This window comes from Diplotaxodon limnothrissa, linkage group LG6 (assembly GCF_057381915.1).
Source record: "Diplotaxodon limnothrissa isolate DT_005_m linkage group LG6, D_limnothrissa_male_GT1.1, whole genome shotgun sequence".
NCBI classification, from domain to species: Eukaryota; Metazoa; Chordata; class Actinopteri; order Cichliformes; family Cichlidae; genus Diplotaxodon; species Diplotaxodon limnothrissa.
In genome coordinates, this window is record NC_140601.1 from 26,727,433 (window position 1) to 26,797,947 (window position 70,515).

The 70,515-nt window shown below is 42.0% G+C and overlaps 6 protein-coding genes across 6 annotated transcripts in view; 2 read left to right on the forward strand and 4 right to left on the reverse strand.

Annotated features, from left to right (window-relative positions):
• LOC146630689 (serine hydrolase-like protein) overlaps positions 1–4,543 on the reverse strand; it is a 10,544-nt gene extending 6,001 nt beyond the window's left edge. Inside the window, exons 1-6 of the mRNA XM_085354916.1 lie at positions 4,382–4,543; positions 2,951–3,094; positions 2,471–2,584; positions 640–681; positions 527–546; positions 370–444 (exon numbers count right to left, since the gene is read on the reverse strand). Of these exons, the coding sequence (XP_085211042.1) occupies positions 370–444; positions 527–546; positions 640–681; positions 2,471–2,584; positions 2,951–3,094; positions 4,382–4,439 (453 nt within the window). The 5' untranslated portion in view covers positions 4,440–4,543. The remainder of the gene's footprint in view (positions 1–369; positions 445–526; positions 547–639; positions 682–2,470; positions 2,585–2,950; positions 3,095–4,381) is intronic.
• A 3,153-nt stretch (positions 4,544–7,696) lies between these two features.
• Positions 7,697–9,761, forward strand: mb (myoglobin). Its single transcript, XM_085354918.1, has 4 exons — positions 7,697–7,749; positions 8,308–8,393; positions 9,021–9,240; positions 9,344–9,761. The coding sequence occupies exons 2-4, from the start codon at positions 8,311–8,313 to the stop codon at positions 9,482–9,484; spliced, it is 444 nt and encodes a 147-aa protein (XP_085211044.1). The 5' UTR covers positions 7,697–7,749; positions 8,308–8,310; the 3' UTR covers positions 9,485–9,761.
• A 9,895-nt stretch (positions 9,762–19,656) lies between these two features.
• Positions 19,657–26,269, reverse strand: cenpm (centromere protein M). The gene is made up of 6 exons (XM_085356030.1): positions 26,213–26,269; positions 23,823–23,899; positions 23,263–23,361; positions 22,310–22,389; positions 21,966–22,057; positions 19,657–19,806 (listed from the first exon to the last, which is right to left on the reverse strand). Exons 1-6 carry the CDS (start codon positions 26,267–26,269, stop codon positions 19,657–19,659), a joined length of 555 nt encoding a protein of 184 aa, XP_085212156.1.
• A 2,100-nt stretch (positions 26,270–28,369) lies between these two features.
• On the reverse strand, positions 28,370–36,798 carry LOC146630692 (putative RNA-binding protein Luc7-like 1). The gene is made up of 10 exons (XM_085356031.1): positions 36,247–36,798; positions 35,667–35,761; positions 34,670–34,768; positions 32,477–32,587; positions 32,219–32,362; positions 31,338–31,514; positions 30,810–30,994; positions 30,705–30,734; positions 30,138–30,299; positions 28,370–29,465 (listed from the first exon to the last, which is right to left on the reverse strand). Exons 1-10 carry the CDS (start codon positions 36,305–36,307, stop codon positions 29,228–29,230), a joined length of 1,302 nt encoding a protein of 433 aa, XP_085212157.1. The 5' UTR covers positions 36,308–36,798; the 3' UTR covers positions 28,370–29,227.
• A 2,043-nt stretch (positions 36,799–38,841) lies between these two features.
• On the forward strand, positions 38,842–40,502 carry smdt1b (single-pass membrane protein with aspartate-rich tail 1b). Its single transcript, XM_085356032.1, has 3 exons — positions 38,842–39,011; positions 39,913–40,072; positions 40,255–40,502. The coding sequence occupies exons 1-2, from the start codon at positions 38,850–38,852 to the stop codon at positions 40,048–40,050; spliced, it is 300 nt and encodes a 99-aa protein (XP_085212158.1). The 5' UTR covers positions 38,842–38,849; the 3' UTR covers positions 40,051–40,072; positions 40,255–40,502.
• A 195-nt stretch (positions 40,503–40,697) lies between these two features.
• Positions 40,698–55,509, reverse strand: LOC146630694 (uncharacterized). The gene is made up of 19 exons (XM_085356033.1): positions 55,361–55,509; positions 53,798–53,826; positions 53,021–53,174; positions 50,943–51,109; positions 49,681–50,813; positions 49,202–49,341; positions 48,138–48,303; positions 47,970–48,050; positions 47,153–47,185; positions 46,851–46,919; positions 46,591–46,680; positions 46,149–46,243; positions 44,446–45,085; positions 44,062–44,296; positions 43,076–43,187; positions 42,790–42,949; positions 42,490–42,603; positions 40,952–41,038; positions 40,698–40,844 (listed from the first exon to the last, which is right to left on the reverse strand). The coding sequence occupies exons 1-19, from the start codon at positions 55,507–55,509 to the stop codon at positions 40,698–40,700; spliced, it is 3,801 nt and encodes a 1,266-aa protein (XP_085212159.1).
• Positions 55,510–70,515: the final 15,006 nt, after the last annotated feature.

Here is a 70,515-nt window from a genome sequence, read left to right on the forward strand (position 1 = left end):
GCCATATTATTTGTGGAAAACAGTAAATCATACGCAGCTACTGTTCAGTTGCATACTAAAACAATGCCACAGTGGCCCCAGGCTCGACTCACAAATTCACTTAGGGTGAGGTAAGACATGAAAAGTGAGCATTCAACTACTTCAGTCTGGCATGTATATCCAACACCTTTACCCTAACCCTTTTCTAACTTATTCTAATTCTTTCAATGTGCCACTACATAGGTTGGGATGGTGGTGGGGGGTGTACAGGGTTAACCGTATACTGGGTGAGTCAGAGAATGTGTGGGTATCATCTGTTTCTGTATTGTTGAATAATGTTTCCTATGAAAACAGATGTGGAGTAACAAAGGAAAAAAAAGAAACAAGTACCTGGTCTGTAGGTAAAAATCCGTAGGAGTCCAGCAGCACAACGGCATCCACCATCTCCGGATACAGAGCGCTGAACTGCAGAAGACGCCACATGGACAATGATGCCACCCAATAAAGCACAGCACTCTCAAATGTGTCTTAATCGTAAGTCACCTACCATTCCTGCAACGTTACCACCTGAAATACAAAGAGGTGGACAGAGAAATAAAATAAACGTGCACTTTTAAACATACGTTTTAAAGCTTGAATTCTTTATACAGCTGCACTCACCCATGCTGTGGCCTATAATGGAGAATTTGCTCCACTGCAGAGCTGTGGGAGTAATTTCACACATCATCAACCAGGTTCAGTATCTCATCACAGAACACAGACCATTTTTAGCTCAAAGAAATCCTCACTGCTGTGATTCAGCTGTCAGGAAGATGCATGGCAGCTCTGGCAATATGCTCGAAATTAATAACATTCATTAAAGGGCCTTTTTTTCTAGATCCATAAACTGCATATTAAATTATGTCAAATGTATATTCATATTAAAATCATCTCATTTTCAACTGCAGTGTATGCTCTACCTCAGAGGTCAGAGTTTGCCCACTTTTAAAAAAAAACAACAAAACTGTCAAAGCTCACAAAGCATCCTGTGAAAAAGCCACAGATGCTTTTATATTCATATATTTTACATTCCCTCTGATCCACAGTGAAGGCTGAGTATTATGACACTGTTACGGATGATGCGGCAACTCATCACTGCCTATGAGCACAGCGTGAGTGGGTGAAACTTCAACAGTGGGGCTGCTTCAGTCCTCTGTGACGGGCCGTAGCTGTGATCGTGACTGCAGGATGGCTGAGCTTTGGCGTAACACCCGCATCAGGTAGTTGGTGGTACTCCAAGTATAGATAAATATGTTACAGGCGCATTTATCTACACACCAAGCCACCCAAACTGTGCTCAGTTTGGGTGAAGCCACATTAGGTGATCACCGCATGTACGTTTGATTAAACTAGGAGGAGTAGCCAAGACTTGTAGAGAAATGATAGGTCAGTTAACACAAGACAGCTCTTTCATACACTGTGCCTTTTTTATGGAAATGGATCAAACTGGCTTGCATCATGTCAAACATGTTGATGGAAAACAGCATCTTCTGTTCCACATGGGTGGCCTTTAAGCCTTTTGTTTTATACTGTAATAAAAATATTGTAAATTTACCACAAACATCCCACTGTGTGTTTTGATTATGTGTCTCATATAACCAAAAAACACAGTGAATCATCCTTCAGCCACAGCAGCCCCCGGCTCTAGAACGGTCCGAGTCCAGGATGTGATTTCAGCACACATCATCTACTGGCCTTCATTTACATTTTCAGCTTTTTATCCTTTGCTCTTCAAACCTCACTGTTTTCCTCCTTCTAATTCGAAAGCTTTGCCAAGATTTTTACAGATTTTTAGAGTTTCATTGTTAAACTTTTTTTCCAAAACACAATTTTTTGTTCGGGGCTACAAGCCTGCTTCAAGTGCAAACTAAAACAATAATTATTTACATTTAAATTAACAATAACTATAACTAAAGTTTGCAGTAGTTCCCAGTTATACTGCAGCCATGCTGCCTCCCGAACACCTGCGGTGTATTTATTACATACCTGTCATCACAGGCTCAGGCTTAATGCTAGCTCATGTTAACAGGACCAGTGAAGGATAGTTACCGTGCAGTCATGAATACATAAATAGCATCATAGCCTGAGCATTAGACACATCCGCATCTTCAGCCAGCAGCTGTGCTGGCTGCAGGAGCTGTATACTGCTGCAGCTTGCCTTTGAGAGCAGTAGCGAGCAATAAATATGTCATGTTAGCTGTCACAACATTTCTCACAGAGTTTCTCTCAACCTAATGGACCAAAGCGACTCCCATGGATATGAGGGAAAGCAACTAAGTGTAGAGTTAAAGACCTCTTAGGATTATAAAATGTGGGGTGCAGAAGTTTATGGAAGGATAACATGTAAGTTTCAGCCAAAACTCGATGATCACAAACTGCAATCCTGGAACAAACACTGATATCTCTGATGGGATTTAAAGGCTTAACTGCAAGTGTCCTCGAACTCACACACCATCAACGACTCTGCGTACATCCATCACGTAGGAAGGAAAGGCGTGCAGAACTCCAGGAGGACGGTGCGACGAGCGACCGTGACCTGCCAGGTCCATTGCCACATATCGACACTCTGAGTGGAGACACAGGGAGAAGACAAACTAAAAATTGCTTTCAGGTTAATAAGGACACAAAGCTAGGAAAACGCTCCTAATCCGTCAGCTACAATTGTAAAATCTGGGTAAAGTGCTGTGGTAATTATGTCATCCTCAGATCCAGTCTTTTTGGATGGGATGCAGCTGTTCCAGCAGCTGAGCGGCAGCACCTGTTTGCACAAGCTGTACACTCAAATTAACCGAACGCCACACACCTGAGTGAGCTGAGCAGCAGAATCCGCTGATTTTAAGAATTATTGTCCATGGGGTTCAATTTTTGGCACTGAGGTTTCTACAGTGGGAGCCACTGGAGATGGTCAATGTGCATTGTACAAAACACTCACCTTTTGGCAGAAGGGGAACAAGCGTGTTGAATGTACCGCAGTTGTCAGCCCAGCCATGCAGGCACAGCACAGGATGTCCGTGGTCAGGACCCCAGACTTTACCTCGGATCTCCCCCCACGGGACTGCCACAGAGAGCTCTGAAACTGGACACAGCGCACTCTGGTTTAACAAGACTTGCGACATCTGTCTGGTTTAGTTTCTGATCATGTGACCAACTGTATGTATTAGTTGATGTAAAGGAACAATCATTTAAAAAAAACAAAAAACTTTCCCTGGTGGTCATGTGGGTGAAATATGTCTCCTCACGCCCTAACTCCCCTTTGTTTGGAGGCGGGGCTTGGCTTTGTGGGCACAGCTTTTGTTTGACTAATTGCAGATACCTGTGTCTCACTTGCTCAATTAACCGAACAGGAATAAAAGCCGTGCTCAGCTCATTGGTACCCTGTCTTGAAGGAAGGTGAGAGCTTCTTTACTGATTCAGAAATAGTTTGTTTTCTTTCTTTGGTTAATACTTTTAACACATTTTTCAATTATGTGACTCTTTAATGTGTCTCTCTCTGTGTTTTCAGGAAACTTAAATGCCAACCTTACCACAGGTAGGAGTGACTTGACTAAATTCTGGATCCATAAAACTTTGGGAAAGTTCTCAATGATCACCAAGTAAAGTAAGCCAAAACCTGCGCATTTGCCTTTTTATCTCTGCAAGTTTATTACTTTTCTTTAAACTTAATATGGGGTCGGAGCCCTGTTCAGCTGCGTGTCTACACTAGGTCACATTTTTAGAAAACTGTGCAAAGCTGGCAATATGTCTTCAACATGCCACTGAAAGTGGCAGGGATGTCAAACTTCAGTTAATGGGCCACAAATGATTTAATCTGCTCTAAAATCTCAATACAGCAAGTTAAATATTCACAATCTAGTTATAAAATGGGTAACAGCTTGAGACTTTTTTTTTCTTTTGCCTCTTAATAGTATCCTTTAAAACACCTTGTCCAAGTCCCAACTTTAACTTCGCATACAGTAACTATGTAGTAATGCTGGCCTCGCCTCACTAGGAGGAGCTGAACATCTTACTGAAACTAAAGCTATTTGACTTTTTGGCAGTTTTCAGACTAGCAAAGCTAGCCAGTGAGCCGGACTGGACCCTTCAGTGGGCTGGTGCTGGACCCCAGGCCTCATGTTTGACACACGCTATTCCTACAGTTAACAATACTTTAAAATCACAAGTTCAATCGGGCAATAACCTTTGCCCCACAAACCTGTTGGCTGTCCAGATATTTTTGTTAAGTCTGTGAATGACATTTTCGCTCATATCGGCGCTGTAAGACTGCGAATGTGCTTTAATTGTAGACGAAGTCGCTACTTTGCAAACACTATTTCTTTCCCCCACTTCGGACTGCTTTAAAACGAGCACGAGCCTTGCCGGTTACCTGCTTGTTTCATTGTGCTGGATGTCACGTGTCTGACGCCTTTCAAAGCCTGCATCATCTTTGCGCCTGAAAACACTGCAAATAAAACCTGACTGACAACTTTTTTTTTTTCCTTAAACGTTTAAACTGCTTCAACCTACTTCGGGCTCTTTGACACTCACTGCTGTCTTCCGGGTGTTGGACCGCACGCGAAATTCTATTGGCTAGACACTTATTGAAGCCATAGTGTAAACCAATCACAGTTTAGAAGAGGAGGGACTTGTCGTTTGCCTCCCCAATGTTATGTGAAAAAGTCCAGCAGAGGGCCCCTGGTGGAATTCAGTGAGATTTAATCACAACTGGATTTTAGATGTCGAATGCACTCCCTAATTTCTCTCTCTCTCTGTGTGTGTGTGTGTGTGTGTGTGTGCGCATTTTCCAAGAGGAAATGCCAAAGGAAAAGTGGGATGGGACAGGTCAGCCCAGTCAATGCACCAACTTTCAGCAGTGTAGGAGAGGTTAAAGATGTGTTATAGGACACTAAATTTAAAAATAGATGTGATCTGAAACTGATTTCCACTGGGAATGGAGGGGTGGAAGGTCTGTCTTCACCCTGTGGTGCTGTTGCTAAAGTCCACCTGTCTATTCAAATTTCCCCGAGGTCACTAATGGGCAGCAAGTGCTTGGTAGGGCATTTGTCTGGTCTTGCTCCTCACTCTAAATGCAAGCTGTATCTATACTGTTTTGGTGCCACACTAGTCTTGCACACTTAAGTGTGCATTCATGCTGCAGCGGATAGTAGGCGAGTGTTCCATGCTGGAAAAATGCAGTACTTGACTTCAGCTTCATGCTCTTTTCCTAATGCTGCTTTCAACTAGACTTCAGAACTGTGCAGTATGAATGAAGGCCTTCTAATATGTCTAGTTCAACACTGATACTCAATTATAGCAATTGCAAACACGCAAACTTCTCCCAGGAAACTGGTCAGGTTAATATTATATAGTTGACACTGAATTAGTTTGTAATTTTAACAAATGAAGGCGGCAGCAGATCGCAGCCTACCCCCCCCAAGTCATTAACTGTATTTGACCTCGGATCAGATGTGTCACCTGATTCCAAATTATGTTCAAATGCATCCAAGCTGGACTGTGCAGCATCTGTGTACACCCTTTCCATTTGCTTGAGAGGCAAGATGATTCCATTGTGAACATCAACACGGTGCACTTTAGCAGTTATGTGGGGGGGATGCAATTTGCCTGCAAACCTAAAACATTTACAAAGTTTGACTACTGTCCTATAGTAACTAAATGACTGCTATTGGCAGTAAAGGTCAAAATATTGACTAGGGTTTTAGTTAAGATGAGCTATAATGGGAGTGTTGTATATGACTTTGTTACCGATGTGTGCATGTCGGCATCATTGCAGTGCCTTAGCCTGGACATTTCGCTTTGCATTTTTCTTACTGGTTGCATTTGAATAATTCTGCCGTGCAGCTACCTGTGCAATGGCGTAGTAATAAATTGAAGCACGTGGGCAGCGCAGGGGCTCAGGTTTCAGGTTGGAGGGAATACCAAACAATCAGTCCTCAGTAACGGAATCTGATACATTTCAAATCGGCTGAGACTGGAATCAAAAGAAACAGAGGTTTCATTGTTCAGTGTGTACCCTTTTGAAAACTGAATAATTAGGACTCGGGCAGAAGTAAACGTGCTGAGAAAATGTGATTCGCCAACACAAACTGACCCAAAACTCGAACCAGCTATACAATCCAAATGTATCTCATGGAAATGTAAAGTAGTTTTATTGGTCACCAGAGGGGCTTTCCTGATAATTAGTCATGAGTGTGTTTGTACATTAATTTATCTTACGCACATGGTAAATGATTTTTATACAAAACATTACAGCAGGTTTGTACTGAACAATTAAGCTGCTGGTTGACTTCCTGGGTTGGTGTGTATTCTTGAGTTGGTGAGTGTGTCTGTCTGCACATATATTCTCCTGATGGAATTTCAATCACACATTTTGTACATGTGGTTGCGGGTGTTGTCTGGATTTTTATAGCATCTAATTCCCTGATTACATTCACAGTGCATCAGATCTTGCATACAGTCATGACCACAACTAATCTTGGCTGTTGGATATAAAGATTCCTGTATTTCCACCAACATGGCTGATAATCTGATCTTAACTGTGTTGAAATGTTGCTATTTAAGAGTGAAATTATAAATTGATTAGCAATAAAAATATGACATGGTGCGCAGCTGTTTTTGCACATAAAATTATGCAAGGTACTGGGAAAACTGTCAGGCTTCTGAGACTACTTCCTCCCATTAGAGGGTTTTCTAGATTAATCATAATCTAAGTGTCTGTCCTCCCCACCACTGAAACTCAGGTGGTAGAAATCATAGTAATGCGTGTAGAAGTGTCCTTAAGTGTAGCATGGAAGAAAAGGGCACAGACTATTGTAAGCTGACTGGAGCGTGTTGTGTTTTTACTGCAGGGTATTTCTAGTAAACTAAAATCACTGGCTAGACTCAAGAAAATCAAGACTGAAACAATTCTGACATTTTAATACTCTTGGGAGGAATTTGATCAAATTTATTACAATTGAAACCCACTATCTGACTCTAAAGTCAAAATTAGGAAATTAATCTAGAAAAGTTTGATCAAAGCAGGAAAAGATCCTGAAGTATAGCGTGTGTTCTGCCTTCACATTATATCCATTGTGAAGCTTAGAATCAATGACATTTTGATGCAATTAGTTTGAATTGCTCTAGTTGAGCAGAATTACTGTATCTCTGCAGGTTTTACTGCAGAACTATTTGAGTAGCTAATGACAAACTGATAAGTGAAAGTACTGGATGAAGTTTTAGTGCAGGGATTGCTGTGAAATTCACCTGCTGTCTAATGTGAGTAGGCTGCTCTAAAATCACAAATGGAAAATTGCTTTAAGATGCTAGATTTGCAGCTTGGAAAGGTAACACTAAAACTAAATTCTCAACTAGAGCCCTATTTTTGTATGTAGTTATTTTTGTTGTTTTTGTTGTTGTTTTTTTGTTTTTTTTGTTTTTTTTTTTTTTTTTTTTTCCTCCCTCAAATGACCTACTTTACTCACTCTACCTGGGCTACTTGATGGCTCGGCCACAAAACACACCAAAGATGCCCCAAGTGGCTAAGTCACCTGGAATTAAGTTTCCAGGTAGACGTTGGAGGCATTGGGAACATTTGGGAGACGTGCAGTAAGAGGCAGCCTCACAGAGAGCTGGGGGGGGGGAAAACAAACTTGGTGACAGCACAGAGGGAGGGAGTATAAAAGGTCAGCTCTGGGGGGTTTAGTCAGGACAAGAGGAATTTGGTGTAACTACACAGGATATATTACAAGCTTGCAGGTAAGGCAATGGATTCTGCAATAATAGAATTAATTAAACAATATATATCATGACTTGGGAGTTAAACATTTCAGGGGTAAAATTAATCTTAAACTTTTTTCTTTCAGGATGCTTGGGAATCTGAGTTTTTCAGTTAAAGGGGGAAATGTAAAATGTCAACACTGCTAAATTAAAAGCTATCTTAATAAACTAGCGTAAGCAGAACAAAGGAAATGCATGACTGATTAGTGCACTGTGGGATAATCTGTAAGAACTTCACTCTGTTTACATATCTTGCAGCGTTCTCATGACCTCAAATGCATTAAAACTAAAAGTGAATCTGATTTCACTTCAAATAAACTATTTAAAGCTATACTGAGGTTGCCAGTCAGACTCCCTGAGTTCATCTGAGGTAATATATCCATCTTTCACAAGTTGCCCTTGACTGATATTGTTGTTGGTTCTCAGCCATTAACTCAAACAGAAGTGCAGTACAGGATAACTGCATCTGTAACTGACAAGCTTCATATAATCAGGCAACTTTTTTTTTTCTTTCACTCTCTCCCCTCATCTTCTCAGATCATGGGGGACTTTGACGCAGTTCTGAAGTACTGGGGACCAGTGGAAGCAGACTACACTGGCTATGGGAGCCTGGTTTTGAACCGGTCAGTGACTCTGGAAAGAAAAATAAGATTGTACTCGTTGTAGGTCTCATTACTCAGACCTGTGGCCAGGAGTTTAAAAATTCATCTCCTCCAGTGCAGTTTAAGAATAGAATTCATGTGTTATTTATGCCACCACCTGTCTAATTGCACACTTGGCAACCACTGCCACATCACTAACTTTTATGATGCCTAAATCTGTGTTTGTTTAAAACACGGAGATATTAAATCTTTGTCTTAAGGTCATGGTTGATGTTTGACTCGGTTATATTCAGTTGCTTCAGATTTCCTCCCCCCTTCTAATTTGTGTTAATGGACAAGAGGGAAAAACGCCATTAACTGATCTAATTTAATTTCCAAACTTCCGCCAGTGCCAACACAAACATGAGCATATTGAGGATCATAATGGCGGCACAGGAGCTATTCTACTGAAGGAGATGGGATGGGCCTTATCAAAGCGGTCCCATGTGTTTGTATCCAGTCTTATCACAGCCAGGAATAAACATTTTGTGCATAAGAGTGATGTAATCAAAGTAGGATAAATTATGGCGTCTACACTGCCACCCTAAATGGCTAAAATGCAAACCATGATCTGTGTGGTATGACCCTGCTGCTCTATTTCCTCTTCAGTTTATTCACGGAGCACCCGGAGACCCAGAAGCTGTTCCCCAAATTTGTTGGCATCCCTCAGGGTGAGCTGGCCAGTAGCTCTGCTGTTGCTGACCATGGAGCCACCGTGCTAAAGAAACTGGGCGAACTGCTGAAGGCCAAAGGCAACCATGCTGCCATTCTCAAACCTCTGGCCAACAGCCATGCAACAAAGCACAAGATCCCCATTAACAACTTCAAGGTGAGCTTAGTGTGCAAGAGGACAAAGTTTACTGTAGCTCCATCACCTCATGCTTGCTGTTAAACTGAGCTTGACTGAAGTAAATGAATTTTTCTCCTTCCAGCTGATCTCTGAGGTCATCGTTAAAGTCTTTGCAGAGAAGGCTGGACTCGATGCCGCTGGACAACAGGGCCTGAGGAACGTGATGAGCAAGGTCATCGCTGACCTTGAGGTCAGCTACAAAGAGCTGGGCTTCACAGGCTGAGACTGACTTACTACTCTTCCATACAGAGCTGAAGACATGAAAAATATCCACATGCAAATGATTTATAGGGAAATTGAAAGCCTCAGTAATCTGTATGTTACACTTTCTGGAATCAGTTTGATTCAGAGTTGCTTGGTTTACTGTATTCAACTGCTTTACACTTCTAGTGTCACTCAGAAATTAACAGCTTTGTGTTTCAGCTAAATAAAATTCTTGATCTGCATTCTTGAACTTGGAAACGCATAATGCTGAAATCACTCGTAACAATAAAACTCTCTGCACTACTTTGTCCATTGAAGTTCTGTTTGGTTTTTTTTTTCTCATTCTACACATTTGAATATGCATTGTCCTGACACGTTATAGTTAAACTTGATAGTGGCTGCTGACTGATCTGAAAGTCAACTGAGGACATTTGTCAGACTGTCTTGATAAGCAAGTAAAGAGTGAAACCCTTGGTGTTGGCATGCGTGCCCGTGGTCTCAAAGACACTCAAAAAAACCCTCAAATTGCTCAGTATTGTTGGACTCTCACGCAGGGTATTATCTTTCAGACTCACTTTCCACTCTTGGTCACATTCATCCTGTGAACAGGATGAGACAAAGACTTTAGCAATCCCTCTCACAGGGAGCTATTAGGACCTATCACCTGATCTGTGGACGTTACAAGAAGCAGAGTCCGTCACATGAGCAGCTTTGGGACCTCCATTACTTCAACTTCCTGTGAGGCTGTTTTCAAGAGATAATACTCTTCCTTTCTCCCCGTCCCTGTGTTCAATGTTATCCTTGCTGCTCAGGGGAGGGGGGAGTAACCCTGAGCTCTTCTCACTCTTTACAAATTTGGAGCCCCCTCATCACCTGTTTCTTGGTTGTGTCCATTGTTTCCAGTAGAAAAAAATCTATAACATATGAAAGCAATGAGTTTTTCACAGGAAAAAGGCAAAATCAAATGATGCAGTGAATATTTTACAACCGGTAAATTCAAAAAAACATAGCATCTGGTTTTTGAGGCACTGCAGAGGTTTTGAGAACAGACTGATAATCTGATTAAAGTGTTGTTGCCATAGAAACTCATAATATATATACCCACTAGTCACTTTATTAGGTATATTCAACTACTCCTTATTGCAAATACCTAATCAGTCGCTCACAAGGCAGCAGCTTAGTGCATTTAGGCACGAATACATGGTCAGGACGACCTCCTGGAGTGCAAACAGAGCATCTGAGGTGATTTAAGAGACTTTGATTGTGGGATGGTTTTATTTCAGAAACTGATCTATTTTGATTTACTCCTACACAACGGGTGTGCATTTGTCAGTGTTGCACAAATTACAACCTAAAATGAGTCGGTGGTACTGAAGAGTCGTCCTTGGATGCCTCAAGTAATTAAAGACTCACTATTTGCACACTTTCCACATTTTGCCTGAATAAGAAGTGGAAATCACGTCTTATGGTTGAGCCATCAACTGTTTCTGAGAATGTAAAATGTGAAAAACAGCCGAGAGGGTCAAAGATAACAGCCTTATCACTGACATATCTCAGTCCCACTGACTCCTTGTTGTCCTTCCCGTTCCTGACTTGATGCCAAAACAGTGTTTGGTTAACTTCCATGACGGATGATGATAACCTATTATTAGTGAGTGTGCTAGTGCACGCATGCAGACGTGACATCAGGCACGGTGCCTCTGGTCAAACGCTTTTCAAATGCATATCCACGGGACAATAGTCTCAGGTTACTTATCCATTTAGTGGCACACAGGACAAGTGTTTTTTCACGTAATTTCACCGGCCTGGTTCTCAACTGGTACCAAAGATGGGAACGGGGTGCTCCCTGCAGACAGTTCTTCTATTATTGTCATTGTCACTGCTCCTTTTAAGACTTTTCTTTTTGATGGGTGGCTGTTCAGAAAACAAAAGAAGTAGAAATTACACCTAACATTTAAACACGAAAGACTCGGAGAGTTAAGCCTCAGCCAGTCATGCAGCTCACTCTTTGTAGAGTATTTATATTTACTTTTATGGAAATGGGATTGCATTCATTATGTAAACATTTTTATTGTTGTTTTTAAATGAACTTTAAGTAGTGCAGCAATAACAAGTGCAAAGTGCAGGCTTTTGTTATTTGCTCTGCTGAAACTCGTTTTTTATACTTGACATCATTTTGAGTATAATTACTTTTTATTCTTTTTTATATGTGTGGATATAGGACACGTCCAGCAGTCATTTCACTTCATCGGGTGAATTTTTTTGATCATCAGTTTATTTTACTTTCCAAAGAAGATTACAAAAAAAAGAAAAGCTTAGTTTGGAACATTATAAATGTATTCAAATTGTTTTAACGGTTATGACCGGTTATTATAAGGCACGTAACAAAGTCACAATCAAATTATGCCATGCCAACAGGTTCTTGTCAATCTGAAAACCTGTTATTTTAAATGGCTCTATATTATTATCACTCTGACCTTCAGATCAATCTGTTGACCTTGAAGGAGAGGTCAGAGGTCCAATGGGAGATGATATTTTAAATCTGTGGACAATACACACCACACTTGTAAATTTCATAGCTTCTAAGTCAAATTTTTGGTCAATTTTTGATCAATAAATCGTTACGGTGACCTTGAAGACCTCAGTGGGTGAAATTTGATCGGATTGTTACAGCCCTACAAAGTTTCATCCGAATTCATTCAAAAATGTTCATGCTATCGTGTTTACAGGCAGAATGACACGCACACACTACCAAAAACATGACGTCTTTGGTGAAGGTAACAAAAATCCACAGTTCAAAGACATTCATGTTAGGTGTGTCTCTGTGTTACGCAGTGGACTGGGTGCACCCTGGCTCTCACCCTGACACACAGGTTTGGTTCCAGCCCTCTGCATCCCCAAAATGGATAAGCAGTAGAGAAAATAGATACACTCCCAGGTTTTTGCACACTTACGTCAGATAATATAATCCTGTCATGTGAAAAACTCCAAGATTGAATTTAGAAATATCCTTTTTTCAAAACTGTAACCAAAATAAACAAACAGGTATGTTGATTATTTTAATGTTGCATGGATCAGTAGATCCCCCTTTTTCCTGCTTTAACAAAAAGTTTTCCATTAAAATAGGTCACACAGGTGATTCAAATAGCCATAAAACACATGAAGCATACTGCGCTTCTGCTAATTTTATACACTGTGCAATACCAAAATGTTCTGCAGCTTTAATTGAACCTGTGAAGCAACATGATATTAACTGGATGTTAGTCGAACTATGTAAGTCCCTGCACTTTCACACACGTGTTTACAATGTGACAGATCAGGCAGCTGCTCAGGCTGAAGATGGGTGGGCTGCACTGATTCATCAAACCTCATTTCTGATGTCTCACCCTGTCTGCTGTGACAACGCTAACCACAGGGTCCAGCCGGCCACAGGCTGTACAAGCCTACAAGGGATTGAGCAGTAGTCCATGTATCCTCAAGTGTGCTGTTTGCAAATGATGAACACATAAAAAAAAAAAATTAGTCATTAGCCCATCAAATCAAATCTCATCCCTGAGTCGAGCAGATTTGCTGGGTATAAAAAGTCAAGATGAGAATGTAAAAATCACATCGTCTGTGACATTCTGCACTCATTAGCTGATATGCTTTCAGCATGTTATCCACAAGCTCAGCATAATTCTCTACTCTGTGACTGCATGAATGCTTCCCCTGCTGCTGACTCAGTTGGCTTCTGTTTCCTTTCAAACTAATCGTCAAGTATCAGTTCTCAGATTTAAGGAGCAGCAAAAACACTTTCCTTAATTATGGCTTCACTTTTATGGAGGATGGAGGCTTCTGGCACGACTTCACCTATTACCAAGGTGCAAGGAGAGCTGCACCTTGCGGACCACTGTTATTTGTTTATACAGGAAAACGTGTTCAGTTGATAGCAGCTGTCAACACCTGAGCCGAGACTTGAGGCCTCGTCACGGTAGGAAAAGCAATAACATAAACAACAACTGGTTACCATGATGGTGAGGTGGCTCCTGGACTTTGGTTCACCAGTATGGACCATTGGGACCACGATGAAACAAATGACAGTGTCCTTATACATGAACATGTGTCCTGAGTGATCAAACACAAGAGAACATTTGCACTATAATGAGATCTTCACTGACTGTCACAGATTAGACCCCACTTCCACTCTCCACATGCTAACAAATACGAACAGTTAATTCTTGGACAATGACAATATTTTTGTAGTTTTGCCTCTCGCCGCCATCATAACAGATTTTAAACTGAAACCAGTGATTGAAGTGCAGACCTTCAACTTTAATTTAAGGGATTTAACAAAATGGTTGCATTAACAGTTTGGGAATTAAAGCCGTTTTTATACACAGTCCCTCAGCTTCAGAAGCTCAAAAGTAACCGAAGAACATGATTTTAAATATGAGCGTTTTTGTTTGTTTGTTTGTTTGCTTTTTAAATAAAATAGCCCCTTAAGGGAGTAGCTGAAAGAAGGATGAAAATCTTTTGCGGTCAATGACCACCGGATATCACTAAATGCTGTTTTTCCTCCCTTGAGATGCTCTGCTAGGTCATTACTGCAGCTGCCTTCAGTTCCTGCTTGTTTGTGGGTCTTTCTGCCCCCAAAAAGTTTGTTTTCTTTTCAGTAAGTGAAAAGCATGCTCTATTGGGTTGAGATCAGGTGACTGACTTGACCATTGAAAAATATCCCATTTCTTTGCCTTGAGAAATTCTTGGGTTGCTTTTGCAGGTTGCTTTGGATCCGTATCAATTTGTGTGAAGTAGTTTGACCTGAATCAGCCCTGTACACTTCACATTTTATCCTGCTACTTCTATCTTGTATTTCATCACCAATAAACACCAGTGACCTGGTTCCACTGGCAGTCATACATGCCCACACCATTACCTCCACCATGTTTGACAGATGATGTCATATGCTTTAGATTATGAGCTGTGTCTGTCCTTCACCATACTACTTACCAGTTTTTGCTCTCTCTGATGGGTTTTTTTCCTTCGGCCTAATGATTGACTCCATCACATGCATCAACATCTCTTTAAAGCTCATATTGATAGTTCAAGTGAAAATCTACCAAATACAAATTAAACACATCTTTTATCTGCTTAATGTATCATGGAATAATCAGGGATCACTCCTCACATGTCCATGAAGTCTGTTGTCAAATTACTTTTGAGCTTTTGTAAACGGGGGACTAAAATCCACTGAACTAAAGCTGAAAGTCTGCACTTCAATCACATCATAATTATTTGATTTCAAACCCATTGTGGTAGTGTTTAGAGGCAAAGTTAACAAAAAAGTGTTATTGTCCAAAAATACTTATGGACCTAGCTGTATATGAGGGACCTGTAGCTCAGGAGGTACCTAAGCTACCTCAGCCTCAGGAGGTAGCACGGGATCTACCAATCAGAAGGTCAGTTGTGAGTTCCTTGCCCACTCCAACCTCCATCTTGAAGTATTTGTGGTCAAGATACTGAACCCCAAGTTACCTCTGATAGAGACAAAGGGCTTAGATACAGAAAAAGCCAACCAGTGGACAAGGCTTGACCTTCTGTGTAGAAACAGAATAGAAAGTGCAATTACTGTAAGCCAAACCAAAAACAAATCCTTTAAAGTACACAGCAAACGTCAAGTACAACACATCAGTACATAAATGAAAAGGTCATCAGTTCACTGCCACCATCTCATGACCTTCTGCACAGTTTAGGCGCCAACATTTTTCTCAATAAGCAAAAAAAAGGGGGTTATTTTTCTTTCTGTATACAGAACGTAAATGCATGAAAGAGCCATGAGAGTCAAAGATATCAGTGTTATTGCTGACATTCTCCAGCCCTACTGACCCCTCGCTGTCCTTCCAGTTCCTGGCCTGACACCATTACAGTGTTTGCCTAACCTGCGTGATAGATAATTGCTGTGATGATAACCTAACTATTAATAGTGTGTGTGCGCGCTGGTGCATGCATGCCGATGTGATACCAGGCACAGTGCTATTGGTCGCACCCTGTGAAGGACACTCCTCTCTCCTTGGTTCGTACCCCCTTTGAAGTCTGAGCAGCTGTTGACTGGGGCTGAGGTCAAACAGTTGCTGCTAATAAAAACGACAGGTTGTTTCTTCATTTAGTTGCAAGCTGAACAAACTTTATTTTAATCATTCTATATCGTCCAAGGCAATGTTCCCTGCGCGCGTGCGCAATTGCGCACTGCTGGCACGGTCTCTGCGCACAGAAAATCTGCGTTGCGCACAGAAACGCAGAATTGAAATAAAATGAATACTTTAACAATTCTGTTTTGCAGTGTTAGCCAGTGAGTGACTGGCTGCTCCCGTACGGGATTAGAACGATGCCACCATCCCATATTTCAGCCAATAATGCGATTCACATTCGTATATACGCAGCTAATCAACGTCGTTGACAGGCTACGACAGCGTCTTTATGTGCACCGGTGTTTTAGCAAGCAAAGCGGCGTGGCTGATGTGGAGTGAAGCCACCTTAATGACAACGTGGACAAGCATCGGAGATGTGAGCAGGACAGACGGAACAATTGAAGGAAAAAGTGTGGACTTTATACCAGTTTTTAAATTGTGTTGATAGGTCACTAAAACCAGAGTTATGATAAAAATCTATACAATGTTGGGTTTTCTTCCTGAATACTGTCGTTGTTTATATTTACTGAAACGGTAAAAAACGGCGTTTTATAAGAAAAACGCTCGAAAGCACTCTCCTCCTGTGATTAAAGCCAAAACCAAAAAAACCCCACTCTTTCCTATTGGTGGAAAAATGTACCATGTCGACCAATCAAAAAAATGATATGGCAACATGGCATTTAGTTGTTTAGGAAGGGAGAGGGAGGGGGGGTTAGGAGTGAATCTTGTGTAGTTAGTGTGTAGTCAACAGTTTTGTTGTGTGTGTCAGAACAATGAGGCGACAACTGAATGTTACAGGTGTTACAGGAGTGATACATCTCCTGTTGTCAGGCCTGCAGGTATCAGGCTGTTGTTCTCCTTTATCTCATAGTGGACAGAAATTATTTTTTGGAGTGGCACAAATAATTTGTGTGGCATCAAATTTGATGCAGAACACCTGATTGTTCTGTAAATAGTTTGAAATGTTTATTTAAAAAAACGCCTTGGCTGCATTTTTAGGTAAACAGCTGCAAAAAACTTTGTTTGCATAACTCAGTTACTTTTTTGAAGAAGTAACTATATAATTAATTGCCCAGCATTGGTCATTATATACTGCATTTTGCAGACAGAGAGTTACAGGACTCTCTCCCAGACCACAGACTCATAATACAAGTCAGAGCTTTATAAAAAAAAAAAAAAAGGAAAAAAAGAAAGTTGTGTTTTCAAAATTGGAGTTTAAGTTATTTTTTACTTCCAATAGTGTTAACATGCTACACAGGTCATGAACAAGATTTTTTTTTTTTTAAATTCATTGTAAGTGGGATAAAGCAGTTAATTAAAAGTAGTCTAACATAAATGTAAACGCTGTAATTTGATTATTTTAATAAACCATGTAACTTGGATGGATTCGATGGTGGCGTGACCAGGAAGTCTTTTATTTCCAAAATAGAGACCCCTCGTTTTTTTCTTGCATGGAGTCAGACTTTCTAGTATTTTTTGCTTCAATAATTGGCATCTTACACCCATTTTAAGTCTATTATCAATTAGAAAGTCCTACATTGCTTCATTCTTGAGTTATCACATTCACAATCTTGGGTGTCCATGTTGCCTGCCCGCCCAGCAGGCTGCTAACAATATCTCATCAGCACTTTATAGCTGACGGGTAAAAACATTTGAGGAAACTAAAATCGGCAACAACAGGTCTTTAGGAGTGACAATCCAGTTGTGATATTTTTGGTAGAAATCATTGTGAGCGTGTGGAGTAGGTATGGAGGCTCTGACATGGTTTAGAGCTGCCGTTCAGCCAGTGGTGCTGGGGTCTTGGGAATTATGAACACATGATAGTAAAGCAGAAAAGTATCATCAGGTTTTGATCCACCATACAAAACCATCTGGAAACTGTCTTATTGGCAAAACAATACAATACAACACCATCAGTCATGGATTGGCCTCCCCAGAGCATCTGAAGCAGTGTGGGATTCTCCTGATAGAGGCCAGAACAAAAGGCAGCCAACATCTAAAGAAGAGCTTTGATCATCCCTCAAGAAACATAGAAAAATTATCCTGAATGAAGACATGTCTTGATGCATGCTCAACCAACCAGGTAAGAAATCTAAACAACGTTGACTCTGTTCATGGACGTAGCGTGCAGAAGAAGTCACTTGGATGAGTGATGAAATGTTTCTCCCGCTGAAAACGCTATATCCAGATGAACACAATCAACTTTTTGTTAATTCAAGAAATTACAAGAAAGCTTGCCTAAGAGAGTTCAGGCTGTCTTGGAGAATAAAGATGGTCATACCAAATACTGACTTTAAAACCAGTTAGAATGATTTAAACTCTGTTTGACTTTTTTTCTGTATTTACACCTATTTGCCATATTTGTAGCAAAATATGAAGAAACGAGATGTGGATTTTACTTGATTTAAAACTGTTGGACTATTTTATTCATTATTTATTTTTAGTTTGATTTATTTGTGCACTGGAAAGATTCAAATTTTGCCTCCAGTTCACAACTTTTTTTGAGAACCTAAATAAAAACATGGTATTAATGTAATGAAACTCCAAACAATCATATAAAGCCCACTGAAGTGTATTTACATGGAAATTTTTTTAATTATGTTCAACCCTTTAACACTTACTGCTTCATATACGGTCATGAACCAGAAAAAGTTTTCCCAGGATCTTGTACTCTGAAAAACTCTGAAAAACTGTGCTGAATCACGGGGAATTTGCAGCCAAATGAGTGCACTTGATTAATAATCATAAACAAGTGTGACCACCACTATAAAAGCAGATTTGGAGTAATCAGCTGTTTGTTAAATGGTAAAATGGTAAATGGCCTGTATTTATATAGCGCTTTACTAGTCCCTAAGGACCCCAAAGCGTTTTACATATCCAGTCATCCACCCATTCACGCACTGGTGATGGCAAGCTACATTGTAGCCACAGCCACCCTGGGGCGCACTGACAGAGGCGAGGCTGCCGGACACTGGCGCCACCGGGCCCTCTGACCACCACCAGTAGGCAATGGGTGAAGTATCTTGCCCAAGGACACAACGACCGAGACTGTCCAAGCCGGGGCTCGAACCGGCAATCTTCCGATTACAAGGCGAACTCCCAACTCTTGAGCCACGATCGCCCCTCGTTTGTTAACAACAATCTTCCCAGGATTGGACAACCCAGCAAATTCAACCCAAGGTCAGAAAAAAATTAACAAAAACTCATCTACATCTCAGACTCTACAGACCTCAGTTAGCATGTTAAATGTTAAGGTACAATTAGAAATAGGGTGAATAAGCATAGTTTGCTGCACAGTTTAGGTTTGCAAAGTTCCATCTGAACAAACCACAACCAACGTTCTTTGGACAGATGACACCAAAGTAGAGATGTTAGGCAATAATGCACAGCACCAGCACCATGGAGGGAGAAATCCAAACGCAGCAAATCAGCACTGTGGAGGAGGGGCGATGATTTGGAACCTGGAATCTTGCAGTCATTGAGTTGACCATGAACTTCCTTGAACATCAAGTCGAGTCAAATGTGATGCCATCTGTTTGACAACTAAAGCTTGGCTGGAAGTGGGTCGTGGACAGTAGCAAATTTACAACAGAATGTCTGGAAAAGAATCAAGCTGTTGCAATGGTCCAGTCAAAGTCCAGATCTCAACCCGAAATGACATGCTGTGGCGGGACTTTAAGAGAGCTGCTGTAAACAAATGCCGCAAACTTCAGTGAAGTGTCACAACGTTGTAAAGACGAGTGGGCTGAAAGTCGTCCACAACGATGTGACACGTTGATAAAGTCATATCAAAAGCAATTAGTTCCTGCTGCCAAGGTGGTTCTACGATATTGAATTGTAGGGTGTACTTGGAGTGTTTTTCACAGCACTGTTCATGTAAAACATAATGTAATGGATCAGAATTAAATACACCTGGTAACATTTATTTGAAAAAGAAGACGTGTAATTGTCGACATTAACAACTTCTACAAATAAATATAAACACGATAAAGTAGAGGAAGTTATCACTTTAAAGGAATCAGAGGACCTAATCAAAGCTCGGCTGATCGATGTCCAGGGGAAGCGTGCACCGAGTCAGGTTAGACACGTAGAGAGCAGTGGCAATGGGAACGAGGCCGGCGGCCACCTTGAGAATAGTCAGCAGCCTCTCTGTAGCACTGGCCACTCCATCTGGAGTCTGTAGGGAAGGAAAGATTACACAGGATGGCTTTTTAGGAAACGCAAAGACACAAAAATTACATTTGATGTTTTATTGTCAACAACAGCGCAGAACCCTCTAAACTACAGCAATGCTGAGCTACACAACACGCACACAAACAGCTTTCCCTTCTGAGTTCAATTTCAGGCTTTTCCCTCTGTGCAACTTCAGCTTTATGAATCAGTCAACAAAAAAGTTGCTTAGCCATCATACTGCTGAAGGAAAAAAAGAAAAAGAGACAAACAGCCAGAAGCTGTTTCACAAGCCTGAAAACGATGACTACAACAAGTACTGGATGTTTAATAAAGCCAAATAAATCCTTATGCAAAGATAACAAATCTGTAATTTTGTTCTGCATACATTTCAACAAGAAATGTGTTCAAGAAACACAACATGCAACAGTGTGCAAGGCAAAACTTTACTGAGAACATACAGTGGGGCAAAAAAGTATTTAGTCAGCCACCGATTGTGCAAGTTCCCCCACTTAAAATGATGACAGAGGTCAGTAATTTGCACCAGAGGTACACTTCAACTGTGAGAGACAGAATGTGAAAAAAAAAATCCATGAATCCACATGGTAGGATTTGTAAAGAATTTATTCGTAAATTAGGGTGGAAAATAAGTATTTGGTCACCTCAAACAAGGAAAATCTCTTGCTCTCACAGACCTGTAACGTCTTCTGTAAGAAGCTTTTCTGTCCCCCACTCGTTACCTGTATGAATGACACCTGTTTGAACGCATCATCTGTATAAAAGACACCTGTCCACAGCCTCAAACAGTCAGACTCCAAACTCCGCCATAGCCAAGACCAAAGAGCTTTCGAAGGACACCAGGAAAAGTATTGTAGACCTGCACCAGACTGGGAAGAGTGAATCTAAAATAGGCAAGCAGCTTGGTGTGAAAAAAATCAACTGTGGGAGCAATCATCAGAAAATGGAAGACATACAAGACCACTGATAATCTCCCTCGATCTGGGGCTCCACGCAAGATCTCATCCCGTGGGGTCAAAATGATCATGAGAACGGTGAGCAAAGATCCCAGAACCACACGGGGGGACCTGGTGAATGACCTGCAGAGAGCTGGGACCAAAGTAACAAAGGTCACCATCAGTAACACACTACAACGGCAGGGAATCAAATCCCGCAGTGCCAGACGTGTTCCGCTGCTGAAGCCAGTGCATGTCCAGGCCCGTCTGAAGTTTGCCAGAGAGCACATGGATGATACAGCAGAGGATTGGGAGAATGTCATGTGGTCAGATGAAACCAAAGTAGAACTTTTTGGTATAAACTCAACTCGTCGTGTTTGGAGGAAGAAGAATACTGAGTTGCATCCCAAGAACACCATACCTACTGTGAAGCATGGGGGTGGAAACATCATGCTATGGGGCTGTTTTTCTGCCAAGGGGACAGGACGACTGATCGTGTTAAGGACAGAATGAATGGGGCCATGTATCGTGAGATTTTGAGCCAAAACCTCCTTCCATCAGTGAGAACTTTGAAGATGAAACGAGGCTGGGTCTTCCAACATGACAATGATCCAAAACACACCGCCCGGGCAACAAAGGAGTGGCTCCGTAAGAAGCATTTGAAAGTCCTGGAGTGGCCTAGCCAGTCTCCAGACCTCAACCCCATAGAAAATCTGTGGCGGGAGTTGAAAGTCCGTGTTGCTCGGCGACAGCCCCAAAACATCACTGCTCTCGAGAAGATCTGCATGGAGGAATGGGCCAAAATACCAGCTACTGTGTGTGCAAACCTGGTAAAGACCTATAGTAAACGTTTGACCTCTGTTATTGCCAACAAAGGTTATGTTACAAAGTATTGAGTTGTATTTTTGTTATTGACCAAATACTTATTTTCCACCCTGATTTACAAATAAATTCTTCACAAATCCTACCATGTGGATTCATGGATTTTTTTTCACATTCTGTCTCTCACAGTTGAAGTGTACCTCTGGTGCAAATTACTGACCTCTGTCATCATTTTAGGTGGGGGAACTTGCACAATCGGTGGCTGACTAAATACTTTTTTGCCCCACTGTATACTGACATACATTCAGATTAAAATGTGTGAAGGGCTAGATTTGGATTTCACATATGACTTAAAACATCTTCAGTGTTTGTGACCCAGACTGCTACAAACCTGATTCTCCGCAAACAACAGGGGACAGTGGAGCGACGCAGCCAGCTTCCTGACAGCATCCAGGCGCTCAGCGGGGGCGGAAGCGTTCCGAGCTACAAGAAAGAGAAGCATAAAAGGTCAGCTGGTCAGACACAAAAAAGCCTGAAAGTACAACAATATGTGTTGTGGGTGGTGTTCAACGGTGAAGTAAAATGTAAACAGTGGTAGACAATTTCTCCTTGATTTAATCTCAGCTTATTTTTTTCCCTTCTTCCTGTGAATCAAGGGACTGGGGAAAAAACAAAACATAAAACAAAACAAGACAAAAAGAAAAACACATAAAAGGATTTTAACCGTTGCCCTACCATTCGTAACCATGAAGCAAACTTTTCCAAGGAAATATCCCGGGTCCAAATATTTCAGGGACGCTTCTGCTGACTGCAAACTACAACAAAATAAAACAAAACAGAATGAAGCACTGCTACATCATATCATCTTTGAACTTGTTTTTAACTTAAAATATAAAATATTTTGGACAACGTATGTCAGAGGCATCGGGATCTCGTTTCTGCATGATGACATCAAGTTTCTCCTTCATGAAACCTCAAAATCTGAGGTTTAGTGCTCACAGTTTGGGTGAAGGTGACGCTTCAAGTAAGGCAGAGTTTTAAGTACTGGAGATCTTGTATTGAAGAGGACTGAGTGGAACCAGAACGAGCTGTTGATAGTCAGAGTGAATCATTGTGATCATCAACACCATGGTGATCAGGTAAACCACCTGGGCACCTCCTAGATGAGGCGTTTTGGGCAAGTCCTGCTGGAAGGAGGCCCCAGGGCAGTCCCAGAACACACTAGAAAAATAAAGTCTCTGGGCTGGTTTGGGGCAATTTGTGTGGTTTAAAAATGACATCTCACTCTGGTAACAATTAAGTAAGAACAACACAAAAACAAAGCTGTTATATGAAGCAGAACCTGTGTATTCAGGTGGCCAGTACAACAAATTGCATCTGGACATGTATGTATTTTTTCATCTTGGTGACTAGGAACAAGTCCAGGTTCCTTTTCAATAGACACTCACTGAAATCAGACAAAAGGAGGGTACCCCTGGATCAGGCCTCCGCGGACTGTGGAGTTTGCACCGACTTCTTCCCACAGTCCTGGCTTAGGTAAGTGTGAGTGTGAATGGCTCTTTGTCTCTCTGTGTTTGCCCTATAACACACCGGTGAGGGTGTACCCCATGACAGCTGGGATTGGCTCCAGCACCCTCGCAACCATGAAATGGATAAGCTGAAAATCGACGGATGGATTTGAAAGTTACCTGAGCTCTGAAGTTAGGTTGATGATGAACACAACCAAGTCTATTCTGGGACGGCTCTCATCATTCTCCATGGGCAAAGGAAGGCTCTTAGCTAGTCTCCTGTTAAGTACAAAGAGCGATGACAATCATGGGACTCTTACCCACCTCAGGTGGTCTTCACACATCAAAGTCATTGCATAACTGAGTAATTTGCTGCAGCTGCAGAATAACAGTGCAGCATCACGTACGAGTTCCCCAGTCAGAATTTCACAATTATTTAATCATAAAGTCAACATTACATTACCAGCTGGAAACCTGTTATGACGTTGCAGTCTGAGTAGTACAAAAGTCCTTTTCCCAAGTACATAACTACTTGTTTGTTGTTGATTATGAAAAATATTTTGTTACTAAATAAACGTTTACAGTCATACTGTTTAAACATAAATGCGACTGATGGTAGAAAACAAATCTTGTTTCGTTGTGAGGATGGCAGACTCGGTTTCCATTTGTGTGCTGCAGCCACTTTCCCCTGACAGATAGCAGACTTCAGCAGTTTGCAGGATGAAGCGAGCTTTACTCACACGTTCACAGTGACACTGGTCTCCTCCACCAGAACATCTGCTAAACTCTGCTGAAATTGCTCCTCACTCTCCACCAGCTGCAGGAAACAAAAACTACCAGTCAGCACAAAACCTGATGATCCCACTTTACACCATCACACAGGTTAAAAAAAAATCTCTTAAACCTGTCAGAAGAAACATTTCGCAGTCACAGTTCAAAGATGTTGCCACTTTCTTTTTTTTTTTACAGCGGCTTTTGCTCATATAGAGATTTATGATGATAAAATCATAAATTACAATGCAATAAAACATTCTGAAAAATATTAATTTATACAGACTGTGATCTAATTTAACTGTGGTTACAGTGAGAGGCTATGGAAAATAAAAGGACCACCCTCTGCACCACCTACTGGCCAGACATTAGCAATTTTTCCAACATCTGTTTTCAGCTGCTGCAAGGACAAATACTTAAAGCCCGTTAAGAATAATCATCTGACCTCCTGAAGCAGCCCTGAACCCTAAAATGGAAGCAAACGCTCTATTTTGGAAAATATGAATGGATTCTTTGCATTTTGTTAGAGTTGTGGCAAGGGGTATGTGCAAAGCCCCACAAAATATTTTAATGTATTTAAAGACACATAACAGTGGAGTGATGGGTTGGTTAAAGTGGTTAAAGAAAATGAATTTAATGAATTTAACAATTTTCAGTATAAAAATATTTCATCTCCTGTGTCGTGCCATTTTTAATAGCACGTGTGCTGCTGCAACAGCCTGAAAATCATACTCAATGTTTCTGCAATATTCTCCTCTGTATTTATTGGGAATGTGGTGTATCAAATCGTCTGTTATAATACAAATTTTCATATGATATAAAAAAATCTCACTGATATAGTGATGTCATGGGTTTATCCTCCCTAATGTGGACAACAAGATGTATGCCTCTAGTGAAGGCCTAGTGAAAGATACTACAAAATAAAAGCACAATGATTTGCCAAATATGCACAAAAACTATTCTAGCTGAAGATGGAAGCTACAACATTGTTTCTTCAGGCACAAACACACCATTGAGGACAACCGGGATATGTAGGTGCGCAAGGAGGAGATACTAACAGCTGGTGAAGTGTGACCACTTTTAAACAAGGGCATCGCTGGAGCACTGCACTCCATATGACACAAAGAGCACGTGTTGGATGGAAATTAGCGGTAAAGTACAGGTTTATGCAACTGCATAAAATGCAATATTCCAGAGAGAATATATTTTTATTTATGTGACAGTGTTGTAAGGGTTATTTTAGTTTAACTGTTGTTGGAATGTTTTGTTTGCTTAAAATTTCCGGGGAAAACACTACCTAGGCTACTTTTGAGCTTACATTTGACTTCTGCTGTGTGTCACTATTACTCTATGTTGCTGCTGGCAATGGATTCACACCTTGAACCAGGTAGTCTGCCAGGTGGATGTAAGATACCCTTCATATTTGTTTGCGCTAACAAATCTTTTGCCTGCAGTAAAAAAAAAATATTGTTCAGTACTTTTTTCAATATTGTAACAATATCGTTATTATAAATTTCCTTGAAATATTGCGATAGAATTTTGAGGTTATATATCACCTGCCCCTAGTATTTACTTAAGAGAAAATATTCTGAAGGTTCCCCCTGAAACAAATAACAACAAAAAAATCCTGCCTCTAGTTCTTCTGCTGCTCACTTCAGGGGTCACCACAGCAGATCATCGCCCTCATCTCACACTATCCTTAGCATCCTCCCTGTCACACCAACCCTGTGCACATCCACAATCCTTCTTTTCCTTAAGTCCTTCTCACGCCTTTCCTTCCTTCTTGCTGTCTCTAAACACGCCTTTCCTTTTCCTTTGTCTTACAGTAGCACGATTTCCACCAGCACCACAGGCAGTCGCTGTCATCCCGGTATGGAAAGATCATTCTTGATGACCCGCATGTTTGTTTGGGTTGGCAAGATTTTGCACGCTTCCTGACACAACCCTCCCCTTTTATCTGGGCTTGGGATCCCACCCTCCTTCGGACTGAATTGGAAACGCCTCTGGTTGTGGGTGTTATAGAGCTATTATAGAATAAAAGTATTATAAAAACGTTGAGATAGTGTTTGTTAGGTAGATCTACAGAAAAGTCAAGATTTATCCACACAACACCGACGACGCCAAACAGCTGCTAGACTGTGTAAAAACCTCTTCCTGATACAGTCATATTTGTCTTTAAGTGATTTTGCTAGTCCAAGCTGACGACCATATATCTGGGATATTTACGACCAGATATCTCCCAATAAAAAACACATCCAGTCAGCCGTTAGCTCGTCCTGAAAACAGCTACAGTCACAGCACACAGCTCGATATTTGCCTTTTCTTTTTAAAATTTTATTTCTTAAAGTGAACAACTCACCAAGATGTTCGCTGTGTTCAGACCAGGGAGTTTACTAAAAGGCTTCAACAACGACATCCTCGCTAAACTTGATAAAGTTTTGTAAACAAACCCGGGGCGAACATTTCTTTCTCTCGCGCTTCTTTTCCAAACATGCGTCTGGCGTCATGACGTATACCAATCTTCATTGGCTGTTTTCTTCTGCCACCTACAGGCCGCCGGGAGTCATGCACCTTTGGCAAGCGTGGACCTACCTCACATTCAGATTAGATCGGTTACTATACAACTGGTTACTATTCATACATTCATCCCATATAAACGGGAACTTGACAGTATATATACGTATATACAATATATAGGTATTTACAACAAAGAGAATATACAGCATGCTTTGATTCAGCAACAGTATATGAATGTTTTAGTGAAGACGATACCTTGTTTTTTGCATTTTATGTAGTTCTCACTCTGATTTTAATTTCCTCATAACTTGATGTACCCGGGACGCAACGTCATGACAGAAAGAGAAACGTGTACCTTCCATACCTGTAATGTGTACATTTTTAAATATATATCTACATAGTTATTCATATTTTGATATCTTACTTTAAACACTTCAGTCTAAGTACAACCTGCGGAAAAGATCATCAAAACTGTAAAGCTCAGACTTTTCCAACGTCTTCCTGCTATCTTTTCCACCACCAAAAGCAGCTCCTGTTACCTGAAAATTTTGGCTTCACTTTTGCATGAGGAAGTGGAGCTAGGGCATCCATCTTTACAAACAGCACCAGGCAAATGTTTAGACATGGTGAGTGTGAAGTTGTATGGATTCATACTCAGTGTTACATGAATCCATAGGCATGATTATGTTTTGTCCTCTAATAACCATTACCGCATAATCACTGGCAACTTTATTAGGTAAATCTTGCTAGCACCAGGCTGGACCCTCTTTTGCCCACAGAACTGCCTTAATTCATCAAGGCCTAGATTCAACAAACTGCCAGAAAGATTCCTCAGATTTTGATTCATATTAACAGAAAATCATCACAAAGTTGTTGCAAATTTGCCAGATGGTGACTGTGGAGGCCATTTGAAATATCCATCAGAAGCCGGGTACACTGTGGTCATAAAATAATCTGTGTAATTGAGCAGCAATACTCAGTATGTGGTGTTTAAACAACGTTCAGATGGTCAGGTGTGCCAAGAAAATATCCCCATTACAACACCCAAGTCTCAGCATCCTGAACCTTTCATATGGACAAGACTAGATCAATGCTTTCATGTTTTAAGCCCAATTCCAACCCTACCACCCACATCTCACAGCAGAAAATGAGAATCATTAGAGAAGTCAACATTTTTACAATCTTATGGTTTCTCCTGCAAATTGCAGCCAGTTTCCTGTTATTAGCTGACAGGAGTGGGGTGGGGTGTGGTCTTTTGCTGCCACAGCCAATCTGCTTCAAGGTTCAACGTACTGCAAATTCAGAGATGAGCTCCTCCATAACTTGGTTGTTACAAGTTATTTGAGTTATTGGCGCCTTCCTATCAGCCGTTCTCCTCTCACATCTAGTATCAAGACAACATTTCCAACCAGAGAACATCAACTTACTGGACATTTTCTCTTTTTCAGACCATTCTCTGTAAACCCTAGATGGCAGTCTAAATCATCAGTGAAATATTTTGAAATATACAGAACGGCCCATCTGACAACAACAACCATCCCCAATGTACTTAAACCACCGCCCATTTTGATGGTCAGCTTGAACCTGTCTTTATGTCTAAATGGACCCAGTTGCTGCTGTGATTGACTAATTAGTAGCTGAACAGGTGTACCTAATGAAGTGGGTGGAGTGTGTATGTGGTTTTCAGCAATGTCTCTATATAAGAAGACAGCATTTTTGGGTGATTTGTTTTAAACACATGGAAATACACTTCACTGAAAACCAACACAACAGCTCTGCCACAACCACCTTCACCTTTAGGCAACATCATCAGGAAGCTGTGATGAACTGATCTACATTTCTTTCATTCCATGATAGGAGGGAAAAAAAAAATAGAAACCTATTTGTATAATGTTAAAAAATGTGTCTGACTATAATTGAGGTATCCCCCCCAATTAAAGCTTAAAAACAAACCACAACAAAAAACTGTTGCACTCCAACCACACAACTTTTGCTGCCAAGGTGGGTTTAATCTGATGCAGCTGTAAAAAGCAGGAGACAAGTTAGAGAGAAATCTGGATAACATTTTTTGTTTGAATGGAAGCCAAAAAAAATAAATACAAAATCATTCAATTAATGGTGGCACAGCAAAGTTGACCCCCCCCCCCTCTGAAAAGTGTCAAGTCAAATATTCACATAATTTATATACCTCCTGGTCTAGGGAGAAATACTCGGATGACATATTTTGGGTGGGTGAGAGTGAGTGAGTTTATATTCAAAGTACAAGCTCATCACAGCATCTTAACCGATGCATGTCAAATCTGCGAAATGAGATTGTCATGGCTTGAAGGCAGCAAGTAAAACAACCATAAGAAGTGCCTTCAGTCATTCACACCTCATTTCAAGCATTACTGCAAGGGCCACGCCACATTATCGAGACTGAACATGCTACTGAAACTGAGGTTCCTAAGGGAACGGGATAAACAGTATTAACATTAAACTAAGGATAAAAAAATACAGCACTTTGTGTGAGTAAAATAAAAATGGACTTAAAGCAGTCTTCTCACCACTCTTCCCCTCATCAGTGTGAAAGTAACTGTACACAGGACCATTGACATGACATGAAAAATGACGACTACACTGCTTCCAGATCAGCCTCGCCTCATTCTTATAAAACTGGTTTGCATGTTTCTGTGACCACCACCACCGACCACCACCCCACCTAATATACATGTCCCGTTTTCAACATGAACACGTATACAAAGTCAACACAAGCACACACACTCGCACCAGCAGGCTCACATCTCTCCATGCTCTTATTATGTTTTTTACTAAATAATATATCCAAATTAAACTCTTTGGAGGCGCCCCCTGCTGTTCATATCTCCCCGGACTCTCGCTCTTCCGAGCTGGACCGTCGGTCCCGTTCGCACGACACTGATCTCTCTCGTTCCTTTTCCCTGGCCATGTCTGGAGAGGTGGACCTCTCCCTGTCCTCCCAGTCTCTGTAATCTGCTCTGTCGCCACGCCATCCATCTCCTGCACCCTCCCTCCATCTCTCCTGAGACACTGAGCGCTCTCTGTCGCGGGTGTGAGATGATCTGTCCTTGGAGGATCTGAAAAAGTGAGAGAGAGAAAAAACAAAAGAATCACTGACGTCTGCTATGGAATGAAAATGCTGAAGAAAGGTCCATGGTTAGAAAGATGGTTGGTAATATTTGGCTGGTTACATTTAATTTTAAACTAATTATTACACATGTGACCACAAAACCAAGAGGTTTTGCACAAAGTAGCTACTTGTCGATCAGAATGTACCACACTTTCCCTTATTTATGACTAATAGGTATCATATTTTACCAAATGCACATCATTGTCTATTCTTTAAGAACTGAAACTAGCAGCCGAGACCTTAAACTCATCAGCTTTTTGTTTACTCAGGTAATAAATGCAATGGGAACTAGGATAATATTTTCATACTTTAGGACAAACCACTGGTTGACGTTACAGTGGCTATGTCCACCTTTTAAATACAGTCTATGGTTTCTGAATGTCAAAATGATCTATAATCCAAGAAGAAAAATGATCAAGCACCTTATATCCACATATTACTATATATAATGAATAGATGTTATAAATATGTGCAACAGTGTGTAAAGCTCTAGTACTTGTAGTATTCATTTAAAAGAATCACTTGAAACTATTTAAAATTGACCTTTTAATTCAGATGTTACGCCACACAGGTCATGATGCAGATTTCTGCAAGTTTCAGTGATGAATAAAATCTGCACCTTTTCTTTTTGCGTCTGTGTGAGTGGGAGCGTGAGCGATGTCTATCCTTGTGTCGATGTTTCCTCTCCCTCTCCCTCTCCCGATCCCGTTCCCCACCTTCTTCTCTGGAGTGAGAGGAGCGGTGGCGCCTTGAACGATGGGAGGACGAACTGCCTCCATCCCTGGATAAATCATTTTCAGGGAAAAAAAAAAAAAAGAGAAGAAAAGGATATTGTTTAGGTCTTAAAAAAAAAAAAAAAAAAAAAAAAAAAAAAAGGGTTGGCTGTACTGATGTGTGCTATAAATTTAGATAAAGACTTTGTGGGAATTCGGAAGCATTTTGTCTTGTAAATGACATCCTGCACGAGAAGTATACGTCAGTATACGTACGAATTTGCTGTTTTCCTCTCTGCTCTTTTACCAGGAAAGCAGAGGTTTGAGTATTTTTGTGGCATATTTGTGGTTATGGCATTAATAACCCCACTGCGTGCATTTACAGATACCGCACCATTCGGCTTTATATTGTGTGAAATTACAAGTCGCCTTGCCAACCTGGGAAAAAAACTTATCAAGTGATGCTTGCATACCTGTATCGGTCTCCACTCCTAGATCTTGACCTTAAAAAAAGAGACACTTCAGTTTCCCGATGACTTGAAACCGTTTCACAGTAACGACAGATTCTGATCATTTACCTCCTTCGGTCCCTTTCTCTCTCCCACTCTCGCTCTCGTTCCCGCTGTCTTTCTCTCTCTCGCTCCCTTTCCCGTTCTTTCTCCCGCTCCCTCTCCAGCTCCCACTGTCGCTCTCTTTCATCTTCTTTTTCACGTTCCTCTCGCCGCCTCGTGCGCATTCTTTCTTGTTTGTCGACAACAGCTTTCTGAATTAAAAAAATAAATGAATGAAGTCAACACAACAGGCCTAACAGGGAGACAAACCCCCGAATCTGTTCTTATCCCTCACATCTTATGACTTTCTGAACTGATCAAACTTGTTTGACGTGCAAATTAATTCTTCTTGTTTTCGATTTGATTCCTTACGTGTTTCTTGTCACTTTGAAGCTTTATTTGGAAAAGTGATATATAAATGAAATGACTAAATTGGATACAGCTGCGCATACTGCCTCCTTAACTGTAGTTTTTATAACACTGTACAGATACATTTGTGGTACTAATCAATACTCATGCATATAGTAGCATAGACCTGCTCCAGGACATCCTTACCCTTAGCTTTTCAAGCTTCTCACGGATTTCAATAAAACCGAGGTGCAGCTTCCCCCCAAAGTGGTCAGCCAGGCGGCGGTCATTGTCATGGAGACCCAAGTAGGCAGAGCACACCTCACACACTCGCAGTTTTTGCTGTTGAAAGCTTGAGGCAGGCATTGAGTTCCGGTAAATATCCTGCAGTCACAAATGTTATGGTTATAAGGAGCAGAATAAAAATTGTTCAACCTGCATCTCATTATTCGGACCTATTATGCAAGCTGCAGATTGGGAGCTGATAAAATGTGTGTCCGATATGAGTTCTGTTACTTTGTGAAGAGCGTGAAGCTGCTCTACTCAGACAGGCAGGTTAACACTGGCATGAACCATGAACTCGCTGTCATTAAACCACACATTTAACCTTCATCAATGGTGTACACAGACTAGGCCATCTGTTCCACCTACGAGTGCATCCGATCCCCAAAGTCTGGTTCACTTAACTAGTGTGTTTGCTGTGACTGCGCCCTGGTCTGGTGCTGTTGGAGTCAGGCACAGTATACATGTAGTGTGATCCCCACAGGACAGATCCCCAATCCCAAAACCACTTTATTTCTTAAGTAATTAACAACTGAGAGGACAGTGTGTCATTTACTTCCCCAACAGTGCCACAAAAAGCATTAAAAATCACAAAATTTTCACAAGTAAATGGCATGAAAGAGAGACCAGGTGTGACAGGAGTTGAGATGGTGAAACAAACTGGTGTTTACTCAGGCACGGACACATAAGTAGAGTAACTGCGAGTGGGGCTGGTGAGCAAATGTGCTCGAGAACAGTAAACAGAAATTGCACCTCTCATGTGGCTGCAAACATCTTACCACTTAGGTAGGTAACACATTTCTAACCTCTGCTTCCTTCTTTAATGCCCGGGTCTTCTCCACTTTTTCCAGCAGCTGCTGGGCCTCTTCTACATTCCCCTCGCCTCCCAGCTGCTCTGCCCGGGCCAGCAGCTTCCCGATCTCTTCGTTAAGCTCGTGGACACGTTCAGCCTTTTCATGAAAGGAAACAAAAAGAAAAGAAAAGAATGCTAAGCTAATAGTTTTTAGGCAGTGTGTAGACTTTTCCTGTGATAATTAGAGCTAAAAATGTCAACAGTGCGTCACCTTCGCAGCCACTTCAGCGCTGATCTCATCCTGTGTTTCTGCTAGTCTTTTCTTGGCCAGCTCAGTTCTGCGGTCACAGTCAGCAATGAAAGACTGAAGGTGTTCAGCGGCCTGAGAAAAAATACAGAAATAACCGAGAAATATTATATTGCAGGATTCTCAAGAATATTTAACAGTGGCTGAACTAAATAGTCTGTACCTGCTATGAAGTGAGTTTATAAACGCGGCTATAAAACATTCAGTTTCCAAACATTTCCTGCTCTCATCTTAAGCAGTTGTTTAAAGCTTAATAGCAGCACTTACACCATACGTTTGATAAGCCTGGAGAGAGGGATGCCTTCTCATTAACATCTTAATGTGGTCTGGACTAATTTACCACCTTCCAGGCTATTCTATGACATCAAAGTAGCCTTGTAAGCAAGGATGTTGTGAACTGTGTTAATGAAAAAAGAAGCTTATCAACCCTTTGGAATTACCAGGATTACTGATTTAATTACTCAAATATGGTTTCATCTTCAGCCAAGTCAAAATGACAAAAAACACAGTTTTACTTTAATGTCCACAAAAAACACAGTGACTTAAAATATATACTTCAGTGCTGGGAAAGGTAAGTGAACTTTTTGCTAATGACTTCTGGAAAAGCTATGTCGGACATCAGTCCACAAAAAAGATAAGCTAGTCAAGTGAAGTCAAGTCAAGTTTATTTATAGAGCACATTTAAAAACAACCAAGGCTGACCAAAGTGCTGTACAGTAAATACAGATAAAAATACAATAGAACACAATTTCGTAATAACACCTCGCTGATAAAAATAAAAATATATAAAACAAATAAATTAAACCTTTCTAAAAGCCAATGAAAAGAGGTGAGTTTTAAGAGCGGTTTTAAAAGTTTCTAGGCTTTTGGAGAGTCTGACGTGAGGAGGTAAACTGTTCCACAGTCTGGGTGCAGCCACAGCAAACGCCCTCTCTCCCTTTGTCTTTAATTTATACCTGGGAACATCTAAAAGCATCAGGTCGGCTGACCTCAAAGATCTCCTGGGGCGATAAGTACTAAGGAGTTCTGACAGGTAAGAAGGTGCAGTGCCATTTAAAACCTTAAAAGCCAGCAATAAGATTTTAAAATCAATCCTAAAGGCAACTGGGAGCCAGTGGAGAGAGCAGAGAACCGGAGTGATGTGGTCTCTTTTTTTTGAACCGGTCAACAGGCGAGCGGCAGCGTTCTGCACCAGTTGAAGGCGATGTAGACAGGAACGATCTAGGCCAGCATAGAGGGAATTGCAGTAGTCTAGCCGTGAAGTAATAAAAGCATGGACCACTCTTTCTAGATCGTTCCTGCAAAGGTAAGACTTGACTTTGGCTAAAATCCGCAAATGATCCGCAAGCTAAAGACAGCAGACTACAAAATTGTGGAGCATGGTGGTTTGATTCTGCTTTGCTAAACCAGGGCTTGAGCACCAAGTGAGGAACTATACATTTACATTGGTATTAGGAAATTTTACTTGGAAATGTCAGGGCGGCAGACCATGACCTGAAGCTTAGCAAAGACTGAGTGACACAACAAGACAGTCATCAAAAGACCAATGGTGACTGGTGCTGCTAAAAGAGGCTTGAGTTACAATTCAAGGGTTAACTTTACTCAGTGAGTTCCTATGTTCAATAAATGCATGAAAACCGAAGTGACATAACTTGTCAGTTACTCTGAAGTCCATGAGTCTGTAATACATAGACCAGACAACCATATTTTATGAGTGATTTGATGAATAACCTCTACAGAACCTCTGCTAATGCTAGAGGCATTTTTTGCAAATGTAAAGGAAAGTAAATTTGAAGTGTGCAAAAATATTGATTAACGTCTTTCACTAATAACCCTCTTGATCAAAAATTATGATGATCCTGAGTTAAAATTAAATACATAATTATTCTTGAACCGGAATTAGTTTTTCTGTGTTAGGACATTCCAGTAAGTTTGGACACAGGAAAACTTACTGTGTCCAAACTTACATTCATATGAACAAATGAGGGTGTCCTACCTTCTGACTAGTAGTGTGTATTTCTGTGTGTTTCTGAACAGTCTTTTAGGTAGAGCTTGAAACTAACTTTCTCAAGAAAAGTCTTAGCAATCAAAGTAGATGTAGTGAGTTCAACAAGACATTCAAGAGAATATCTCTGTGGGTGTGTGCGTACAACTTACATCAAGTTCAAAGAAGTATTCCTGCTCCTTAGAGGCAATTTCGTAATCAGCTCGGAGTGCCAAGTCATGCACTTTCATGCACTCTCCCAGGTCCATTCGCTACAGGAATCAAAATGACAATGATGTTAGCTGACTGCCTCATTTTACTCGTACGTTTTAGCCCAAAATCTGAAGAAGAACAAAAAAGCTACAAGATAAAATGTCCTGGACACAAGAATTTTCACTGATGTCACACTAAAGAATCCAAATGTGATACCCTTTAACCTGAAGCAAAGCTAACACAGGTCTGATGATTTCCATATACACTATTCAAACTATCTGTTTATATTCAGTGCTCTAGGAATTAAATTGACTGTCAGTTTTAATTTGTAGATGTTCAACTTCGGAAGAGTCTTTTTGAGTCCAGTCCAGTCGAAGTTAAGGAACAGAAAGTAAGAGGATAAGTCAATGAATAAAAGCAACAACACATCATCGGAGTGGTAAAATGAATCCATCTCACGATCTGGCTCTAATCCCAACTCATATTTGTAATTAAAACAAAGTCTATGACTCTCAGGCCACATCCCCACTAATACATTTGAATGTTTAAGTACAGTTTTAAATGAAACCAAACCAGCCTTTTTTTTCAGCAGCCAATCAAAGAAAAAGCTCACCTCAGAGTCGTTGGCCTTGTGAGGAAGATAAAGCAGCATGTTTTAGAAAGTGAAACTGTGCGCTAGCTAGTGTGTTATGCAAAGCTGTTCTAGTAGAGTGGATCAGTAAAAATAGAAATGCTTATTAGTATGTTTGGATATGTGTTTATTTCCCATATATATAAAAGTTATTTCATTTCAACCCCATTGACAATGAAGTAGAGCTCAAACACATCTCAGCTCTCCATACATTTCCTGTCAGCCTTGTGTGTGTGACTGTATTTACTGTATATATTATACGGCTGTGTGTAAATATGATAAAGCTCTCCTCTGTGTGTTCAGGCGTGCGTAGACACGATACTCACGGTGCCTGAGAGGATGTCATGAGGACATGAATCCAAGAGGTGACTTTTGCAGACTCGCTCATCTGTGAATTTGATTCTCTGCCGCATGGTGTCACCTTTACAAAAAAAGAAGGAAACCAGAAAAGCAGGCGTTCATGAAAAGTACAGTATTTTACTATCATACTGGGTTATTAGCCCGCACCTGTGACTGATTAAGTCATACATCTCTAACCACTGTAGCATCCAGGTACAGTAAACGTGTCCGATAAAACTCCTTGTGGTTAAAAAAATAATAATAAAAAAAAAATACTAGGGAGGAAATGGAGGGAAGAAAAAATGAACACATGACTATGAGTCAAATAAAATGCCGACATGATGTTTGTTTTGGATTGGTTTTGTAACAGATGTGTGCGACAACCTAACTTGCCAAGCAAACTTAAATACAACAGGTAGCTAGCCGGCTAGTTAGCATGATTTGTAAAGCATGCCGCACTGTCACCATAAAGTATGCTGGTTAGCTTGTCGGCTAATGCTAGCAACAGTCATACACGCTGCTGATTTTGTAAGTAACCAATCTCAAACACAGCGAGGCCCCTCTCACCGTCTCTCCCCGTCCCCATGAGCTGGTCCAGCATCGCTCGCATCTGTGCCTGGGCCGACATGTTTATGAGTGCTCAGATAACGTCGCCAGCAGCGGTCTTCAACACATGCAGCCTCCTCAACTGCAAGGCCTCGTCTCTTCCTCCAACAGCACCGACCGCGGATAAGTTTTCCCACCAAGAGGAAGACTCCGAGCCTTTAACCAGCGAGCTGCTTGTGTACAGCGTTACTTCAATGTACTGGTTATCCCTGCACTTCAACAAAAGCAAATAAATGTGACTTTGTGACGTTGGATGGCTTCGGGTCGGCCGAGCAAGTGCAACGTCTGTTTGAAAACTGCTGCCCGGGTCCGCCGGTCGGGTCGTGTGGTGAGTTGAGACAACGGTGACTGAATTTAGACGGGGCCTTTGTTCGCTAAGAAAATCTACACAGAAATAAGTAACCAGTTCCACTGTCACACAGACAGATTTCTAGCGAGTCAGCTAGAAGTTATCAAGTTTGTTCAGCGTCCTCTCTTCCTTCTTCCTATTCCCCCTCCATGCGCGTCCCCGCGGAGCGCGCTCTAGTGCAGCGGCGAAGGAAGTGCTGCAGTCAGCCTCGCGGGCTTGTTTGGTGACGTTACATATCACCAACAATTATTATTGTTATTATTATTATCATCCTGCTTTGTTTTTTTCTTAGTTTTTCGGTGTCCCCCCACACAAACATATAAACTGTTTAAAGTGTCTCTGATCTTACAAATAACACATAGAAACATGGTTGCAAAGCTAAAATGTTCAGCATATTTAGAAAATATGTGCTACTGTCACTGGCCAATACGTATAATAACTAATTTGATATTCACACATATATGAATATCAAAATGATTGGGATCCTAGAGCAGACTCATTGCACAACACTAAAGACTACCTAAAGTTATAAACATTGTGAATAAGACATTGAAAGTTACGATTTTTAATATGAGAAGGATTGGCTAGTCTCAAGTGCCCACTCCCAGCTGTGATAAGGGGGATGATATTTTGACACTTCACTCCATAGAGGCCTTTCTTGGTAAACAAATGTTCTGCCATTATAACAATGAAGTCTGTGTGGGCTGACTTGCTTTTGGGCCCTGCCTCAAGTGGCCACTCTCAGAACAGCAGTTTTAGGCACGTCTGCATTAGCTTCATTTTACAGTCTGTCAGGCTGGTACATCATTCTTAATTTATGCTACCGTTGTGTCTGTTGCAGTCCTCCAAAATCCAAACATGATCAACATGGATGCTAGGAAGGAAAGGGAGTGGCAGCAGCATTCTTCTGGAATGGGAAAAGCACGAAAAGACATCAAAGTTTAAAAAGTAGACTATTAAAAGCACAGACAGTGGCTTTTTAACATAAGTTTCACTTCAGCTCTTCGTAATGTTACAACTTTGCTCTTCTCTGCAGCTGGATGATGGACCAGCAACAACTCCTTGTACCAGATATTTGAGACTGCCCCCACCTGACAACAGATGCACTCTGCAGGTAGATGGGCAGTCCTTAGCTGCCCATATACTGCCAATGCACTACCACTGCTGAACCATAGTTTCCTCATGAGTGTTACCTACTGCATCAGCTTGTAAAGAGTTGTGGCAGTGCATTCCTTTTTTCCATACGTTTTTTAGTTTCTCCACCTGTCTGCCTCAGTCTCATAAAAAGGACATGGCTTGAAAGCATTTAGGATTTTTTCCCCCTTTGATACAGTGAGGAGGGAATTAGACTTTGGTGGTCAAAGATCACTCTCCATTTCACCTGCTTTGGTGCTCATTCTGATTGTACAGGTAGAACAGCTCCTCCAAGAGGATGGCACATCAAAATCTGCAAATTTCAGCTCTCCGTAATGTTATGACTTAGAGATTTCAAGGGGTAGGCAAGTACACAAGGAGAGTTAGGACAGCAGACATTGTCAGCAATGACTAGTACTTTCTTCTTTGTTTGAGGAGGAACATGAGGAGCAGTGACCTCCAGAGGGTTACACAAATGTGCATGTTTCTAACCAAACTGTCACGAGTGACGTATGTCAATATAAAAGAAAAAAAAAATCTTGAGACCTTAAGATAAACAAGGAGATCATTTAATTTGTTTTTTCTCATACTTTTTAAACTCATTTGTCTCATTGAGTCTAAAAAGTTGTTTCTGTCCAAACAGAGGTGATAAACATAAACACATAAACTGGCTGCAAGTCCTGATTTTACCCCAGTTTAAGATGCAAAGAATTATAACCATCGGCTAGTATTTTACGTTATTTCTCTTCAGTTTCAATCCTGATATTATAATAAGCTGATAACTGTGATTGGTTGCTTGTACAAAGGTTTACTGTGTTAAATATGAACATAGTAAATAGTTCCGTAAATTTTAAATAAAGTTTAAAAGGCCCTTAGTGACTTAACTTCAGCTATGTGTATTTTACGGCCACATGTATCTATCTGTAGCAGACCATTCAACTATAATAACAATACATTAGGATGGAATTACTCATCATTTACCTGTCAAACCGCAAGCTACGCCCATACAAGGCATCCCAGTCCTACCCATATGTGGTCCAACCCTTAGAAACGTCCCATTACCGTCACAAATACAGGAAAAATGGCGGCGAGTATGTTGCGGCTCCCGCTGCGACTTTCCTCCAGAAATATGGGGATAATGACCCGTAATACCGGCTTGAAAACCTCACATATACCCAGGACGACTCAAAGCAGGACCGCAGTGTCTACGCCGTCTGGAGCAATTCTACCGAAGCCGGAAAAAGTGAGTTTCCAACGTTCAGTTTACAGAGGTAGCCGACCGGAGTTTACGAGTGGGCGGGACAGCGGTGGTTTGACGGAAGCTTTGACGAATAGAAAGACAGGATACGCACCGGACTTGTTAAATCAGCAAATGAACGTTTGTTTTGTTAAAGGGAGAGGCTGTTAAAGGAAATAAGTCACTAGTAAATTTAAAGATCATTTATTATTCAAAGACTCGTTTTATTTGGCGAAATGTAGTGTTGTGTCGTTAAAAAATACGTCCGCTGGACAGCCGCTAATGTTGGCGAGTAATTTATAGACTTGAAGCCTAAACTCGTCGATGTTCGGGCAGGACATGTCCAGTTGGTCGCAATAAAATGTCGCAATAAAAACACGTTAATAAGAGAAATTGATATTTAATGATCGATGGACGGAAACTGCCGTGAGGTCAAGGGCTAAAATGATCTGCTCTGTAACCACACACACGTCGTCCACTCTTTTTGGGCCTTCGACATTTGTATATGATTCTCTGCTGGAATCTGCTTCAAGACTGTCTGAGGGCTGTTAACTCAAATACATGTATTCATATGGAGATACCCATCGACCATGCTTTCCGGAGCCAAGTCAACATGACTCAGAATAGAGCTTCAGTGTAAGGATGTAATGACCTGGTGACATCAGTTGTGCTTTTAGTGAAAGCATTTTGTGTTTCAGATATTCTGAAACACTCCTGCTAGTTTGGCCTCAGTTTTGTTTTTGTTTTACCTGGAAATTTGTAAAACGTCAGCTCTGTTACAACCAATCTCCCCTGAATCCAGCTGTGCCACAACACCTGCAGAAAACCTAGTTATGTTTAGTGATCTGAATAGTTCTTGCATCCTCTTGGTTTAGCCATAACTTTTCTCATTGTTTGATTTTTGCAGACACCATTTGGTCTCATCCGCATGACATTAGTGGTGGTGCCTTTCCTTTATGTGGGAAATCTGATCAGCAAGAACTTTGCCGCCCTCCTGGAGGAGCACGACATCTTTGTCCCTGAAGACGACGATGACGACGATTGACCTAACTCTGGAAAAGTAAATGGTAAAGTTCAAGTGCTTATTAGCCACACCTTATGCAATCTTTAAGCATTGAGGCTGGGACCTTTAGTCACGGTCTTCTACTGTGTAAAGGGTGTGTCAGCTGCATGTCAAAGGAAGTAATCTGTGACATTTTTCCAGTGATGACAACTGTGTTCTGTTTTTTTTTTTCATTTACATCCACAGGGTGCTTTGCAATATTGACTGAAAGCATACCAGTCGGCACAAGGAAGATGGGGAAGATGGGGCCCTTTGTCTTCCAAATAAACCCCTCTGTCTCCACCCTCTTCCTTTCCCTATTCTCTAATATTTAACTTGTTTTGCCTTCAAGAATTTATCAGAAATGTCATATCATGCGAGGCTATCACAATACTAGTTTTGGCCTCGCTCCTGTTTGCATGTTTGTGTGTGACTAATAAATAAAGAGTCTCTTATGTGGAAAACACTTGTTGTTATTTAATCTTAACACCCAAAATTTTTAATTCTGGCTCATTTTAGGCTTATCAGGTCATGATAACATATATTGCTTTTTTTCCCCCTTCTTTTCTCTTCTCTTCTTTTTTAAAATATTGGCTGGTTTTCTTTCTCAAAGTACATTTTTTAAGGCGTGTCCTCGTAGGTCACGTAGGTCAGGTCTGTCTTGCTCCCTCCTGAAGGGCAGCGTTGGCCAGTCTCAGGTGTTCATTGAGTGAGCCCATCTCCAGCTGGCCACGCCCCCTTGTGTCACTTAGCTCTACATATGCCTCCTTAAAACGCTCATAAGCGACTTCTTTCTCCTGGAATAAGGACAGACATGGTAAGCATAGTTAGGCCATTTAATTGTTCTAAATTTTTAATGTGTATTATTTCTGTGTGATAAAAGAGATTAGACTGTAAAACATACCTTTGTAAGAGATTGCACTTCATTCTGTAGACAACTGATTTCTTTTTTAAGATACTGAACTTCATTTTCTTTTGCTCTGAGTAGAGTCTGTAAGACATTAAACACAACCTCTTATTCAGTAAAAGGACTAGATGTTACAATCCCTGATAATGCATTGCTTTAAATGGAGAAAATCTTGAGGGATGGCTGTTACGAGAAAAGGCAGCCCAGAAACGTTACCAGTTTGGGACACGTTGTCAGTAGTGGACCTTGGATTCATCAGGTGTTTCGGCCATTATCATTAGACACCCTCATCCAAGGAGGCCACTGGTTTATGTTACATTGTTATTTCTCTTCTTTCTTCTCTTTAGTTTTCTACAGTTTATTTTCTTCTATCTATTCAATGCAACTAAAACATAATACTTACCTCTTTAACATTTATGGAGCCTCACTTTTTCAAAGGGATAGAAAAGGTGATAGAAGTAAGACAAGAGGGATAAGATAGCAGAGAGGAGAGCCGGATGGGGGCCACCCGATCTGGCTTCCCACACCTCCCCGCCGGATCGGGCTGTATGCTCTACCTCCCCACTGCCTCCCAGAAAAGGGAAGAGGAGAAGAGCGAAAAAAACCCACCAGATCAAAAATGCAGAGCTGCCTGCTATGGTGACTCATTGTAAATAAGGAAGCAGCTGAAAGTAGGATTTACAGACAGTGAGTGAGTGCCATTTCTCTGGGAAAAAATGCCTTGTTGATGCTAGATTGCTTTATTATCATAGGAATCAAAGTCACCTGAAATAACCACTCATTACAACCAAGGTATGTAGGTATGTCTCAAAGCACAATATATTGAAACTTGAAGCAGAAGGGCTACAGCAGCAGATGACCACACTGTGTGAATTGTAGCCTGGGCTCACTAAAACTAGACAAAAGAAGATTTGAAAAACGTTGCCTGGTCTGATGAGTTTCTGCAACATTTGGTTGGAAGGGTCAGAATTTGGTGTGAACAACATGAAAACATGGATCCATCCTGCCATGTATCAAGAGTTCTTTATTATTTTGTAGAGAATAATAAAGAATCTCCATCAGAATTTTAATTATCACTTTACAGTGTAATAAAAATGGAAAACATTTGACAGGCAGGAACCTGAGGAAAAGAAATGATTCAAATGCATCCTAGATGTGCTTAGATTCACCAGTCGATTGATTCACCAGAGATGCGCAGGATGATGATGTACTTTATTTCAGCCTGTAGGTGGCGATATGTACTGCAGCTGAATGCTCAACAAAAATGAGGCCAAGAAACAGGTGACAGTCGCCACAGGGGGTCATTAAATCAGGATACAAGGCAAAAGAAAACACTTTGATCCATTTGTTTTTATGGAGTGGGTTCAAAATCCCACAGACATAGATCAGATGCTGTTGTGAGGTTCCCAGTGATGACAGTGACGTCAACATTTGTCCTTTAATATTTCCACACAGCTATAAATAAAGTTGGTTTGAGCGTGGGCAAATATATTTTTCAGCTTATCTCTTTTCATATAAGAAACTCTAATCAATACCTCTAATTCTGATGCAGCGCACTCAGTGTTGCAAAGGGATACCACATCCGACCTCTGACCTGTGATGAAATACCGCATACGGCTGATCTCTTCTGCCAGTTTGGCCTTGAGATCCTGTAACAGAGATGTGTAGCTCAGAAATAAGAAGTATTACAATGTATGTGCTTCTTTATTATGTTTCCTCAATATGTAAACGTATAAGAATAAAATAAAGAGGATGTGAAGGTCATCGTTTCACTTTCTAACACATCATGTTGTTCTGTATTCAAATTCATTTGCAAACAAAGGCTGTGCAGAAACCTGGTTCTCTCTTCTGAGCTGCTCCAGCTCCTTCTCCTTGCGTCCGAGCTCTGTCTCTCGGCTCTTACTGCTGTGTTCAGCGCGGTCCAGCTCCAGGCACTTCTGAGAGTAACGCTCTGACAGCACATCTAACTCAGAGTGCAAGACATCCGCCTGGAGCCTGGCATGCACAAACACACGAGTTGTGAGGTTTTTGTGAGGTCTTAATTATAATGCATCACAACAGGCGTGTGGTCAAGTGTAGAACATCTTCAGCCTGCAGCGAGGAGGGCTATGGTACACTTACGCCTGCCCTCGGCACGATGAATCCACATGTGCCGCTCCTGCGAACGACTTCCTGGCCTTCTCCACTTGTCTCTCCAGCTCCTCTCTGTGAGCTGCTCTCAGTGCCTCCATAGCTTTTGATGAACAGTAAGTTAGCTAGTTAATGCATTTGGTAAACAACCTTAAAACAAGAACACCAAAAATAGGCTTGCAGGTGACAGCAGCATCAGTAGGTAGTACTGTATACAGTAAATACCATATATTCTATTTTCGCACCACTGTTTTGTTGCACTATGACTCCAAGTCCAGTTCCTTTTTTGTGTACACACTTGGTATTAATAGGTTTCTCATATGTGTGAGCTGATGATTTCTTGACTCTCATGTATCAGTCAAGAAATGTTAATTTTACTGAATTGCAAATCAATAAATGCCTTTTTTGGCATGAAATACGTTTTAGTGCAGGTCCCTAAAAAGTTAAAATTTAGATGAAAGAATGAATTAATCAATTTCTTCACTTAGATGACGAATAAAGAAGAGTCATTTCAGTGCAGTCGTTTCACACTGTCATCCTCGGTAGGTCTAATAATGGCTGAAATGATTTGTGCACAACTTTAATCTTTTCCAGGATTTAGTCTGAGCCGTAAGAGGGAATTCGTAGAAAACACCCTCACTGGATTAACTGGCTAAGAGAGTGGATGGATAGTTGCATACTGCCTTACGGTCATAAATTAATGGTCCCTCATACCTAAAGCAAGATCTTTATTTTCAAAAGATTAACTTTCAAAGTAAATTGGAGTCTAGTATCTACTCTACTATTGTGATGTTTAGGACTGAAGGAATTCAATCTTGATAAATGATATGACTGTGTAACATGCATGTAAGGGACCAAGGGCTAAGATTCATAATTATTTATTTTAGTTAAAATAAATACTGCACCCTGCAGAGAGCAAAAAGCAAATCCTCATGTTTAGCTGAAGCTGCTGTTACTGTTGATACTCCGTGACTCACCTTTAGCAGCTGCTTGGCTCTCCTCCTGTAGCATCCTGTCTTTTTCCTCTTCTAGCTTTTTTATCTCCTTGGCATGCTTCTCCTGCAGCTCCTGCAGTGCTTTCCTGTGTGCTACTTCCATGGCCTCCAGTCTGGCCCTACAAGGTGCCCCAGTGCCACAGGGACTCTCCACCTCTATACCCATGGCCGCACGCTCCCTCTTAATGCTCTCCACCTGCTTTCGAAGAAAAACAGCCTGGAAGATTGTTTTATAGAAAATGTGTAAGGGTAGAGAGGGAGGAGGTGAAAAAAAAGACTGAAATCCCGATCCCTGTTGGATAATAGTATAATTTTCTTGCCCTGATTCTGTGCATCGCTTTTTTTAAATTGAAAGTTCTCTCCTACCTCTTTTTGCAGTGCTTCAGCTGTATTCATTGTGATCTGGGCGCCATTTATGGATGGAGGAGCCTCCTTCATGTTTGATGTATCAGTTTGTGACCCGGTGACAGACTGGTTGACCTCTTGAGGTGGTGAGTGATCTCTCTGGGGAGTAAGTAGAGATGCAGATGCCTGTGCGGTGCTTGACTGATAAGCCTGGGTGCCTATGAGAGACTGTGAGCTCATGTCCTGAAATGACATTGTCTCAAATTCTACCCACTTCCTGTTAACTTCAGAGTCCATAGTTTCAATAACAGGCACAGGTACACTCCCCTTTTTCAGCTCCATGGACTCCCACCTGCTGCTCATCTCATTGACGGGGAGCCCCTCCTCAAACCACTTGTTCCTCTCCTCCAGTCGTTTTGCCTGCTCGCGGTCCCAGCCCTCCCCTTCCTCTCTCTGACTGGCTAGCGATAAGTCCGCACCCAGATCTCTGTCTGCTGCTTGGTGGTGGATTTCGGTCTGGTAGGAGTTTGCAGCTGTAGTGGTGGAGGTGCAAGTGGCAGGTTCATAGCCCGAATCCTTGCAGGTGAACTGAGCAGGGGGTTGGCATGGTGACGGTCTCCGGGAGAGGGGGTTCTCTTTCTCGCTGCCGATGTCTGATTGGCTGAGGTCCGAATGAGGGAAATACAGGAGAGTAGAGTTACACATTCAAAGAAAGATAAGAGAGACAAGGTCCGCTGCAGGCAGACCACCCAATCATAGCCGTGCTCCACAGAAATGTTCAGATCTTGTTTTTGGAGACTGAGGATTTTAGCACTATGATAAACATCAAGTATTCACCATATAGGGTGTTTCTGTTCTGTCTGCCACTAATTAAGATCAAGAGATACCAGTAATTTTAATTTAATTTAAGATCATTTACTGCTTTGGTAATGAAATGCACAAAGTCTATGAAGGGCGCAGGCACAGGGCTAGTTAATTCTATGAAAAAAATAATAATATAAAACTATAAAAATAAGAAAGTAGAAAGAACTTTTGCAATGATGCCTCACAGCAAGAAGGGGTTCTTTTGGCTGGCTGGGCCTTTTGTAAGGAATTTTCATGTTCTTCTTGTGCATGTGTGGGTAATCCAGCTTCCTCCCACAATCCAGAGAGATTAAGTTAACTGGTGATTCTAAATTGGCTGTACGTGTGAGTGTGAGCATGAATAGTTGTCTGCCTCTCCGTGTTAGCCCTGCGACAAACTACCTGTCCAGACTGTAACCTGCCTCATCGGCTTGCACCCACCTCGACCCAGAATCGCCTTTATTTGACAGTTTCAGTGAAGAGAGACAAATCAGGGAAATGACGTACATCAAACAATCCAGCCAGACTGCTTTACACGCATCAGGTTCTAAGTTAAATGAAATGACTAAATAGTGTATGTATGTAATAAATAGTGTATATGGTTCTTGAAATGAACTCCAGTTCCAGCAGCTACAACAGTCACAGTCTGCTGCATTAAGCCTAATGCATTAATAATAGTAATAAAACAATGTAATATGTAAAAGCGAAACACACTGATCACATATTCTATGTGCACTAAGAATTTGGGTACATTTTGCAGATATTATTTATTTTCTGAATATTATTACAATATGTTTACACTTTCATGTGTTCCTTAAGTCCCCAGTAAAGGATCTGAACACTTTCTGTCTCACTGTCTCCCACCATAGTGCCAGACTCACTGTGTGTTGTTCTGGATCGCCTGCTTCAGTAACTTCAACCAATTTTTCCGAATTCTGGATGTCACAGCAGAGAGAGTGAACACTGCTCCTTTTGTCTGGGGCAGATCAAGAGACACAATCGCACGCGCACACACACACACACACACACACACGCACGCACGCACGCACGCACGCACGCACGCACGCACGCACGCACGCACACACACACACACACACACACATACACATATACGCGTTAAACAGGAAGCAGCCAAACATCTTTTTGTCTGGCTGTGAAACTGGGAGTTGGGGGGGTGGAGGTGCGATTAATTGACCTGGATGACTGAGAACCTTCACAGACATTAATTGACAGTGTTTTCGTCTACTGAGCAACACCATTAATAATTGAAATTGAATTCAATTTTATTTATATAGAAAAAACAAAAGTGCTGTAAATACATACTTGTATTTGGAGTCCGTAGTTCTTGTCCACATCACAATCTGACACATTCACGCAGGACGTCAGGTCGATCTCTCCATCCAGGTCATCTGACTGCAGCACGACAAGAGCAGCATAACTTTAGCTGAGTCAAATAAGGTCACAGTTCTCCCCCAAACAATTAATTTTTCAGGAAACTGATCTACTGGTATCAAAAAACAAACTTCATAAAGTCTTCCTGATTGTGCAAAAACAGCACACCAGAAACTGCTTTAGTGTCATACCTCCTTAGCCTCTGAGTCTCTGTAGTATCTCAGCGAGGTGTCACCGAGAACAAACCAGTGTTTCCTCCACTGCGGAAAGCACAGTAAACATGGACAAGGATGAACTAACTGGTGCCATGACCATCAAACCCATTCGTTGGCATTCATTTCTACAGTATGTAGACTCTTTTCAAGATGTTTCACGATGATGAGTCACGTTGGTGGTGTTTTGAGCCTGTCTGGCAGGTTTTATGAGGATGTGGTTAAAGCTAGAATCAGCATCTTAGTTAAATATAATACGTTTTTCAAAAGAATACCTTTACCTTGCCATGTTCATCCAGTCTGGACATCCACCCCTTTGAGAAACAACATCTGCAATTAAAGCGATACGAGCAAACAGAATGAAAGAGCTCTCTTTGTGGTTTATCTCTCACACTTCATTGTGAAACTAGAGGAAGCGGAAACTGTCGGAAACACAAATACAGATCGACGCATGTGGCGAGGTGCAGATAGAGAAAAATACAACTGAACAGGAACATTCAAAGAGGAAGATGTGTAGTTTCTGTGAACCATCAAACTGTCAGAGGGAGAAAGGAAGGGAAAGGGGAACCGACGGTACATTATTAGAACAATAGTACCAACTGAAAAATACTCACCGTGTATGACGAATGTGATCCGTTGTTATCGTAATATGAAGAGGAGGAGAAATAGAGGAATTAGGTTGGAAGAAGTGCCCGATGTGATATGTAAAGAGGATGTCATAAAAGTTTCACACATACAGAGGTGCCTACATATGGAAATGCTGTGTGAACTACTAAAAAAAGTTTTCAACAGTGAAACAGAAACATTGTTGAACGTTTCATTTCGTGGTCATCCATCAGTGTACAGTGACTCAGCTGTTTTAGTCATGACAGCACAACACTGCAAATACAGGAAACAGTTAACTGAAACCGTCCTGGAACCTATTAATAAAGATGATAAATCGAATGAACATGCTGCCCTAAAACACAGAGTGCTAGGTAATGACTTCTGCCTGCGAGTGTGTGTCTCTGCGAGGGGCTGAAATACATGAATGACCTATTTTCCTCCAAATGCTCGTGTGATATATACAGACGCAGGAAGTCATGAGACAGTGCTCACCTGTGTCTGCAGACGTTCAGGAGGAGCCGGTCGCTCATTCACCTTGGAGGATCTGTGTTTTCCACTCTGGCTCTCTGAGGTCTTTGATGGATTAAACAGACAGGATGTTCTTGCCTTTTTAAACAACAGCTGTTTGTGATAAACATGCCTGCAGTGACTGCATCTTACCTGTGTATGAAGAGATGCTGCCGATCGTCTCCGAGACGATCGTCCGTTCTCAGAGTCTCGACATTTCTCCCGTCTGTCTCTCCCTCTCTCTCTGCCTCTCCCCCTCTCATCTGACTCCAGCCTTGAACTGTAGAACTGGCTCGATCTGTCTATTTCATCTTGATACCTTAAAGTTAATGTGTAGAGGAAATGAAAAGAGGAAATATGTTTTGAAAGTGAACTTTTGCAGACCTCTGCAAAAGGTTCAAGAGCATGTTTATTTTCTCAGGCCATAAATTAATGCTATCAGTTACCACATCAGATAAATACATATCTTCAAAGAGTTTTCTGCCCACTAATTTTCCAGCTAGTGAAGGAGTGATGCACAGATCACAGCAGATTGTAGTGCACAAGTCCAGACTTTAAACACTAAGTGAAGCAACTGAACCAAAGTATTGCACTAACTGTTTATGGATTACAGGGCTATACTTTGTGGTCAGGTTCTGCCAAATGCCGAAAAATTGATTGGACAACTCTTCACGGTGCAAATGGATAATGACCCAAAACATACTGCACAAACATCTCAGTTTCTCAAGGCAAAGATTCAATGGCCAAGTGAGTCAGCTGATCTCAGCCTAACAGAGCATGCCTTTTATTTTTATTTTTTTAAACTGAAGCCAAAAACTGAAGACTGAAAGCATGTGGCTGCCCTGAAGACCTACCAGAGCATCTCAGAGGAGATAATTCAGGCAGTCACTGACTACAAAACACTTTTATCCACTAGTTTCTTTTGTAGCAGTTAAGTAGTGAAAGGCAATATGAAGTGCTGTTAATGTTGATTTTGGTTCCTGCAACATTACAACTGAAGATTTATAAGGTTTAAAATGTGGTAAGAAAACTTCAACTATAACTGCTAAAGCCTATTTTGGCTAGCGTGTGCATCTCAGAACCTCTGTCAGTCTTGGATGAGCTTAATATTTCTGTGTCCAACCACATTTCGGTTGGCATTTAGGTAAGGCCCAGTTAGGTGTTTAAACAGATGCAAGTGCTCAAAACTAGCAGTGAGACAATGCCACATCACCAACCTGTATGTCCTGAGTCTCTGGTCCCTGCATGGACTGGGACTCTGGTTCCTCAACCTCAGCCCTGGAAACTCTTCTTCTGATTCCACTTGGATCTTGGGAATATTAGCCAGCACTATGTAATCATCTATGGTCATCCCCACCTTAGATTTAGAAAAGATTTAGCATGTTAGCATGTGGCAAGACTGATTTTTATATAGTGTTTGTTAAACAAATAGATAATTCTAAAAACTGAAGCAAGTGCAGGAGTGCCTTAAATCTTCATTTCATTAATATGGCATAATGGAATATTTACTTTACCACTTTAAACACTTCCTAATGAGTTTATTGTGTCAGTTGCTAGTTGTGAATTAAAGATGAAGTCTTTTTTCATAGGTTTAGTCATTCTAAGTGCCAGAAAGGAGCATTATCCACAGTATGTTCATTGGCTAACAACTCAAGGTTGACAATCAGCCAAATTCCTGCTCACACGACTTATTTACCTCCTCAGCATCTACAGCAGCCTTTTTGGGTTCAGAGATCAGCAGGGTGTCCATGCCTCGTCTAATGGCGCTCCTGCTTCGGTCACCTATGACTTTGTTTTTTCCTTCATCGGCTTCATCTGTTCCTGTAATTGTAGCTTGTGACAGTGATCCACCAAAGACTTGCGAGACTGTGCCCCGCCTCGATGACGAGGATCCAGGTGAGGCCGGGATGCTGAGTAAAGAGTGTGCGGACCCCTGCCATGAGTTTTGTGGACTCAGCCTGCTGTCTCTGGAGCAGGGTTCTCTTTGTGGGGAGTGGCTGGTGCCGTAGCCGTTCCTGGCTGGTGAAACGTCACGACTGTTCCGAGTTCGAGTGTTGGTCGAGCTGTTGACAGCTGTTCTGATTCGTGGGGATGGTTGGGATAGCTCATATGAATTTTGCTGAAGAGCCGACGAGCCACGACGGGAGATAGACTCGAGATTTCTGTACAGCTTCTCAGAGTCTAAACTGTGCCTGTTCGAAGCTTGTGATGGACTTCCTGACTCTCGACTATATCCCTTTATAGCATCATATTCACCATTCTGTGAGAGCAAAGAGCCTGCACGCCTGTGAGATGGTGTGGCCCTGGAGGGAGACGCGATGCGAGAGGCATTGGACAACTTCCGGCAGGATGGACTGGACCAGCCTGATGTATGGCAAGAAGGACCATATGATGGAAGCTGTGGAGAGCTGTGAGATGAAGTATGAGACCGAGTCTGACTCCTACAGAGGGAGCTCCCTCTCTGAGCTCCCACAGGCGATTCGGTGAGCTTGTAGCGTTCTGGACTCATAGAGCTGTGACGTGTCGGAGAATTTGTCAGGGAATCTCCTCGTCTAAAGTTTGAGTGGTATGTGTATCTCTGCGGGGATTCACTTCTCCAAGTTTCCTGCATATACGTCTCATGATTTCTTCGCTGGGAAGGCACTCCCAGGTTGACGTTCCTGTAAGGGACACAGGCCTTGGGCTCGGGAACATAGTTGCTTGGAAGGGGATGCCCCCGCTCGTAGTAACGAAACTGACGTTTTTTGTCCTCCTCAATCTGCTGCTCACCATCACCTCTTCTGTCGGGAGAGAAGTAACCGCTCTCTTGTCCCCTATCTCCCCAGGACTCTGAAAATCAAACAAATCTGTGATCATTGCCTTAATGTAAATGTAAATAGCTTATCAGAGAGGATTATCTTTCTGTAAAATGCTCATGATGGAGTTTAGTTCTAACTGGGATGCATGCCTGTGACTGACCTGACGCCTGGCGGGACCTGTTTCTCCCTCTCCTCTCATCCATCCAGGAGCTTTCAGTGCCTTGTGGGGGAGAGGAGTCCAGCCGTGTCATTTCTCTTTGAGCCACACAGTACCGCTCCAAGCTGGGGGATCGGCCCCTCTCTGAAGAATCCAACTGATTTGGAGAGCTGGGAGAGGTAGCAGACAATCAGTCGATGGGCGATAAATTGTTATTTGAATGCATCTAAAGTGTTTGCTCAAGTTAGTGAAGAAGTGCTTCAAGAACATCTTTACACATCTGCTGTGCTGTCAGTCTAAGATTTCCATCAGCTTTGTCTTTCGTTAAACTCTTGGCATTAAACAAAGAAGGAAAATAATGTTAATCTTCTTTTTCCATACAGGAACTTTCAGAGGAACTCAGAACTTAATTATGATCAGCAGAGGAAACCATCAAAACAGCCCCTGCTCACATGGTATTTAATTTTACGTACAAGAATTTTGGAGGTCGGGCTTACAGGTCAGAAGGATTAAGACTGATCACGTATTCATTTTATGGATTAGCACCGTCAGTAGGTTATATATAAAATATATATTTCTATAAACAGCATTGATTTTTTTCATACGTCAATTAAGTTACAGATTAATTTAATTATTAGCTTAATCAACTTAATTATTGGCATTATTAATGTATTAGTTAGGTGTTATCATGTACTTAATTCATCATTTATATATCATTACTCCTTCTTAGTATGCCATTTATAAAAGCAGATGTATTCTTAAGACCATCTTCAAGTTTCAACAGATTTTTCAAATAAATATAAAATGCTAGAGGAGTGTGTAGAGACTCACCGGTGCTGCTGCAGCTGTGATAAGAGGAAAAGACTCAGTGTACCGAATATAGAGCCTGAGTTATAGTTAGAGACTCTCTGAGATCACTACACTGTGAGAGAACAGTGCATATTCAGTGATTTGAACAGAAGCCCCTAGTGCTACGGTAGTTATTATGGAAATATGATGAGAGCAGATTTTTGTCCACACAGATGAAGTGTATAAAACACTGATGTAATTATTACATTTTATGTTGATAATTATGCACCCCTTTCTATGCTGAATTTCCAGATAGAGAAGCTCACTGTGTCTGCACTATCAATAAACAGATCAGTTATCATTATTGTGGCACCACAACATCCAGCACCATCAGCAGTCAATCAGGTCCTCTTCCTCCTGAAAGCCCCACTTAGTCTAAACCTTTTCCTCAAAAGTTTAGAGCTCACCAAAGCAAGAACATTTAAAATATCAAGAACTATATATGTTGTTTTTTTTTAACTATCGGCACTTTAGACTCTGGAAGCTAGGGATCAAGTGAGGTTTGTGGTTTGCTGCCAGTGGTACTGGGACGTTGTACAAAAATGGTGAATAAAAAAAAGGAGGACCAAATTCTTCCTCCAAATTCATCAACTTCATCTCACATCGACGTCTTGAGGCTTGATCCTGGGATGCAATTGAGTGTTCCAACATGACAATGACCCCAAACACACATCAAAACGGGTTTGGAATGGATAAAGCACGCTTAACATTAAGCTTTGTGAATGGTCGTCTCAAAGCCCCGACATCAACCCTATTGAGGACTGAAGCCACAGTTGTGTAAGGAAAACCACAAATGTAAATGAACTCTACCAATACTGCCATAAAAAGTGATCAAATATGTATCCAGAATTATGCCAGAAACGACCAAAACAGTTTGGTTGAGGTGCAACTTTTTAAGGGACATTTAACCAAATATTAATGAGGGTATACTTTTGACCCTGTGTGGATTTAAGAAAATCCAAAATACATTAAAACTTGTGCACCCAGCTCTTGTTTTTAAAAATCTATACAGTGGACATTACAGTTCACATTATTAATACCCCAGAATTACCATGACATTCACACCCATGATGAGTGTACATAAATTTATGATCACAACTCCATGATTGAGCTAATGGATGTTATTGAGCTGGCCAGTCAGTGATACTCGTTCACTAACTCAGTGTATATAGTACAGGCAGGTTCTTGGTAAAAAAGTGGTTTCTTAAAAACGGGACACTGGATACACTCACCTGGATTGTATGTCAGTATCACCGATATTAAGTTCCCACTCAGGACTCAGACTGTGCTCTAGACTCCACTCGTAGGTCCAACCGCCTCTGACATCATCACTACTGGCACTTGTGGTCACCTCAGACAGGGCACATGTGTCGTCATCATCATCACCTGTATCCTGGTTTGTGGGGAGCAGAAACATATCTTAAGCATTTGGATTAATAGTGACAATTAGATATTTAAACTAAGAAAAATGCTGTCAATCAGAATGTTTTGTCTCTATTTTTGAAAACTATTTCAACTCAAAGTAAAAGTGTCGAAATAATGTCTGCTTTTTTTTTTATAACAGTTCAGTAATAACATGTTTAGCAGTCCTAACTTGGATAACTCAACCAATTTAAAACCAAAAAAACGACAGAATTCAACAAATTTATGGGAACCAAAATTGTCAGTTTGGCATAGTGACTGCAGCCTTGTCTAATTTGAATTATTCTGCAATTCTTAAAAAATATTTAACCTCCTAAAAGTGCAGGTTTCTCAGTTATTTGGATTTACAATAAACCAGCCAATGCTTATATCTAATTATGACCCACTAAAAGCTTCATACAGCAACTATGTGATGGCATGTGTCTACTCACTTTAAAAATCAAACAAGTCACAGCAAAACAAACTGAATTTTTATACAAAAGTAAAAAACAAACTAACTTGCTGAGTCTGAGCATTAACACAAATTCCACTTACTGTCACTGATCACTGACCTTCAGGCAAATCTGCTGTCAAAGCTGTGTAGCCACTTCTGTCTTTGCTTCTCCAGTCGTTCCAGCTAAGCCAACACATCTAGCCTGCACAGGACGTAACTCAAGCTAGTCTCTGGTCATGCTCATCATTATTTCATTGCTCCAGTGCTTTTACATCACCAGAACTGCCCACTTACTGTCTTTCTTATCATTATCTTGATCTCTCCTTCTGGTCAGCTTCTCATTAACACAAAACTTTTTCTTCTCATTTTAGCTCCTGATGCTTCCTGGATGCAGGACTAAATAAAATGCATTTGTTTTACTCTGTTTTCACTTGAAAATAAAATCTACATTCGAGTCATGATGTTGACTAACATAAGTTTCACAATGACATTGCTCTGAATAATAAGTTAAGTGGGCTGGTGTTGCACGAGGATATGTGCCTGCATGTGTAATATGGGCGTATCAGATTACAACCTATTCCCTAAGGATGGTAATGAGCTTTCATTAATTAATGATACAGAATCAAATGCCACCATCCTTCTCCCACCTCCACAATTTTATCACTTGGTAATTGTATTACAGGCTGACATCATCAGCTTGTGAATTGTTTTTGAGCTGTTGGACTGAATAAATCACAAAAGAATGGATCTACAATTTTCATCACCTCAATGAGGGCTTCCAGTCAGAGACCATAAGGGTAAGGCGGTATATCTGTGCTAATCAGAAAGTTCTTCTTTAAATCTGTGTTAATCCAAACTTGACCTTTTATCTTTTGGATATAAGAATTCATAGCTTCATCATTTTCAAATTTGTGAATAAATTGTTTAAAGTTTTATCAAAATTCTTTCTTTGGCTGCTTCACCATAACAAACGATCTGCCTCCAACCTTTGACTCTGCTTAGCACAGAGATCCTGACCATCTGTTCAAGTCAAAGCAATTTCAATTTTATTCAATTTTATTTATATGGTGCCAAATCAAATGAAATCAAATTAAATTAAAGACTCTAGAAAAACACAGAGAAAACCCCAACAATCAAACGACCCCCTTTGAGCAAGTACTTGGCAACAGTGGAAAAGAAAAACTCCCTTTTGACAAGAAGAAACCTCTGGCAATATATGTATGCATCCTTAATGAAGCAGAGGATTACCAGACAGATAGTAGCTAAAGTAAGACTTACAAGTTTTAGGTCACTGTAATAAAGGGTATTAATAATAATAATAAATAAATACGTTTTTATTTATATAGCACCTTTCAAGACAGAATCACAAAGTGCTGCACATAAGATTACAAGTCATAAAAAGATTTAAAAAGAGAAAATAAAACAGGCAATAAAATAAACTAAAGGTTTTTTGTGAGACCATAAAAACCTTTAGTTTCCATTCTTTAGTATCTTTAGCAACACAAACATGACCCTTGCTCCACATTTGGTTTTTTGGGATCTGGTCAAAAAGACCTGGGAAATGCTCAAATCCCTCTTCTAGGTTTAAAAACTTGTAAGTGGCCTTGTGATCAGTTATATGATCAGCTGAACGATGCTTTATCTTTAATTTAAAGACTTTGTACATACCCAGGTGGCTACACAGAAAGCACAGTAGCTGATGTAGCTACATACCAGCTCCTGCAGAGTATCCTGTTGTGCAGCATCTGCTGCAGGAGCGCCGCTGACGTGCATGTGATCTGGCCGCAGGCAGGAGCTACAGCGGGAGGGGTCAAAGGTGTTGGGCTGGAACTGGCAACAGTAACAGTCTTCAGCAGGGGGCGACATGGTCCTGTCCTGTCCTCCGAAGCTTAGGGTGCACATTTCCAGACACATTACTGCTCTAACTCCATTTGATTGACTGGTTTCATTGCACCTGGAGTGCTGTTATTTCACAGGAGGCTCTTGGTGGGATCTTGGTGGGAGTTCATTAGCATAAACACAATCAAAACAATTGAATACTTATTATACTAATTAAGCAGACTTTAGGAGATTAAAGGTTAATTCTCTAGCTTTTTATATCTGAATTGCTTATAAGCTGAAGCATGATTCTTAAAAAACAGCTGCTCTGTTGCTATAAATTGATCTCATTGAGTCATAGCACTTACAGTATTGTGTATGTAATGCTGAACTAAAGTGAAATACACACCACTACTGCTTGTATACCTTTACACCTGCTCACCTGCTTGTAAAAGAAACCCCCTAGTATATGTCTGTGAAGTATATATTAATGGTTTGTAAATCTCTAATGGAAAATAAAAAATTGTTTACCTTGGTGACATAATCCAATGGTTTACAGAGGTTATATCCAAAAAAGAATCCTCCAGCAAAACTTGACATCAGAATGGAAATGATCTCGTGCTACCATGCAGGAGTTAAAGACTGTGGTCTTTTGTCAGAAAGCAAACTTTCATTGGTTCTCACAGGGCCCCAATATGGCAATTGTGTCCTATCAGGTATCATCACCTTTAGAAAATGAAACTGAGCACTAACTCCTCTTAACAGATGTCTTATGGCTGATGATGTGCTGCTGCACAGATGGTTGCCCTCACCCTGAAGCCTCAAAGGAAAGAGATAACTGGACAGAGAGTACAACCAACATAACATGATACACATGACCAAATCATACTGTATCTTAAATAATAATTTTCACTGGGTGCAAGAAAGTAAACACAGAAACTGATGTTGTTCTTAAGATTAGTGAAAAATTTAATTGTGGATGTATGTCCTCGACCTTTGTCTTATTCATGTGTATTCACCACAAACACTAAACATCGAAAACTTTCAAATAATCGTTTTTTGGGATATTTGTTCTTTAAGCCAGGTGCTGAAACCTCTGAAACTACATCAAGCACCTTAATAGCTTAGCTTGGCAAAAAGACTGGTAACACTGGGACATAAGTAAACAAGTGGGAACACCAGCAGTTCCGCATAAGGGTTTGTCTGCTGGTTGATTGCAATTTCCTGTCTTTATATTAAAGTAAAACAAACACACAGTTTTACACTGTAGGGCCTCTCATTTTTCTGCCTAAAGCCTGCCAATCGAGTAAAAATGTTTGCAGATTTGTAATTTTTTACATGCAGTCCACTCACATTTAGATTATCAAGTATTTAAGAGAGTTTAGTAAATTTCAGTGATGAGTCTGAGGCCATTTTCCTGCACCTACACAATATGGGGGCTGCAAATAAACACCATAAGTCATTTGTGTTATTAGTATTGGCTTGATACCAGGGTAATCACAGTACAGAAACTTTAATCTAGCAACACTTAGTGGTGTTACTCGCTGATGCTCATATGGGTGTTAAATGTCTGTAAAGTTGTAGTGATGGAGGCCATAGCAGCTTTGTAGCAAGAAGGTTGTTGTTCTCCCTGTGTCTGTGTGGGTTCTCTGCAGGGTACTCTCTTGGTCCCCAACAACCCTGAATTGGAAAAGCAGAAGAAAATGTTTTCCCTGAGTCATAACAAATAAATATATGAAAATGCAACAGTTCTATGGATAAAAATGTCTTGTTGATGCCAGAGGTCAGAGGAGAATGGCTGCACTGCTTTGAGCTCATAGGACGGCAACAGTAACTCAAATAACCTTTCAGTACAACCAAGCTGTGCAGAAGAGCATATCTAAATGCACAACACCTTAACAGCAGCATAAGACCACACCGGGTGCCACTCCTGTCAGCTAAGAATAGCAAATGGACACAATACTTCAAACATTGCCTGGTCTGAGTACAAGTTTCTGCTGTGATATTCATATTAAGACAGTTCTCAAGACAAAAAGGGGCCCAGCCCTGTATCTCTAATGGTGTATCTAATATTTCTTGATATCAAATTATTTGATGGATTGAATTCAAACAACCTTAGCCTAAACAAAATGGGCCACAGAAAAAAAGTTAAGGTAATACAGAACATGAACTCAACTAATTTAATTCAAATTCAGTAACACAGCCAATTTTTTTTGCAGCAAACTCCTATAAGTGAGCAAATCTCTGAGAGCTGCTGGCATCATTGGCTAATTTCTATCGGGAATACTCAGTCTGCTTTCTTCTGGGATTATTATGCTTGAGCAAGCCACGAGAGGGGGCCTTTGGTTTCAACAGGGACGTACAGTACACAAACTGAGGACAAACATTAAATGCTCACAATCACTCTCTACTGTTTTCTCCGCCTACAGTGCCTGGCCACGGACCATCTGCTTGTAGATCCCCACACTGCTCATCAAACGTCCGCAGAGGTTCTGTGTATTTATAAACGCACTTTAATCTGCCTCTTGTTATAAAATGACAGTTGAGAATGAAGCGCTCAGGCCCACTTTGCTTCTTGTGAGCGTGCGCATGTGTCTCGTTTTAGAACATGTTCACAGTTTGTGATGATTAATTACAGTTTCGTAAGCCTACATTTTGTCAAGCAGCGGTATCAAATGAACTCCCAAGACGAAGTATAATTAAAGATTTTTGGCAAGTAAAATGACAATTAAGGGGAGATATTTTTGTCTTTGCTGTGTGTCACATGCGTACTGTAGCTACATTTAGCTGCTCTGGCAGCAGTTGGTGTAATGAGAGAGTGGAGCCAGTATCCATGGAAATGCAGTTGGAAAAGTACACCTCACACAAGTTGAAACTAACACCAAGGTAAACATGTTAATGACTGCATTAAAGCTATTTCATGGCCACATAGAGATTTTATTCCTCCCCCATGTTGAGCACTGAGGTAGTCCAGGTTTTCTGTTGCTGTTTTTTTTTTCTGGCAAGGTTATTCAAAAACACTGGCTGACTGAATTTTGATAAACTTTGCGGAAAGATGTAGCATGAAAAAACAAAAAGGCAAGCAAAACGTGTGGATCTGGATCATTTTTACTATACAATTGCAACCTTGGTCTATCCATTTCAAATGTTAGTAGAAGCATGTGTCCTTGGCAGTGGAGAGGGATGTGCTCTCTGATTGTCAATTTTTCTGTTTTTCCTGAGTAATTAGTGATGATGACTCTACTGTTCATAAACACACTTAGAAGCTAAGGTCTGAATTGGCTCCTCAATTAAGATTTTGGCAGACCTGTGAAAAACTAAGTACGCCTTTCCTGGTGTTGTACATCTAAGTACATCCAGCCAGGTGTTGATATTCAGATGCACTTGATCAATCATTATCATTATCTGTCAGGCTTTCTAGGTTTGGATGTCCTAACAAGGTCAGAGAAAATGCAAAAATTCAAGAGTTACATCTCAGACTCAGTTAGCATGCTAAATGCTAAAACACATGACTGTACATTTAGAAAAATGCTGAAAAAGTATGGCTTGTTTCGAAGAGTTTCCAGGAGAAAGTCTCTTTTATATAAAAATAACATGGCAGCACTGCTCAAGTTTGCAGAGTTGTCCTGGAACAATGTCCTTTAGAAATAACAGAACAAAGTGGAAATGTTTGACCGTACTATCTTAATTAAAACACAACATGTCAGCACAAACTCATACTAGCATGCATGGTGGTGGAGGGCTGACAGTTTGGGCTCGTTTTGCAGCCACAGCATCTGTGTAGCATCACTGAGTTGACCATGAACTTCTCTGCATGGCTTAAAAATGCAAATAGACAATGAAAGCAAGCATAGCAGCAAAAGAATCAAGTTGTTGGAATGGCCGATTCAAAAGCTAGAGCTCAACCTGATTGAAATTCTGTGCTGGAATCTAAAGAATGCCCTCAAATCTCTATGGAATAAACAAGTAGTACAAAACTATAGAGGGCTTGCAACAACATAAAAGAGACCAATGAAGTTTTACAGAAAATGATTATTTCAAGTTATTGCTGCAAAAGCTGTTGCTGCAGGCTATTGAACTATGGGATGTACTTATTTTTACAAAGCACTGTAAAAGAAAAATCACTCAGTTCCCTGATTATTTGTTATTATAAAGTCCATCTTTTCCTTTCACTGATGGATTGGGAGCTGTATGGTGGATAAATGTAACACTCCATGTGTTGGAGCTCAAATAGAGCATTATACAGTATATAGAAAGTGATTCTGGACACAAACTTTTTTTTATTGTTAGTTTAAAGCTAGTTTTCACAATAAAAATTACATTGTTTAACCCTTTCACGCATAGCGGTCACTACAGTGGACAGCTATTCAAAGGCCGTTTTTTTGTATTTGTGTCAGTGTTGATGGACATAAATGACTACATTGGACACTGATGTGTCACTCCATACCCTTCCACCCACTGGTTGTTTAATGTTACTATAGATGTATGACGTGTTTCATTGTAATTATTGTAATTTAACCCTGTCATGTATGAATTATGACAACCTCAATCAGGATTTCTTCCTTAAGTATTTTTATTCATCTTTTCATGCCTAAAGTGTCATGGTCTCCGTGCCTGCCCGGTCGGCCCCACAAGGCTACAATTGCTGTTTCTGTTCTCTCCCTCTCTGCCTGGGCGGAGCTCACTGTGGGCTCCTGCCCTTGGCCCACACACACACACCTGACAACACTCACCCATCATCACCGGGAGCACTATTTGAGGCTGGAACACAGATCCTCTCGTCGCTGGATGATTGTACCCCTAACGTTAGTGTTCTCACAGCTCTTGTGCTTCATATTCGTGATTTGTGATTAGTTGGTGACCTGCCTTCTCGTCTGCCTCAGATCTCCCCCCCCGGGACCTGCGACCTCCCTGCTGCGGGAACGTGTGTGAGTGTGAGCGAAGAAGACGTGAGCGAGTTACCCTGTGATTCCCCCGGAGTTTTGGATCCCTTCACTGTACATATATTGCACTGGCACTGTAAATAAACTACACCTTGGAGATACCTTACCACTCTGCGTTTGAATCCCTGTACCAGATCGTGACAGAATCATTCAGCCATGGAAATGGATTCAGCAGATCCAGCGGTCTCGACTCCCACCCTCGCCACTTTGGCCGCGATGCTGGCACGCCACGAGCAGATGTTCATTCACCTTCGAGCAGAGCTCGCGAACCTCACACAGGCCGTGGCCCGGCTAACACCGCTACCGGCCGCTCCACTGGTCGCCGCTCCTCCGTCGGAGGCGCCAGCTCCAGCAGTAAGTGTCGCGCCACCTGCTCCCTCACCTGTTCACGTTGACAGATTCCTCCCCACTCCCAGGGCTTTCACGGGAGAGATTGATAAATGTGCTGGTTTCCTCACTCAGTGTGCCCTTCAGTTTCGCCAGCAACCGCAAGCCTTTTCTACTGATGGTGCGAAAATCGCTTATATCGTCCAGTTACTCCAGGACCGTGCTCTAACCTGGGCTCAAGCTGCGCTTCAGGCGGAGCCGGACATCACCTTTTCTGACTTTCTTACTAAGTTTAAAGGTGTGTTTGACAGGAAAGCCACAACTGCCACCGCCGGCCAGCGCTTGCTTGCGCTTAAACAAGGTAAACGCAGCATGGCTGATTTTTCTATTGACTTTTCTACCTTGGCTGAACAGGCGAAATGGGGGGAAGAGGCCCTTAAAAGTGCATTGCTCACTAATATTAATGAGGAAATAAAGAATGAACTAATGCTCCGTGAACTGCCTTCCTCCCTGGATGCGCTTCTGGTTTTGTGTATGCGGGTGGACGATCAGGTGCGCGCACATCGGAGCGCACGCGCGCGTTCGGGGCATGCCCCGCTGGACTTTTGTGGGACCCCTACTGCAGCCCATGGGTCGTGTGACGCCGACACCGGGGATGGGGAAGAGCCCATGCAGCTTGGGCGCTCACGGCTGTCGCCCGCGGAGCGCCAGCGCCGTCTTGCCTCCGGTGAGTGCGTTTATTGCAGCCGTAAAGGCCCCTCTGTCTCCTCCTGCCCAACGCTGGCAAAAGGGCGCGCTCACCAGTGATCGTGAGGGTGCTGGTGGGCGATCTGTCGAGTGAAAGCCCTCTCCCCAGACTTCTTTTGCCGGCTACTCTGCGTGTTCGGACTGTTTCTCATTCTCTCTCCGTTCTCATTGACTCTGGGGCTGAGCAGAACTTTATTGACACCTCACTCGCTGCCAAACTGAACATCGCCTTGGAGCCTCTGTCACGCCCCCTCCGCGTTCACGCACTGTCGGGCCAGCGCCTGCCTGACATCACTCATGTTTCTGAATTCCTTTCATTATCTCTCTCTGACAATCACGCAGAAAGGATTTGTGTTTTTTTTCGTTTAAGGCTCCTCTCACTCCGCTGGTTCTGGGTCACCCCTGGCTTGTCCTCCACAACCCGCATATCGACTGGGAGAAGGGTGCCGTACTAGGTTGGAGTGTGGCCTGCCATATGAACTGCCTCCGGGCTGCGGCTTCCCCCGTTTCGCTCCCACCCACGGCCTCGCCGTCGGACGCCCCGGACCTCTCGATGGTTCCGCGGGTTTATCATGATCTGCGGGATGTTTTTTGTAAGGATCGGGCGCGGTCCCTTCCCCCGCACCGCCCGTACGATTGTGCCGTCGATCTTCTTCCTGGAGCTCCGCTGCCGTCTAGCCGCCTGTACAGCCTCTCCCGGCCTGAGAGGGATGCTATGGAGCGTTACATCTCGGAGTCGCTGGCGGCAGGGTTGATTCGCCCCTCCTCTTCCCCTGTCGCGGCTGGGTTTTTTTTCGTGGATAAGAAGGATGGTTCGCTGCGGCCGTGTATTGACTTTCGGGGCCTTAATCAGATCACTGTTAAGAACAAATACCCTTTGCTGTTGCTTTCCTCCGCCTTTGAACTGCTTCAAGGCATGACCATCTTTACCAAGCTGGATCTGCGCAACGCTTACCACCTGGTGCGCATCAGAGAGGGGGATGAGTGGAAGACCGCGTTCAATACGCATCGGGGCCACTTTGAGTATCTCGTGATGCCGTTTGGGCTGACTAACGCCCCCGCAGTGTTTCAGGCGATGGTTAATGATGTCCTTCGTGATTTTGTTAACCGTTGTGTATTTGTGTACTTGGATGACATCTTGATCTTTTCTAAGACACTCGAGGAGCACAAGGTCCATGTCCGGCAGGTCCTGCTACGCCTTCTGGAGAACCGGCTCTTTGTGAAGGGGGAGAAGTGCGATTTCCACGTGGCGTCAGTGAGTTTTCTGGGCCACATTATCGAGAAGGGGGACTTGCGGACTGATCCGGAGAAAGTGCGGGCTGTGGTGGAATGGCCTACTCCTCCTGATCGCCGCCAAGTGCAACGTTTTTTGGGATTCGCCAACTTTTACAGACGGTTCATTCGCGATTTCAGCAGAATCGCTCTCCCTCTCACTAAACTCACCTCTCCCAAAGTTCCCTTCCAGTGGGATTCTGCCGCTCAGCGAGCCTTCGCCCTGCTCGAGGACAGGTTCACCACTGCTCCCATACTCCGGCAACCGGACCTTACACGGCAGTTCGTTGTGGAGGTGGACGCGTCGGACTCCGGGGTTGGGGCAGTTCTGTCTCAACAGCTGGACGGTAAGCTGCACCCGTGTGCCTTTTATTCTCGCCGTCTCTCCCCAGCAGAGTGTAACTATGACATCGGGGACCGGGAGCTTCTGGCCGTCAAGCTGGCCCTGGAGGAGTGGAGACATTGGTTGGAGGGAGCGGCACAACCATTCATCGTCTGGACGGATCACAAGAATCTGGAGTACCTGCGCTCGGCTAGACGTCTCAATTCCCGGCAAGCCAGGTGGGCGCTGTTTTTTGCTCGTTTTGACTTCACTATCACCTACAGGCCAGGAACACGGAACGTAAAGCCAGACGCCCTGTCCAGGCAATTCTCCATCACTGGGGAGGACTCGGACCCTGAGCCTGTCCTCCCGGCCGCCTGCGTAATTGGAGCCATCTCCTGGGAGATCGAGGGGCTCATCCAAGAGGCGCAGGAGACCGAACCGGATCCTGGCACTGGTCCACCTGGTCGCCTCTTCGTTCCTTCAGCCGTCCGCTCTCAGGTTCTCCAGTGGGCTCACACCGCCCGCTTTTCATGCCATCCTGGGGTCCTCCGCACCTGCTCGTTCCTCCGACGTTACTTCTGGTGGCCTGCTATGGCTAGGGATGCCAAGGAGTACGTAGCGGCCTGTTCGACCTGCGCCCGGAATAAGCTTTCGAACCGCCCTCCACCGGGTCTTCTGCAGCCTCTCCCTACACCAGCCCGACCGTGGTCCCATGTTTCTTTGGACTTTGTCACGGGGCTGCCGCCCTCCGCTGGTAACACCGCCATACTTACCATTATCGATCGTTTCTCCAAAGCTGCACACTTCGTCGCCCTCCCGAAGCTCCCCTCTGCCTTGGAGACGGCCCGGCTCCTCACCTCCCATGTGTTCCGTCTTCACGGGATCCCCGAGGACATCATCTCGGATAGAGGGCCGCAATTCACGTCCCGTGTTTGGAGGGAGTTCTGCTCCGCACTGGGGGCCAAGGTCAGTCTGTCTTCCGGTTTCCATCCACAGAGTAACGGGCAATCGGAGCGGGCCAACCAGGAGCTGGAAGCTGCCCTCCGCTGTGTCGCTTCGCACAACCAATCGACCTGGAGTGAACAGCTTCCATGGATCGAATACGCCCACAACAGCCACACGTCCTCCGCCACGGGCAAGTCTCCCTTCGAAGCGTCCCTGGGCTATCAACCGCCTTTGCTCCCGGCCATCGAAGGTGAGCACTCCGTTCCTTCTGTACAGGCTCACCTCCGCGGGTGCCGTCGTGCCTGGCGGGCGACTCGGGCTGCCCTACTCCGTACTAAGGAGCGGAACAAGACCCTCGCTGACCGTCGCCGGACACCGGCCCCCGTGTACACCATCGGTCAACAGGTATGGCTGGCTACCCGTTTTGTGCCGCTACGGACTGAGTCAAAGAAGCTGTCTCCTCAGTTTATTGGCCCTTTTCCCGTGGAAGCCGTTGTGAACCCTGTGTCTGTCCGCCTCAAGCTGCCGCGCAACATGCGCATTCACAATGTCTTCCATGTGTCTCAGGTCAAGCCGGTGCTCTCCAGCCCGTTGTGCCCTCCCTCCAGGGCCCCGCCGCCCCCCCGGCTCGTGGATGGTCAGCTGGTCTACAATATCACCCGCATCATGGACTCCCGGCGCCGGGGTCGGGGTTTTCAGTACCTGGTTGACTGGGAGGGCTACGGGATAGAGGAACGCTCCTGGGTGCCTCGAGCTGCTGTCCTGGATGGTGCCATGCTCCGGGACTTCCACCGCAGGCATCCAGGTAAGCCTGGTGGGTCACCGGGAGGCTCCCGTTGAGGGGGGGGTACTGTCATGGTCTCCGTGCCTGCCCGGTCGGCCCCACAAGGCTACAATTGCTGTTTCTGTTCTCTCCCTCTCTGCCTGGGCGGAGCTCACTGTGGGCTCCTGCCCTTGGCCCACACACACACCTGACAACACTCACCCATCATCACCGGGAGCACTATTTGAGGCTGGAACACAGATCCTCTCGTCGCTGGATGATTGTACCCCTAACGTTAGTGTTCTCACAGCTCTTGTGCTTCATATTCGTGATTTGTGATTAGTTGGTGACCTGCCTTCTCGTCTGCCTCAGATCCCCCCCCCCGGGACCTGCGACCTCCCTGCTGCGGGAACGTGTGTGAGTGTGAGCGAAGAAGACGTGAGCGAGTTACCCTGTGATTCCCCCGGAGTTTTGGATCCCTTCACTGTACATATATTGCACTGGCACTGTAAATAAACTACACCTTGGAGATACCTTACCGCTCTGCGTTTGAATCCCTGTACCAGATCGTGACATAAAGATGAATAAAAATACTTGAAAATCCTGATTGTGGTTGTCATAATTCATACACGACAGGGTTAAGATCTACTTTCCCTGCATCACATAACAGACAAGCAACTACCGACAAGCAACATAACAGACAAGCAACTACCAACAAGCAACATAACAGACAAGCAACTACAGCGTGGTAGTTGTGATTTGCTGGTGCAATATATTTCAAATAAATAATTAAATCATTACTCTAGAAATGCAATCTAAAGGGTAGTTCAACTGTTTGCATGTTGGGCTCTTATCTTTTAACAGCAGACCAAGAACTGCTTGGTGTTCACTTCAGCTTCATGCTTTGTACTTGTCAATGTTTCCATTACTTCACCCCTCTTCTGGACATGGGGCCACTCGCCATGTGCTCAGCTTTTAGTATTGTGGCTTTTACGTCAGAGTTACAAATGCCATCACGTGTGATCGATTCCTTTGGTCTGCATCTCTGCATCACTCTCTCCGTTGGAACAGAAACAATGTGAAAACACTAATAAATGATGGACAAAGAAACTGGCCTCTCCAGCAGAGTCTGTTACAATGTAACCAATCACACATGACTAATTGCATACCATCATTAATTACCTCAGCATGGAGGGCAAAAATTGCTCTCATCCTGGATCCTATCCCTGACCCAAGGCAAGTATTGATCGTGACCAGTGCTCCTGATCAGAACAACCTTTAACCCTCTTTTTCACTGTCAGATCAACAAGGCCACACATTTTAGAAATCTATAATTGATGTTTTATTTAAAGCAGTCTAGGTGTTCGTCACGCATGCTTGAGTTTTACAGCAGCTGGACTTGCATATACCTTTAGTTTAAATGCTACCGTATTTACCAACTTATTCTACTGCATCATTGCTGGCATTAGTTGCCATCATCTGCTACCCTGGTGTCTTACAAATCTTTAAAAACAATGGGGCAGCAACAAGTCTAGCACACGAAGCAGCTCCAAGGTTGTAATTTCTCCTTTTTCACTACTTTATCTTTTATTTTAGTCTCCCAAACCCATCTGCCATGGTGAAATAGCAAATACTTCATAAATAGCCTTAACAATAATTTACTTCACACTGTAACACATTTTAACTCTTCCCTTATGTTTAGCATTCATAATTGGTGTATGAATTAATATCTCTCGCTATACTTGCATGGATACCATATTATTCATAATGAAGCAAAACAATGAATCCGTCCAATGTGTCAAAACATATTTACCAGCTGTTTATGTAAAATATTTTTTTCTGAAATCACTGTGGAGGAACTCTTTATGCTTTTGTCAAATGCACTGGAAGGTTTTCGAGCATGAACATCCTGTTTAAGGTGTTTCAAAATTCTGGACTAGGCCTCTCTAAAACCTTTGTTTTGTTCTTTATTTGTTTTTTTTTTTCTTTATTGAACCATTTATAGGTGGACTCGCGGGTGTATTAGCAGAATTCATGGTTCCATCAATTACAGCAAGTCATCCAGGTCCTGAAGATACAAAGCAGCCTCAGACCATCACACTACCACCGCCATGTTTGACTGTTGCTATGATGTTTTTTTTTTTGTTTTTTTTTTAATGCTCTGTTATTTTTATGTCAGATTTAACTTGACTTAAACCTTCCAAAGAGTGAAACTTTTTCTCTTGTCAGTCCACAGAGTATAAAAGTCTTGGGGATCATCGAGATCTTTTTTTTTTTTGGCAAATGCTAGACGAACCTTTGAGTTCTTTTTGATCAGCAGTGATTTTGGCCGTACAATTCTCCCATGGATGCGATTTTTGCCCAGTCTCTTTCTAATTTTTGAATCATGAACTCTGACCTTGACCTTAAGCGAGGCCTGCAATTCTTTAGATGTTGTTCTGGGTTCTTTTTAGATCTACTGGATGAGCAGTGTTGGGGAGTAACAGAATACATGTACCGCCGTTACGTATTTAAAATACAAAATATGAGTAACAGTTACCATTCAAAAAGGTGGTATTCAGAATACAGTTACTTTGTTGAAATAAAGGGATTACACGGCGGTCTTTTCCTGTTTCATATTTTAGGCTATGCTATCTCTATTTTTGGTAATTCCATGCCGGTGGAAACCCAAACAAAAGAGGCTCTAATGCCTGTGTCTCAGTCTTGTGTCTTATAATGACGTAAAGAAATATTTTTAAAAATGATTTAATATGAAGGCAATAGGCAGAGTCTTACAGGCATTTCCCTAAAGAATGCAGCCTGATGGGTAGTGTAGTCCGTGCTGCAGGGAGGATGGACTGCTACACCCGTTATGTCCGTGAGTGCCAGGGAGGGAGAAAAAGGAGAGTCGAAAAGTACGAGCTGTCACTGACCAGAAACGGGAGCTGGAAGCATGTAAATATAATAACCACTGCAGCCAAAAAGAAAAGAGTGCATGACGAGCCCAGTTGTAAGTAAGCTATTAAGACTCGACTGTACACCGTGTTCATGTTTTCCTCCGAAACAATAAGTTCCGTTGGAGCAGTCTTTCAACGGCTCTCTCTGTCTCTCGCTAGCAAAGTTGACCCAGACAACAAAGTAAAGCTAGTTTTCGGCTACGAGCCGACACGGAACCTGACGCATTAGCTAGAGGTCCCTTTACTATGGTTCGGAGCCGCGGACCTGTTTTATATACACGTGGAATAGTTTTCTATACGAGATCGCCTCAAAAAGTGCAGCCTTACCTAATGTCCACCTACTGTTACTCATTTTATATTAAGATTTAAAAATCTAGTTGGTGTTGGTATGGCGAGTAGCCTTCAGTAATAGTAATAAATCACAAAGCAATAGTACATTCATGTAGTTGTAAAAAAGAATGATAATACATTAAGTAATGCAAAGTATTCAGAATAGATTACTCTCATTGAGTAACGTAACAGAATACGTTACAAAATACATTTTGGGGCATGTATTCTGTATTCTGTAGTGGAATACATTTTAAAAGTAACCTTCCCAACACTGTGGATGAGTCATTGGTGTGTGCTTGGAGTAATTTTGGTAGGTCGGTCACTCTTCCCACTGGGAAGGTTTACTCCTGTTCCAAGTTTCTCCATTTGTTGAAGATACCTCTTGCCACAGTTTACTGGAAACCCGAGGGCTTAGAAATGTCTCTGTTGATGTCAGGTCTGAGTGTGGAAGGTTTGTTTGATGATCTGAAACACTAGTGTGTAACAAATATGGAAAGAAATTAAGAGATCAGGAAGGGGGCAAACAGTGAGCTTGAGAAACATTGACATAACATTTACATTTGTAAGTAAGTAAATTTATACAAATTCAGACAAAGTGCTTCACGTCAAATAAAACCAACAGAAAAAGAAATAAACAATAAAATAGAGTCTAAAAAGCTTTTCGACTCCACTGAGTTCACAGATCACAGACTGGAGAGACTGAGATTTAGAGTACTTGTTTCTATTTGTACTTGTTTTTGTTTCAGTCTCATTAAATTTGTTTTGAAGTCGGATGAAAACAAAATACGCTAAACAGGGACGTGTGAATGCCTTTTTCCGCTATTAATCACAACGTTGTGTACAGATCTTATTTGGAATTTCCTTTTATAAAATGTATTCATGCACTGGGAACGATCCTGGCCGCCCTCAACCGCCTCCTGTCCCCCACCCTCCCGGCCTGCTTTTCTAAAAACATGTTGACCTGGATCAGTTCTCAAAGTGAGAAATGAGGCAGCCGCCTGCTTCTGTGTAAATTGGCTCTCGTGGCATTTGAGGGGGAGTCATCAAGCTGGGCCACAGAGACGAACAGCACTACAGAAAATAGCTCCCATCAACTGCTTATCAAACTTAAAAAGGACTAAAGAGATGAGTTATTAAAAAGGTGTTGAGGGCTTTTGGTGATAATTTCCATCGTTGACCTTCTCAATTAGGTTTGCTGTGGGAAAATGTGTGGGTGCTTTTGAAGGGAAAAAGTGATGTCTGAAACAGAGACTTGCCTGCAGCAAAACATGTCACTAAAATGAATTGATATCCCACTGCCACCTATATGGGTGCTATATCTATACACAGGTGGCTCTGTTGGCAGCAGTGACAGTCTTCCCTTCACTAATTACAGGCCTTTCTGTTAGACACAGTATTTGGTATTTATAGGATGGCTGTAAGAGGATCCTCCGGCTGTTTTCAGCTTCAGGCTTTTGCACTGTAACAAACTGCTGTAAAATACCAGAAATTAAGTCCTTTAATGCACAATTTAGTGTGAAAACCACTAAATACTGTGAATGCTTAGTCCTCTAAAGAAAGAAAAATAATGCAAAAGCTACCAAGCTATATATACGTATATATATTACTTTGAGTGGATTTTCTTAATACAAAAGTTTTTAAAAAAATCTATAAATAAATTTAGGAGGAGAACATTTAGGAAGAAACGTTTTATAATAATGGATTGCATTTATATAGTGCTTTTCAAGACTCTCAAAGCACTTTACAATTCCACTATTCATTCACTCTCACATCCACTCTCACATCCACACACTTGTGGAGGGAAGCTAAATTTGTGGCCACAGCTACTGACAGCTGGGACGCTGCCATATCGCGCCATCGGCCCCTCTGGCCAACAAGTAGGTGAAGTATCTTGCCCAGGAACACAATGACCAAGCCAGACAGAGCTGGGGATCGAACCGGCAACCTTCCGGTTACAAGATGAGCTTCCCAACCCCCTGAACCACGATCGCCCCAATGACAATAAAAAATAAAAAATGACAAAAGGGGAAAATAAATATACCCCATAAATGACCCGACTCAGTCACTTGAATGTTAGTCAGGTGTATTCATGGCTGAATGGGTAAGTAGAGTAACATTCCCTTAACAGTATCATCTAAAGTGGGTAGGAGAAATGCAACACACCTTAGTGCAAGAAGAGAAGAAACTCAGAAACATAACACAGAATGTAATCAAAATCATACAAATTGCAATACATTAAATAACTGCTTTATGAGTACTTAAGTATAGTATAGCCTCCTAGATTAATTCTGGCCATTCTCAGTGCAAATTTAACAGACAAATTTTTACAGTGTACAATAAAGATCTGTCACGTGATTATTATTCTACTGCTTTCATGTGTAACCCACATTCAAGTGTAAATGCCACCTTGTTTTTGATTGTGAAACTTTGTGAATCATCACACTCCTGCCTTTAATGGGCAAAACA

Excerpts from the sequence above, each read along its gene's own strand:
- mb (XM_085354918.1), top strand. The coding sequence starts at position 8,311 with ATGGGGGACTTTGACGCAGTTCTGAAGTACTGGGGACCAGTGGAAGCA. Across the intron at positions 8,394-9,020 it reads GGGAGCCTGGTTTTGAACCG|TTTATTCACGGAGCACCCGG; the intron begins GTCAGTGACTCT and ends TTTCCTCTTCAG. Across the intron at positions 9,241-9,343 it reads TCCCCATTAACAACTTCAAG|CTGATCTCTGAGGTCATCGT; the intron begins GTGAGCTTAGTG and ends TTCTCCTTCCAG.
- cenpm (XM_085356030.1), bottom strand. The coding sequence starts at position 26,269 with ATGTCGTTGTTGAAGCCTTTTAGTAAACTCCCTGGTCTGAACACAGCG. Across the intron at positions 22,390-23,262 it reads AACCTAACTTCAGAGCTCAG|TTTGCAGTCAGCAGAAGCGT; the intron begins GTAACTTTCAAA and ends ATTTTGTTGTAG. Across the intron at positions 22,058-22,309 it reads TTGCTTCATGGTTACGAATG|CTCGGAACGCTTCCGCCCCC; the intron begins GTAGGGCAACGG and ends TCTTTCTTGTAG.
- LOC146630692 (XM_085356031.1), bottom strand. The coding sequence starts at position 36,307 with ATGTCGGCCCAGGCACAGATGCGAGCGATGCTGGACCAGCTCATGGGG. Across the intron at positions 31,515-32,218 it reads CATTAAAGAAGGAAGCAGAG|GATATTTACCGGAACTCAAT; the intron begins GTTAGAAATGTG and ends TTGTGACTGCAG. Across the intron at positions 30,300-30,704 it reads AGGAGTGGAGACCGATACAG|GGATGGAGGCAGTTCGTCCT; the intron begins GTATGCAAGCAT and ends TGATTTATCCAG.
- smdt1b (XM_085356032.1), top strand. The coding sequence starts at position 38,850 with ATGGCGGCGAGTATGTTGCGGCTCCCGCTGCGACTTTCCTCCAGAAAT. Across the intron at positions 39,012-39,912 it reads TTCTACCGAAGCCGGAAAAA|ACACCATTTGGTCTCATCCG; the intron begins GTGAGTTTCCAA and ends TGATTTTTGCAG.
- LOC146630694 (XM_085356033.1), bottom strand. The coding sequence starts at position 55,509 with ATGTCGCCCCCTGCTGAAGACTGTTACTGTTGCCAGTTCCAGCCCAAC. Across the intron at positions 53,175-53,797 it reads CTGGAGAAGCAAAGACAGAA|GTGATGATGATGACGACACA; the intron begins GTGGCTACACAG and ends ACCAGGATACAG. Across the intron at positions 46,681-46,850 it reads GAGACTCAGAGGCTAAGGAG|TCAGATGACCTGGATGGAGA; the intron begins GTATGACACTAA and ends GTCGTGCTGCAG.